The 58,308-nt window shown below is 41.1% G+C and overlaps 2 protein-coding genes across 2 annotated transcripts; one reads left to right on the forward strand and one right to left on the reverse strand.

Annotated features, from left to right (window-relative positions):
* The first annotated feature begins 23,209 nt into the window (after positions 1–23,209).
* hapln2 (hyaluronan and proteoglycan link protein 2) lies at positions 23,210–30,660 on the forward strand. The gene is made up of 5 exons (XM_062991711.1): positions 23,210–23,288; positions 24,146–24,505; positions 24,896–25,012; positions 25,373–25,555; positions 30,376–30,660. Exons 1-5 carry the CDS (start codon positions 23,210–23,212, stop codon positions 30,651–30,653), a joined length of 1,017 nt encoding a protein of 338 aa, XP_062847781.1. The 3' UTR covers positions 30,654–30,660.
* A 1,497-nt stretch (positions 30,661–32,157) lies between these two features.
* On the reverse strand, positions 32,158–57,938 carry bcan (brevican). Its single transcript, XM_062991567.1, has 14 exons — positions 57,878–57,938; positions 51,426–51,508; positions 50,515–50,907; positions 49,751–49,925; positions 48,305–48,432; positions 46,992–47,285; positions 46,013–46,900; positions 42,484–43,464; positions 40,940–41,047; positions 40,073–40,231; positions 38,981–39,063; positions 34,004–34,148; positions 33,720–33,902; positions 32,158–32,601 (listed from the first exon to the last, which is right to left on the reverse strand). The coding sequence occupies exons 1-14, from the start codon at positions 57,886–57,888 to the stop codon at positions 32,489–32,491; spliced, it is 3,744 nt and encodes a 1,247-aa protein (XP_062847637.1). The 5' UTR covers positions 57,889–57,938; the 3' UTR covers positions 32,158–32,488.
* Between the last annotated feature and the right edge of the window lie 370 nt (positions 57,939–58,308).

The following is a 58,308-nucleotide window of genomic DNA, read 5'->3' on the forward strand; positions in this document are numbered from 1 at the left end:
TAGTGCATAGCCAAGTCGTGTTCAATACTAAATTGAGTTATATTATAAAAAATTATATTGTTATAATTACAATATTTTATTTAACGTTATTACATCCAAGGTGCTCAGGTGGTGCAGCAGCATATTATGCTAGCCCATAACTGCTGGGATCCAGGGTTTGTATTCCCAGTGTTGCTATCAGCATGTCAGGTGGCTACATACACACATGACAGGCTTGTCTGAGGAAGAGGGGATGGCAGAGGAACTGCAGTGGGTGTGTTGATTGGGCTTGCCTGATATTTTGGGATTGCAACAAAAGAGGATGTTTCCAAATTGTCACAATAAATATTAATATACTCTGGAGTCTTATAATGTTAAAGATATAGATGTTATTCTATATAGAAAATTTTCCTATGAATTAAAACACAATCAGTTTTTATTTTACATGGATTTTTCATAGCTTAGATTTCCAGTTCAGATTCACTTATCACTGAAACTCACGTGCACCCTCAAATGTAATCTGTTTTGTGATTTGTTCCTAAAATACCAGTCAGAGGAGTTCACTTCATGATATATGATCCTACCTTTCCTCTGCCAAAAAAGGGGGTGTCTTTGTCATATATATGTTGACTGATGACAGCCTATGCTAACCGCCCCGGGGATCAGAGATATCAATTTATGTCATCAGAGCACATAGAATCAGAGGTTCACAGGTTTCGGTGAACCTGATTATCTTGCTCTTCTGTGAGCAGCTACTTTCTCACCAATGTGAGCAAAATGTGCATCATTTATTTAGACCTTGTAAACTTCTCTTGAAATATAATCATAACATGAGACGTCACATAACATGATGGCCTGGCTAATATTATCACACTATGAAATTGTGCATGTTCACACTGTGCATTAACATACATGTCTTTGTTAGCTAGGAATTACAGATGCAGACAAATTTCTAATAGAAATGAAATATGGGGTCATTGCAAGAGGACAGTTTTATGACCACCCACTTCAGCTTAGAAATGACTGGCTCAGCACGGAGGTGGATCACTTTTTACCTGAAGAGATGGCCATAGAGATAAGAGATGGTCAAGAGATACCATTGTTATCCAGACACTCAGATTTCATCTTATATCTTGGCATGTCTGGCAGATGTTTCCTAATACATGTCACCTTAACAAGCCTGACCTCAGCAACATTGATCTGATGTACTGTACAGTATATTCCTAAAGCTCTGTCCTCGTGCTGAGATCCTGTTATCTGCAAAATCACTCTCAGTTGTTCTCAGATCTGACCCGATCACTCACGTTTCTTCTTTAAACACAAGGACGATTCTGTTACTTCTTTCTTTACTGAAGGTACTCAGATTATTACCCAATATGAAGACCTTGAAGTCTTAGGACTAGACTGTTACAACTCTCTGCTGGCACGTTTTCCATACTGATTAAAAATGCAATCACATGTCTGGGTTTCAATCTACACAAGCATTGCCACATCAGGCCACAGCTGTACTCCCTCCACTGGCTTCCAGTAGCTACCTGCATTATATGAGGGTACTTCAAAAGGTTTCCACACTTTTTTATTAACTTTTTAATGCCATAAATAATAATAAATAATAAAAGCAAATAATGTTTTTGGTTGAGCATGTAGCCACTGATGCGCCGCTGCTTTCACATCATCGTTTCATGAAAATCTTCTTCCCCTTAAAGCTTCTCATTGGAAATCAGATGGCGCTAAATCCGAACTATAAGCATCTCTCAGTCTCTCAGACACGACCAATTACTCCTCCTCCCACTACACCCTCACCACTTCCAACCAAAATATAAAAGTGCAGAAACTTTTTGAAGATCCTTCGTATTTACAGTAATCATGCCTGCACACAAAGCATATTTGTTTGTTTATTTTAACCTTTAATGTTTTTACACTTTTGGTTACATTCATGACAGTAAAGATAGTTACTCATTACACAAGATTCATCAGGTCACAAGGTTATATCGAACACAGTCATGGACAATTGAGTGTCTCCACTTCACCTCACTTGCCAGCTTTGGACTGTGGGAGGAAACCAACGCAGACACGGGGAGAACATGCAAACTCCACACAGAAAGGACCCAGACCGGCCCACCTGGGGATCGAACCCAGGACCTTCCTGCTGTTAGGCGACAGTGCTACCCACTTAGCCACCGTGTCGCCCCACACAAAGCATATATTTACCTGTTTAATAGTTTAAAAAGTTTACTACAAAGCACTTCTGTAAGTTGTTGTGGATATAATTATCGGCTAATGTAATTTTAAACCATGTTTGACACAATATTTTCTAGAAAGATCCCTCTTTCAACAATGTGCCAGATTTGTCAAATTAATCTTTTGAAGAAAAGATGGATTAGGGTTAGTATCCCTTGAGCTGGTGTCTCCTACAACATGTTCATTAATTCTTTATCCTTTAGACAGGCATTTACTCCACTGATGCCGGTAAGGACGGGTACATACTTGAACTTTCTTTGCTTAAGCATCTGATTCAGATTTTCATCATATGCTGGAGGCAAGTAGAGTTTCTAACATGACTGAAAGCACTACTACTACTACTACTACTATTTATAATAATAATACAGTGATTCTAGTTGTTTGTGAGAGAGAGAGAAGACTTAGAGATTTTGTTTTATAAGTCATAATTTTTTTAAATTTTCATCAACCACTTCATCTTAGTCAGGGTCCTGGTGGGCCTGGTTTCACCTGGAAACACTGGGTGTAGGGTATTTATGAAAGAAAAAAAAACATGGGCAAACACTAAACACAGTGATGTGTGACACCTACAGTACCTGCTCCATAACCATGCTAACCAGCTAGTATTCTTGAAAATCAGCCATAACACTAGAACCACCTTCTTGTTTCTACACTCACTGTCAATTTTATCAGCTCCACTTACCATATAGAAGCACTTTGTAGTTCTACAATTACTGACTGTAGTCCATCTATTTCTATATATACCTTTTCAGCCTGCTTTCACCCTGTTCTTCAATGGTCAGGACCCCCACAGGACCACCACAGAGCAGGTATTATTTAGGTGGTGGATCATTACACAGGTGGTGGATCAGACACAGCAGCGCTGCTGGAGTTGTCCACTCTATTAGACACTCCTACCTAGTTGCTCATCTATTGCTGCTGTTTGAGTCGGTCATCTTCTAGAACTTCATCAGTGGTCACAGGACGCTGCCCATGGGGCGCTGTTGGCTGGATATATTTTTGGTTGGTGGATTATTCTCAGTCCAGCAGTGACAGTGAGGTGTTTAAAAACTCCAGCAGCGCTGCTGTGTCTGATCCACTCATACCAGCACAACACACACTAACACACCACCACCATGTCAGTGTCACTGCAGTGCTGAGAATGATCCACCACCTAAATAATACCTGTTCTGTGGGGTCCTGGGAGAGTCCTGACCATTGAAGAACAGGGTGAAAGGGGGTAACAAAGCATGCAGAGAAACAGATGGACTACAGTCAGTAATTGTAGAACTACAAGTGCTTCTATATGGTAAGTGGAGCTGATAAAATGGACAGGTGTGTAGAAACAAGGAGGTGGTTTTAATGTTATGGCTGATCAGTGTACAAGGATGTGTTGTAACAGGTAAGTCATGGTAAGGTTTGTTTAGTTTCAGTTGCATTATTTGATACCCAACAGCGGAAAACACGTTTCTTTGGGTGAACAAGGAGGACTTAGGACTCAGGTAGGACATTTCAGTTCTTGCAATAATGTTACTTGTATTATTAAATAAAATAACCCACAGTGGACTTTAGCTGTTTAGAAAGTTCCAAAAAGAAAATCAAAACCAAGTTTTTTTAGATCAGCTCTTAAGCCTGGTACACACTTCTGCACACAAAACACACACAACAGAAAACACACTAGAGTTTACATAGACAGCTCAGGGTAATTACCTCCCACAGGTGAAACCACTTATCAACCCTCAAGTTCAACCCCAATCTCCTGCCTCCTGTTGCAGCCTGGAGCTAAACCACACCTCACCTGTCACAGAGACATCAACTTCTACTCCAGAAACATTAAATAAGTCATTTAAAGAGCTTAAACTTTATTAACAGCCTGTCATATGTGAACACATTTTGTAAATCACACCTGATTATGAAAACACACCTGATAAGTCCCACATCAGCTCACTGTAGATGTGAGTCGATGATTAAATGGCAGTGAGATTTTAGGGTTAATGACGCACTGTAGAATGACACGTCATAATGCTCAGGAGCTTAAAACCAACACAGATTAAAATCTTGTTAACTTATTGTAACTTAAGTCAAAGACAACATGCGTGTGAAGAACATGGATGACATGGTAGTCTTGGGATTTCAACAAAAAAATTTCTGCAATTTTTTTTATGTGACAAAATGATTTAAACATATTTCCTTTGTCATAAAAGGGTTTACGAATGTGACTTTCTAAAAAAGTGTATTACTGGTTTTACGACAATAAACTTGGTTAAAAATGTGTGGTGTGGCCTTCGAATTTTTTCTATATTGTTTATGGATCCCCTTTTACTCCCAATTTCAGCATAGCTGCTGCTGGGGACCCTGATCACGTCCAAGGAGGTTTTATTTGCCTGACACATGCTCCCTCCGACACGTGCAGGGTCCACCGACCCCTTCTTATTCTCCCGTACTTTAGTGGATTGGCACGTGAGGCCAGTCTTGCGCACGGAGAGTCACACATTGATCTCCATGTTCCTCCACTTCTGTACAGGCACCTCAGACTACTAACCATGGTCCTTACACAGCGTCGAATACACCATACACCGTCCCTTTAGTAGTCCAGTCTATTCCCACCCAAGCAGACCCAGTGGCCAATATTGTCTGCTGCATGCACTGCCAATTGTTCGAATCCCAGTTCAGAATCCCAGTGCTGGTGTGCTAGCGGAATATCCTGCTGCACCACCTTGGCACCCTTTGGTCTTCTAATTTATTGCCAGCAATTATGATTAACTATAGCTGGTAAACTAGTTTGACTGCACTCATTAAAAAGTACATGAATTAGTCTGTTTGACCAGGAAAAATTAATTTGTCATATATATGGATACATTAGTACAAGTACAAGAAAATTGTTTTTTCACATGTTCCAGCTTGTTTGAAAGAAGGGGATAGAGCCAGGGTTACTGCACAGCGACCCTGGAGGCCCGTTAGTGTTGGCAGCATGAAAAAGTCAGACAACTCACAACCCTACAACTGATAGCCCAATGCACTACCCACTAAGCTTTCAGTTCAATTTAATTTTGTGTTTGTATGATTTGTGTAAATCCTATTTATTTAAAGTATCCTCCAATCTGCTTCCTCTCAAGGTTTCTTCCTGTAATCGCCCTCGGCTTGCTCAACAGGGGTTTTTGGTCTGTTGGTCCTGGAGTCTGCTATACAAATACATTTCACTTGACTTGACTAGGCTACCACTGTCCCTAACTTTTATGCTGACATGAAATTTGTCTGTGAAATCCAAAAGGCACAAAAACAGGTCTGTCATGAAACAAAAACTGCTGGAATATGGGAAACACTTTTTAAAGTCGAGACACGGGCTTATATTTAATGCTCAGTTGAATTTAACTGCACGCAAATACCTCAGCACAAATTCACTCGTAAAGTGTGCTGCTGTGCCGTTATCACTACAGCATCTCCTGGCCTTCTCAGATAACACAATCAAACCATCAGCCAGTTTGTAGAGACATGCAAGAGTTGTCTCTGTAAAGGGTGTCAGGTCATGGACATGCTGGGAAACGAAGCAGCTACCAGAGACGCCAAGTAAGATCGTAAGATAAGCACAAGACTGGACCTGTCTAAAATACAATACGCCTGTATTGACCACATAAGTTTATGTAACGTTTACCATGATTAAGAAAAAACAGAATGCTTATTATATAAAGCTTTTTTCCCACTAAAATTTTAAGTGGTATTTGTGCATGTAACTCCGTATTGCAGTGCTTGACAAAGGTTTGCCAAAGTAATCCCTCACCCATGTGGTTATACCAGCTATTGTTGAGTGGTGGTTCTTGATGCAGTGCCGTCTGAGGTATCGAAGATCACGGGTGTTCAGGTTAAGCTGGCGTCCTTGGCCTTAACACACTGAAATTCCTCCTGATTCCTTGAATGGTTTAATGATATTATGCACTGTAGAGGGAGAAATATGTAAATCCCTTCCCATCTTTCTTTGAGGTTCATCGTTTTTAAACATTTCACGTTTGGATATATGGGGCCAAAAAGCCACTGATTGTGCAGGTTCTCCTACTTAGAAAGATGAGAGAGGTCTGTAATTGTCATCATAGGTACACTTCAACTATGAGAGACAAAATGAGAAAAAAAAATCCAGGAAATCACATTGTAGGATTTTTAAAGAATTTATTTGTAAATTATGGTGGAAAATACAGTGTATCACAAAAGTGAGTACACCCCTCACATTTCTGCAAATATTTCATTATATCTTTTCATGGGACAACACTATAGACATGAAACTTGGATATAACTTAGAGTAGTCAGTGTACAGCTTGTATAGCAGTGTAGATTTACTGTCTTCTGAAAATAACTCAACACACAGCCATTAATGTCTAAATAGCTGGCAACATAAGTGAGTACACCCCACAGTGAACATGTCCAAATTGTGCCCAAATGTGTCGTTGTCCCTCCCTGGTGTCATGTGTCAAGGTCCCAGGTGTAAATGGGGAGCAGGGCTGTTTAATTTGGTATTTTGGGTACAATTCTCTCATACTGGCCACTGGATATTCAACATGGCACCTCATGGCAAAGAACTCTCTGAGGATGTGAGAAATAGAATTGTTGCTCTCCACAAAGATGGCCTGGGCTATAAGAAGATTGCTAACACCCTGAAACTGAGCTACAGCATGGTGGCCAAGGTCATACAGCAGTTTTCCAGGACAGGTTCCACTCGGAACAGGCTTCGCCAGGGTCGACCAAAGAAGTCGAGTCCACGTGTTCGGCGTCATATCCAGAGGTTGGCTTTAAAAAATAGACACATGAGTGCTGCCAGCATTGCTGCAGAGGTTGAAGACGTGGGAGGTCAGCCTGTCAGTGCTCAGACCATACGCCGCACACTGCATCAACTCGGTCTGCATGGTCGTCATCCCAGAAGGAAGCTGACGCACAAGAAAGCCCGCAAACAGTTTGCTGAAGACAAGCAGTCCAAGAACATGGATTACTGGAATGCCCTGTGGTCTGACGAGACCAAGATAAACTTGTTTGGCTCAGATGGTGTCCAGCATGTGTGGCGGCGCCCTGGTGAGAAGTACCAAGACAACTGTATCTTGCCTACAGTCAAGCATGGTGGTGGTAGCATCATGGTCTTGGGCTGCATGAGTGTTGCTGGCACTGGGGAGCTGCGGTTCATTGAGGGAAACATGAATTCCAACATGTACTGTGACATTCTGAAACAGAGCATGATCCCCTCCCTTCGAAAACTGGGCCTCATGGCAGTTTTCCAACAGGATAACGACCCCAAACACAACCTCCAAGATGACAACTGCCTTGCTGAGGAAGCTGAAGGCAAAGGTGATGGACTAAACCCAATTGAGCACCTGTGGCGCATCCTCAAGTGGAAGGTGGAGGAGTTCAAGGTGTCTAACATCCACCAGCTCCGTGATGTCATCATGGAGGAGTGGAAGAGGATTCCAGTAGCAACCTGTGCAGCTCTGGTGAATTCCATGCCCAGGAGGGTTAAGGCAGTGCTGGATAATAATGGTGGTCACACAAAATATTGACACTTTGGGCACAATTTGGACATGTTCACTGTGGGGTGTACTCACTTATGTTGCCAGCCATTTAGACATTAATGGCTGTGTGTTGAGTTATTTTCAGAAGACAGTAAATCTACACTGCTATACAAGTTGTACACTGACTACTCTAAGTTATATCCAAGTTTTATTTCTATAGTGTTGTCCCATGAAAAGATATAATGAAATATTTGCAGAAATGTGAGGGGTGTACTCACTTTTGTGATACACTGTAAGTATTTGGTCAATAACAAAAGTTCAACTCAATACTTTGTAACATAACCTTTGTTGGCAATGACAGAGGTCAAACATTTCCTGTAAGTCTTCAACAGGTTTGCACACACTGTAGCTGGTATTTTGGCCCATTCCTCCATGCAGATCTCCTCTAGAGCAGTGATGTTCTGGGGCTGTCGCTGGGCAACACGGACTCCACAAATTTTCTATGGGGTTGAGGTCTGGAGACTGGCTAGGCCACTCCAGGACCTTGAAATGCTTTTTACGGAGCCGCTCCTTCGTTGCCCGAGCGGTGTGTTTGGGATCATTGTCATGCTGGAAGACCCAGCCACGTTCCATCTTCAATGCTCTCACTGATGGAAGGAGGTTTTGGCTTAAAATCTCACGATACATGGCCCCGTTCATTCTTTCCTTAACACGGATCAGTGGTCCTGTCCCCTTTGCAGAAAAACAGCCCCAAAGCATGATGTTTCCACCCCCATGCTTCACAGTAGGTATGGTGTTCTTGGGTTTTTCTTCTTCCTCCAAACACGACGAGTTGAGTTTTTACCAAAAAGTTCCATTTTGGTTTCATCTGACCACATGATATTCTCCCAATCCTCTTCTGGATCATCCATATGCTCTCTGGCAAACATCAGATGGGCCTGGTCATGTACTGGCTTAAGCAGGGGGACACGCCTGGCACTGCAGGATTTGAGTCCCTCTCGGCGTAGTGTGTTACTGATGGTAGCCTTTGTTACTTTGGTCCCAGCTCTTTGGTCTTGGCCATGGTCTTGAGTTTGGAGTCTGACTGTTTGAGGCTGTGGACAGGTGTCTTTTATACAGATAACGAGGTCAAACAGGTGCCATTAATACAGGTAACGAGTGGAGGACAGAAGAGCTTCTTAAAGAAGAAGTTACAGGTCTGTGAGAGCCAGAAATCTTGCTTGTTTGTTATTGACCAAATACTTATTTTCCACCATAATTTACGAATAAATTCTTTAAAAATCCTACAATGTGATTTCCTGGATTTCTTTTTCTCATTTTGTCTCTCATAGTTGAAGTGTACCTATGATGAAAATTACTGACCTCTCTCATCTTTCTAAGTAGGAGAACCTGCACAATCAGTGGCTGACTAAATACTTTTTGGCCCCACTGTAGTCTTTTCACCAATGCAGGAATGAATGTGTATTAACAAATAAAATGAAGCTGAGCAGACAATACATGAAATATATTGGGTTCAAACTGTCTTCAATCAAATAATAGTCAAAGTAAATTTAAGGAACACTGCATTTTTTTTTTATTTGCATTTTACATACTGTCCCAACTTTTCTGATTTGGGGTTGTATTTTATTTTTCTTTAGTTGTAGCTTTTGTGTCTAAATGGTTTCTATACTATAACTTTAAACATTAGTGTTGACACACTGACCTGGAGTACTGCACCCTAATAATACCATCATTTAGCTTGCATGGAAACAATAATGCACATTTTATATCAGAGAATGTGCATTTACATTACATACATGAATGAGCACTACTACATTCTGCTGAAACATTTTCAGTGTATTTTATTTGCACAGATGATACGATCTTCAGTCAGGGGTGTAGTCTTTACTTCTTTGCACTTCTTCCTGTTTGGCTATGTCTTATGTGTTCAAGATTAAAACACAACCAAGACAAAACAGTACAATATCAAGATCAAGTCTGCTTACATTTTTTAACTTTTATTATTCTTATTTGGTTTGGTTTTTGTGTTTTATTTACCCAAGTTTGGGTACGTCCAATTTCTCTTGCAGTACACCCACACTGGCTGAGAAGGGCTGCAGGCGTTAAAATGCTTCATCCAGCACATTACAGTATAAAGAGCCTTCAGTGGAAAGGACAGTCACTGGTCACTGCCTGTGAATAGTTTAAATTCTCCTCCCCTCTCTGAGTCCTCTGGTTTACTCTCACCATGAACCCTGTCCGTAGGAGGTTTGTCTTTTATGTATGAGTGAGCAGGTAAGATAAAAATTAATCGATTGTGATCTGCCCTGCGACCTGTTGTTCTGTCTATACTCTGAACCCACTGCAATCAGATGAAGCTGTGATTGAATCACCATATGAATGGACTTACCTCTTCTTTGATGTTAGTTTTAGGTTAATGAAGGTACACCGATCAGCCATAACATTACAACCACCTGCTTGTTTCTACACTCACTGTCCTTTTTATCAGCTCCACTTACCATATAGAAGCACTTTGTAGTTCTACAATTACTGACTGTAGTCCATCTGTTTCTCTACATACCTTTTAAGCCTGCTTTCACCCTGGTCAGGACCCCCACAGAGCAGGTATTATTTAGGTGGTGGATCATTCTCAGCACTGCAGTGACACTGACATGGTGGTGGTGTGTTAGTGTGTGTTGTGCTGGTATGAGTGGATCAGACACAGCAGCGCTGATGGAGTTTTTAAATACCGTGTCCACTCACTGTCCACTCTATTAGACACTCCTACCTAGTTGGTCCACCTTGTAGATGTAAAGTCAGAGACGATCGATCATCCATTGCTGTTGTTTGAGTCGGTCATCTTCTAGACCTTCATCAGTGGTCACAGGACGCTGCCTACAGAGCGCTGTTGGCTGGATATTTTTTTGGTTGGTGGACTATTCTCAGTCCAGCAGTGACAGTGAAGTGTTTAAAAACTACCAGCACAACACACACTAACACACCACCACCATGTCAGTGTCACTGCAGTGCTGAGAATGATCCACCACCCAAATAATACCTGCTTTGTTGTGGTTCTGTGGGGACAGTGAGTGTAGAAACAAGGAGGTGCTTTTATTGTTATGCCTTCTTATGTGAATGCGCCTTAACAGTACACATGCTTGCAGACAAGAGGATTAAATAAGTGAGGTAACATTCTTGCACGTGAGATTGTAATCTTTGTGGAGGTGTGTCGGAGGTGTGTGGTGCGTGAGAGGACGAGGCTAGATCTTAATCTGCGGTGCAACAGTGAATTTAATAGTACAGACTAACCTGTACAATTAAAACTGTACAATTACATATATACACTGATCAGCCATAACATTAAAACCACATTGTCCATTTTATCAGCTTCACCATATAGAAGCACTTTGTAGTTGACTGTATAGCTGACTGTAGTCCACCTGTTTCTCTGCATGCTTTGTTAGCCCCCTTTCATGCTGTTCTTTATTGGTCAGGACCCCCACAGGACCACCACAGAGCAGTTATTATTTAGGTGGTATATCATTCTCAGCACTGCAGTGACACTGACATGGTGGTGGTGTGTTAGTGTGTGTTGTGCTGGTATGAGCGGATCAGACACAGCAGTGCTGCTGGAGTTTTAAACACCTCACTGCCACTGCTGGACTGAGAATAGTCCACCAACCTAAAAAAAACATCCAGCCAGCAGCACCCTATAGGCAGCATCCTGTGACCACTGATGAAGGTCTAGAAGATGACCAACTGACTTTACATCTACAAGATGGACCAACTAGGTAGAAGTGTCTAATAGAGTGGACAGTGAGTGGACACGGTATTTAAAAACTCCAGCAGCGCTGCTGTGTCTGATCCACTCATACCAGCACAACACACACTAACACACCACCACCATGTCAGTGTCACTGCAGTGCTGAGAATGATCCACCACCTAAATAATACCTGCTCTGTGGTGGTCCTGTGGGGGTCCTGACCATTGAAGAACAGCATGAAAGGAGGTTAAAAAGTATGTAGAATAACAAATGGACTACAGTCAGTAATTGTAGAACTACAAAGTGCTTCTATATGGTAAGAGGAGCTGATAAAATGGACAGTGAGTGTAGAAACAAGGAGGTGGTTTTAATGTTATGGCTGATCAGTACGTCTGCAGGTTGTGCAGATATCTTCAGCGGATATGTGATACAACCCCTATACACAGTCTACGTCCTCCCCACAAGTGCTGGTTGTATTTTGTCAGTCACCCCTCCATGAGAGAGTTTTCTATAATGGAAAAGGAATCCAAAACAAACATGAAAGCAGAAGCTCAGAAGAAGAGCTATGCTCCGGTGTTGATGGGGGTGGAATGATCCCTTGAGACAGGACTTTCAGGGGTCGTTTTGTAGAGTTTTTTTAAATAGCTGACAGACAAAACTTATACATGTGCCAATCCCTCACTGTGTGGTGTTAATGTACACAAAGCACAAAGCTTCTTGGAAAACAGGTAGAAATGTATTTTATTGACACATAGTATAGACACTGGATTAAAGATATACAGTGGCAAGAAAATGTTTTTGGAACGTTTGTGATCCCTTTAAAATGATTTAGATTTTAAAACACATTACATTCTGCCTGCAGTATTAACACACACACACACACACACACACACACAGGAAGATGGATTACATAAAGCGGAGGATGTTTAGTGTAGTTACTGCTGTTCCTTGGAGTGAACATCCTGCAAAGATCACACCATACACTGTTGCTTATGTAGGTATGGTGTTAATTATTTTCCTCATGTTACATTTACTCAGTACTGTGTACTAGTTGAACACCACACTTGTCAAGTCATCACCCGTCACATCTGGCAGGAGCAGCATTGTTGGCACGGCAGTCTCGACTTCATTCCTTAACCTCGGGTGGGTAAACAGGTTTCCATCAGAACCACCTTGGGGTAAAACAACAGAAAATGTCGTTAAATATGTAAAATGCGAATTAAGTAAAATATCAGTTTTACAGAGAGTAGTTTTCGACTCCGGCACCCCTAATTATTACAGCATAACTAAAAGGGAGAGCGAGCAGGTAACAAGGTCATGAAGGCTTTCACGAACCCCCAAGCTCTGCACCTTTGTCTATATCCGGGGTGGACAGCTCGGCACCAGAGTCCAGAACACACACTTGTCTTTCGCTCCCATCCCCTTACTTTTTAGGTCCATAAATGCACCTTGTATTTATTGTAGTTCTTTCCTAGACAGGCTGGGAGTGACTTAATAAGGTCCTGGTAGGTTGTCACAGGTTTCTGGATCCCACAGCTGCTGGAGGGTGCCTGGGGAAGGATCCATAGGGCCAACACCACCATCGGGGTGGTCCCATAGATCAATTGGGTTCTAGTCTAGAGAATTAGGGGCCAGGGTGGTACTTGGAAGTCTTAGTTGTGGTCTTTCAACCAATGTGGGACATTTCTAGCTGTGTGTCTAGCTGGACAAGGACGGATTAAGGATAGTCAACTGCTTGAAATTGCTTGTCTTAAATTTAAATAATTGCAAAATTGCTAAATTAATTTGTGTCTCTGCGCTTAAGAGAAATTGAACATAATAATTTTGAAACAATACAAATTCAGAAACATTAAGTAAGGGCCTGAATTGCATATTTGCAACAAAACGTCTGTTATGAAATATGGTAGCTTGCCTGGCAATTTGTAGGTCCCTAGAAAGTCAAGGAGCCATGGTAAACGACTTCTATGGAAGTCAAGGGCCCCATAGCAGGGGCCCTCGTGATCAAGGGCCCTCTAATGGTATGCCCTGCTCTTCTCTAGGGCCCCCTGGTAGGGGCTCTCATAACCAGGGCCCTCTAAAAATATGCCCCCCTCTTTCCTAGGACCCCTAATAGCCAGAAGTCGAAGTCAGAGCAGTGCCACAACGCCTCATCCATTTTCATAAGGGGCCCAAAAGCATGGCTAGGGCCCAAAAGCATGGCTAGGGCCCCCAAAAGCATGGCTAGGGGCCCCAAAAGCATGGCTAGGGCCCCCAAGAGGCCCTGGGGTCAAAGGCCCTAATAGTCAGAGGAACCTTAAAATGGAGGGCCCTCGGAAATAAAAATATATTGTATCATAAATGTTGATAGGCATCGCAAAATGTTTTGGGCCAGGGCCCCCCGGGGCCCCCTGACCTCAAGGGTCCCTGGGCGCTGGCCCCACTGGCCCGGTCAGTAATCCAGCCATGTTGCTGGAACATCCTATTTGGTCCAGGGCAGACAATCAGCATGTATGGGTGTACGTGATCTGCAAGGATGGATTCATACCCAAATGAATTGAGAGTGCCTTCCACACCTTATATACCCACCAATCCAGCTCACTAAACGTGACTTCCTTCATGAGCTATGCTCTGCGGTCGTCGAAAGTATGATGTTTGTTTGTTTATTAGGATTTTAATATCATGTTTTACATCATCTTTGGTCACATCCATGACAGGAACAGTAGTTACTCATTACACAAGATTCATCAGTTCACAAGGTTTTATTAAACACAGTGTCACAATTTAGTGTCTCCAGTTCACCTAACTTGCATGTTTTTGGACTGTGGGAGGAAACCGGAGCTCCCATGCAAACGCCACACAGAAAGGACCTGGACTGCCCCACCTGGGGATCGAACCCAAGTCACATCTTGCTGTAAGGCAACAGGGCTACCCACTTAGCCAGCGTGCCGCCATGAAAGTATGAAGCGGTCACAATAATGTGACTGGACAGTGTATAATGCTGTTCTTTATCTACTTTGTGTATATTGGATTGTATTGTTTTTGCCAAGTAGAATAGCCAAACTCCACTTGACCACTCCACTTGGCCCTGTAATGGACTGGAGACCAGTCAGGGGTGTTTCCAACCTTTCGTCTAGTGACTAGGCAAGCCGTAGCCTAGTGGTTAGGGTACTGGACTAGTAATCAAAAGGTCGCTGGTTCAAGCCTCACGACTGCCAGGTTGCTGCTGTTGGGCCCTTAAGCAAGGCCCCTAACCCTCAATTGCTCAGACAGTATACTGTTACTGTACTGTAAGTCGCTTTGGATAAAGGTGTCTGCTAAATGCTGAAAATGTAAATGTAAATAAATTGGACCTACCACAAATCTGAATTGAGTAAAGCATTGGTAAAACAGACAGTGAATGAATGAATAAATGTCTGCACTTGTGTTTCTGCTGCACCCTGGTCCTGGAGGAACATTGTTTAATTCCAATATGTACTTGTATAAAGCTGAAATGTACAATAAATCCTCTTGAACAGTTGCAGTAATCAGTGACATCCCAAGACCTTCACATTCTGTGCATACAGTCCATTACAACATTACGTGTATGGAAATGTTCATCTGTAAGTGCACTATATCAGATAAATGACAACAAACACTGTGGTATTCATTGATCCAGACGTTATTTTTGTTAGGAAACTTCCGTGGAAAGCATATGTCTCTTTTATGCTGGTAATTTTATGAAGAAGGACCGCCAACACTTTTAGAATTTAAAACATCACACGTGAGCGGTTCCGCGGAGCGCGATATCATCGTCTCCTTTAAAAGACCTGTCTCCAGTGACTAGTAAAGACCTGTCATGTGTTATATGTGCAGAGATACGTTCGAAAGCGTCTCCGTCCTGAACTCTGTAACGTCAACACAGCCACACCTGAGTGCTTTTCGCTACTGATAGCTTTATCTGCTGACAACTAGTCAAGTTAGTATTGTGCAGTCAGCGGCGCAGCGTAGCATTTGGAACGATAGTTGCAAATCTGAGGTCAGTGAAGGACACGATGAGATTCTGATCATTTTCTGATAATGATGGGACTCATTCACTGTGTCACATGAACGGAACGATTTGAGTTATGCAACATTCTGCCACCAAACAGCAAGACAAACTTTAAATACTCAGTAGGAAGTGAGTAGGCATGCAGTTGTAAGAACAATGATTGATTACAAATTAAACAATTTATGAACACTGTGGAATTAATTAATCATGTACAAATTATAAATTGTCTTTTTGGCACCCAAGTAGTGATGAAAGACATTATGCTTAAACACAGACAGTGGTGGCATAGGTGGTATGCTTGGCACCAGCACCCCCCTGGCACATCAAAGGAGGTGTGCCGCCAATGAGTGTGACAGAAGGTGAATAATGGTAAACAAAAGATTAGCTAATAACATAGCAGCCGCCAGCCAAAATGTCAAAAAGTCTGAAGAAGAGGATAAAAGATGGTAAATGTCAGAGGTAAAGTAATGTGATAAATGAATACTTTACCTGGTGCATAGTAATAGTTACTGCCAGATGCTCAGAGCAAAAGTACTAGCAAGCTAGATATTATTTGCTGATTTAATAAATAGCCACCCAGAGAGGAGTGCCAATGAATGTTGGGGATGCAAAAATGCTATTTATGTGGCCACTATGACTTTGACACAGAAACAACAGAGTAAAGAAAATAGTATTTATATAGTATTGTGTGGGCGCCCAGGTGGCACAACGGGATATTCCGCTAGCACACCAGCGCAGAGATTATTAAACCGGTCGGCTGGGCGCCATCTAGCGGGCATAATTGGCAGTGGGCCTATGTGGGTGGGGTCTTTAAATGCTGTGTGTTAATAGTATCAATTCACGAGTCTTTAGGCTAGAGTCCGAGTCAAGTCACGAGTCAGTATAATATCCACAAAACATACAACAGCGGCCAAAATCCAAAACACAGCAAAAAAAAATCCATAACCACTGCTTACCTTAGTTTATGTTCTTCCACATGCTATTGAATTTATAAGCATGTGTCCCATTAGGAATATAATCCGTTAGTTTGTAAATGAGCTTATAATTAAAAACCTCCAAACTTTTCCCGGTTGTGAAGTAAAACACGAACTCAAGTGTTTCACTGACACGTCATCTGTGTGACGCTGCAAAATAACAGCATTTCTTACTAAAAATTAAAATCAGAAGGTCTGATCGGTTCAGAAAGCGGTTCTTCCAACCGTTAGCGCCAATTCTGTGGGAGCGGTTCATTCACACCAGCTGTTCCAGTGAAGCGCACTACGTAGGGTATTCCACCACTTTAAAAGAGAATCTAATCCAATAGAGGGAGTAGGGAGCGACTCATCATCACTACACCGGAAGCTGGCTGGAACATTTACCCATCGCGTGCGTTGCGGGTTAAAGCGGCTGGAGCGTTATCAGAGAGCAGAAAATGACACGATCAGAATGATGTCGGATCATATCTGTCTATCTATATATATATATATAATTGTCACACGTAACTTATGTTAACACATGCTGCTGACTTTCGTTGTCTGCAAGTAATTTTTTGCGAGTCACGAGTCGAGTCTGAAGTGTGCGACTCGTGTCCCCATCTCTGATAGGACATAATTATTATTAATCCAAAATTAAACAAAACCACCTTTATTAATGATTTTAATAACTGCTTTACGTTTTTTAATTATTTAAATACTTATTTGCTATTATTGTTACTCAGCTTGATGATGTAAGTAGATAAAAGGGAGCAGCAGGAATCATCTTGTTAGTTATGCATGGAAGTTAGCCTTTAGGGCAGCTGTCAACTTTCTAGAAATATTTCACAAGAGTAAAACAGATCGTTTGGAGTTTGTAGAAAGAGTCGACGGCAGTCTTAGATAAGATCTGATTCTACTGCTTTCAAGTGCCAAAGCTCATTAATCTTAAACGATCAGTAGCAGCAGTTAAGGCAACTGTAACTAAAAGTACAGTAGTTACACTTGAATATATACACCGATCAGCCATAACATTATGACCACCTTCCTAATATTGTGTTGGTCCCCCTTTTGCTGCCAAAACAGCCCTGACCTGCTGAGGCATGGAGTCTGAAACCTTTCTATCAGAACCAGCATGAACCTCTTCAGCAATTTGAGCTACAGTAGCTCGTCTGTTGGATCAGACCACACGGGCCAGCCTTCGCTCCCCATGTGCATCAATAAACAGGTTTACCACTGTTCCTTCCTTGGACCACTTTTGATAGATACCGACCACTGCAGACCGGGACACACCCCACAAGAGCTGCAGTTTTGGAGATGCTCTGATCCAGTCATCTAGCCATCACAATTCGGCCCTCGTCAAACTCGCTCAGATCCTCACGCTCGCCCATTTTTCCTGCTTCTAACATCAACTTTGAGGATAAAATGTTCACTTGCTGCCTAATATATCCCACCCAGTAACAGGTGCCGTGATGATATTCACTTCACCTGTCAGTGGTCATAATGTTATGCCTGGTCGGTGTATATATGTGTGTGTTTTTAGTATTTTTTCTGTTTCAGACACTAAATACTCTACATTAGTATCACCTCTGATCACACCAATACATCCACTACTTTACATCAACTACTACATCCTAATGTCTTAACCTCCTAATAAAGCAAAAAAAAAGTTCCACTTAGAGAGTTTGGAACAAGTTTATATTGGTTTTAGCTGGCCAACAACAAACATTTTTGTGTTGTGAACACTAAATCAGCTCTGTCCAGCTAAAACGAGCAATAAATCAATATTTGGCAGTGAAACTAGCCCAGATCAGCAACAAGCTCCTGCTTGTACCAAGATTTAAAATGATAACTTTGCATTTTTCTCCAGGGTCATCTGGAGTACAATACAGGAGTGCTTCAAATATCACCAGTTAACTTTTAATTTTATACTTCCTACATGTGACAAAATTAATCTTTGAAGGAGGCTAAAGAATGCTTTTAATTCAGGAAGACTGTTGTATGTGTGGCCATAAACAACTTACTTTAAACCATTTAGAACTTGTGTGGGAGCATTAAAAGAGGATTTTAAAAGCTGTTCTGGATCCAAATGGTTTAACACCCTATTTTTCCTATTGTTGTTAATTTGTCATATTTAAATGTCTTGTCTCTTTCAACTAATTTTAATATAAGATAAAGACAGCGCAAATAACTAAATTAAGCTTTTAATTCATTCCATTTATTGAAGATAAAAATGTGTTCAAAACCTTTATCACCTGTGTGAAGAAGATATTGCCCCCATAACAACATATGACCAATGTGCAAAAATAGATGAAACTGGCAACTTTTTCACAGGAATCTATATAGCCAAAATAACCTCTTAATAAAAAAGAAGGGAGTTTTATGATCCAGCTGATGCCCTGACTTTAATTCCATTAAAAGGGAATTAATCATTTTGAGTTTATTGAAGGATGGGTGGCACGGTGGCTCAGTGGGTAGCACTGTCGCTTCACAGCTAGAAGGTCCTGGGTTCGATCCCCAGGTGGAGCGGTTCGGGTATTTTCTGTGTGGAGTTTGCATATTCTCCCCGTGTCTGTGTGGGTTTTCTCTGGGAGCTCCGGTTTCCTCCCACAGTCAAGTTAATTGGAGACACTGAATTGCCCTATAGGTGAAGGTGTGTGTGTGTGTATGTCTGCCCTGCAATGGACTGGCACTATGTTACTATGTGCCTTGTGCCCATTGAAAAGCTGGGATAGGCGCCAGACCCCCCGATCCTAATTGGATAAGCGGATAAGACAGTGAGTGAGTGAGTGAGTCCATTGAAGGGACCCATGAAAACAGGAAGAATTAAAGACATAGTGGCAAAGAAATTGCTCAAAATAAAACCACAATGCTGCACAGGGCTTATTAGTTCTTGTCATAGACATCTTAAAGCTTTAACTGCCAATTACAGCTTTGCAAAAAACATCATTTTTGTCTATTAAACATTTAATTGATTATGTGAACATGTTTTCCTTATTCATAGTGTATTTATAAGTACAAATTGTGTGGATATATTTAATTGAAGCATATTAAATAGCATAAATCACTTATTTTCTTCCTTCACTGTGTATCAGCTAACATCAGCACCCACATTTGCGACCTTCAAAGAAAAATACAAATTGCTTTTTCCCAGAATCTTAGTTTAGCAAGACAGGTTTCACAAACAAGTTCAACCCTGTTATACTAAACAGCTCACGGCAAACAGAGTTTGCTGTTGATACAGGAGTGGATTTTTTTTTCAAGAGAACCCCCAGAAGTCACTCTGCGTAAATGGCGTTTTTAATAAAACAATTCACTTGGCTGACAGGTTCAGGCCCTAGGCAGTTAATTCAGGCAGAAAATGTTTCAGATCATACAAAACTGGACTGTTAGAATGAGAAATATTAATTACATATTTAAAATTGGACAGAAACGTAAATCAGGTAGAATCCATATCTTAGCGGTGCTGTTGGCCGGTCAGGTGTCTACACAGACACCTGAGGGGGAAATAACCAAACAGCCAAGCCTTCAGGAAATGCACTTGTCAGTGCACTCTCAGTGTCGGTCCCAAGCCCAGATAAAAAGAAGGGCCGGGTCAGAAAGGGCATCCAGCATAAAAAACTGTCAGATCAGGTATATTTATGTATTAATTAGGATTTTAATGTCATGTTTTACACACTTTGGTTACATTCATGACAGAAACAGAAGCAAAATTCATTTATTCACAAGTTTTTAATATCAAACACAGTCATGGACAATTTTGTATCTCCAATTCACTTGACTTGTACGCCTTTGGACTGTGGAAGGAAACCGGAGCTCCCGGAGGAAACCTACGCAGAAACAGGGAGAACATGCTAATTCCACACAGAAAGGACTCGGACCGCCCCACCTGGGGATCGAACCCAGGACCTTCTCGCTGTGAGGCGAGATCAGGTATAAAGACCAGAATGATCTGCTGTGGTGACCACGAATACAGGAACAGCAGCTAAAGGAGTAATTAATCAAATAATCAATTATGATGATGATTATGTTCATTATTACTAATCTATTACTGTTATTATATGTATTAACAACAACAACAACAACAACAATAATACTACTACTACTAATAATAAATACTGAATAAGTACTTGAATAAAGGACAAAAAACTCCCCTCCTCATTATTACATTTAGGCCTGTCAACCACACACATTACTAGCAAGTGTGTCAAATCAATGCTATCAAATACATATTTTAGACTTTGTGGCTACTTTTTGGGAAGGCCGTTTTATATTACTATATTAATGTGTCCCTGTGCAAAGCAAGATCCAGAAAGACATTGATTGACATATTTGGAACTCCAGTGGCCTGCACAGAACCCACTGAACATCTTTGGTATGAATCGGAACATCAGTTGCATGCCAGGAATTCACATCCAACATCAGTGCCTAATCTAACAAATGCTCTTTTGACTGAATGGGCACAAAGGGGAAAGACGTTCAAGGGGGCAACACTTTAATAATCATGTTTTACTATAAGTAGCAGAAATCCAGAGAGAGGCAGGATTAGCACGAGCACAGTAAAAGTGCACTTGGACATGGTAATAACTGAAGCCTGTGAAAGACTGCCATTGATGAATCAGCACAATAAACAAGGGCAGGAGGAAGACGTGGAATTTAATTTATTTATTTTTCACTTTTTCCTACATTGTATCTCCTCTGCATTGTGTCTCTTCCACTGGAGGTGGTAGCCTGATGGTGTCAAAGTGATTTTTGTGCCCGGAGTGTCTGAGAGAGAGAAAGAAGGCCCACACTGCTGAACCAAATGGCTGTCCCAATAACAATGATACCTACTGTATGTACACATTTTAATAAAAAGAAGAGCAATATGTATGTACAGTATAACAATTATATAAACTCACATGCCGATTGTACATATAAATGTGTATAAATAAATATTACTATATCATAAGTATAATATATTTTGCAGAAGTTTGTTTAACATTGTATTCTTTGGATTGGTTTTGCATATTAAACTGTAAAAATAAATATTACAGTCTGGTGCAAAAGTTTGTACACCCCTGGTCAAATTCTATATGTTGTTGATTTCTAGAAATGTTGGCTCTGTAAAGGGCTCACCTGCCAGGAAGATCTGTGATGGGGCGTGGTTACAGAATCATGCTGTCTGACTTGCCATTTATGGTGTGCTGAGGGGGCATGGAGATGTGACATGACAGTTCCTCTTAACTGACTGCTACCTGCACTATCTTTCTTTGCATGGCAGCCTATAAGACCATGTCAATGTAGCTCACTTGATCTTGGACAATGTTAACCAACTTCCATGTTCTTTTAATCAATGCTGTCAAACTTTAAATATCAGCACCCATAAATATCAGCACACCATAATAATGATACTAAATGACATGACACCACCTATTACTGTAGGCATATTTTACCCTAGGGGCATGGTGGCTCGGTTGGTAGCATTGTGGCCTCACAGCAAGAAGGTCCTGGGTTCGATTCCCAGGTGGAGAATTCCAGGTACTTTCTGTGTGGAGTTTGCATGTTCTTCCCATATCTGTGTGGGTTTCCTCCAGGAGCTCCGGTTTCCTCCCACAGTACAAAGACATGCAGTCAGCTTAATTGGAGATACTAAAGGGTCTCCTGTGTGTGTGTGTTTGCCTTGTAAAGGACTGGTGACCTGTCCGAGGTGTTTCCTGCCTTTCGCCCAATGATAAAGCGGTGGTAAAATAGACAATGAACGACGACAGACAACAAACTTAAAAAAAAGAACTTAATTTCAAATGTAGAACTTAAATTGTTTATAACAAAACAGTGTAGTATGTGTTCCAGACTAATTTAATCTTGGCATGTAGTGACAGTTTGTGTTTTCATTCCAGGCTAGGCAGGAGACCACTGTTCCATGTACATTAAATAGGTGCAGTCAAACCTGCAGTCCTGGCTCCTTCCTTAATTAATTAATTTCCTTAATATTTTCATCTATGGGTATAACATGTGCAATATCCTTAAATCTTAACAAGCAGTAACAAAATGTGCAATAACAAAATGTGCAATAATTATCATTATGTATAACCACTGTGAATTTTTCTGCATGTGCAATACTTTAACTACAATGTGCAATTTTCGTAATGTCAGTATTATTATTAGTAGTATTAATTAACTTTACTATTCTATTACTATTCTATATATATTTCTTATTTTTTAAACCTGTGGTGTTTTTAACGTGAACCAATGCACGTAATCTCGTTTTTTCTGTACACTTCGGTGTACAGTAAAATGACAATAAAGTAAATCTTGAATCTTGAATCTTGAATCTTAATTACAAGCTGAGAAGTGATGAGTGAAACAATGAGTGTCTGTCTAAATGTCATGAACCTCTGGAACAGTGGAGTGGGACAAATATTTTCGACTACCAGCCCACTGAGAATGAAAGAGACAGAGACAGTCACAGGGACAGAAAGCACATCATCCTAAATAACAGGTATGTTGGGGAGAAAACAGTGAACGTTTGAAGCTGAACTGGACTGATGGAAGACTCAAGTGTTCTAGAATAGCGTCTTCATTGCTGAATTTCCTTGATTAAGCACTTTGGAGGAATAATAACTGAAGCGAGAGAGTAAAACAGGTTTGACACAAAGTTTTTATGAGTTGCTGTGTATTATTTTTATAATGGTTTGCTTTTTTGTCAACATCCTTCCAGTTTAGCACTACTTGCTACATTACTCGACTACTTGCTGATTTTCAGACAATTTTAGAAACTAAATGATTTTAGGTGTTTGAGGTGTGATCTTTTTTTGACATTATTTTTTCAGGCAAGAAAAAAAAATGAACGGTGCAGCATTTATAGTGATGATTACCAGTTTAATCTGGTGGACTGATGCAGTTTATCTCTACCAGAATAAAGGTAATAATAAAGCTCACTTAAATCATACACTGATCAGCCATAACATTTAAACCACCTCCTTGTTTCTACACTCACTGTCCTTTTTATCAGCTCCACTTACCATATAGAAGCACTTTGTTGTTCTACAATTACTGACTGTAGTCCATCTATTTCTCTACATACTTTTTTAGCCTGCTTTCACCCTGTTCTTCAATGGTCAGGACCTCCACAGAGCAGGTATTATTTAGGTGGTGGATCATTCTCAGCACTGCAGTGACAATGACATGGTGGTGGTGTGTTAGTGTGTGTTGTGCTGGTATGAGTGGATTTTTAAATACCGTGTCCACTCACTGTCCACTCTAATAGACACTCCTACCTGGTCGGTCCACCTTGTAGATGTAAAGTCAGAGACGATCGCTCATCTATTGCTGCTGTTTGAGTTGGTCATCTTCTAGACCTTCATCAGTGGTCACAGGACGCTGCCCACGGTGCGCTGTTGGCTGGATATTTTTTAGGTTGGTGGACTATTCTCAGTCCAGCAGTGACAGTGAGGTGTTTAAAAACTCCAGCAGCGCTGCTGTGTCTAATCCACTCATACCAGCACAACACACACACAGTGCTGAGAATGATCCACCACCTCTTGTGGGGGTCCTGACCATTGAAAAACAGGGTGAAAGCAGGTTAAAAAGGCATGTAGGGAAACAGATGGACTACAGTCAGTAGTTGTAGAACTACAAAGTGCTTCTATATGGTAAGTGGAGCTGATAAAAGGAGTGTCCAAGTGTGACTGCTTAAATGTAACAATACTTATGTTAAGTCTTATTATTTATTTAAACATACCAATGCTTTTTGCTTCTAATTAAAAATTTCTTTTCCAGACAAAAACAAAGAGCTGCAGTATCTTCTGGAACCTCCAGTGTACGCTGAGATAACAGCACACAGAAGAGAAAATGTAACACTGCCATGCATTCTTCAGACCATACCTTCTCACTACTGGGTTAAATGGACTAAAGTTAAACCTCATCATAAAGGAGTGGAAAATATTCTTCTCATCACTAATGGGCATGAGGATATGCTCTATGGTTCCTTGGGACATAGGGCAACTCTTCGACGGGCTCATTCCTTTGATATTTCTCTTCGCCTGAACAATTTGGAGCTCCAGGATTTTGGCCAGTACCGGTGTGAACTGATTAATGGAATTGAAGATGAGAGTGTCACCATCAATCTGAGCATTGAAGGTACAGAGTTGTTCACTTTGTAACTTTGTAAAAGTCATCCTGCAAATCTGAGTGCTGGCTTTTCTCTTACCTTACCCAACATTAATTTGAGATAATCCAACTCATTGCATGAAATGTTTAGGACTAATCTTAACATTTTTCATTATAAAATAATGTACAATGTGCATTACAATAATGAATCGAGGATAAATATTAATTGAGCCAGTTGTCATTTTAAAACTGGTAGCTTTAGCTAAATATAGCCAGCTATAATCGACTGTTATTACTTTTAAATACGCCTTAATACCCCCTAGTGCCCCTTAGGATGCATGTTAACTGTTTGAGAAACACTGTACAATAATTGCACACTATAAAATATATAAATAATATTATAAAAAAAATTTTTTTTAGGGGTTGTGTTTCCCTATCAAAGCAGCCGTGGTCGATACAAATTAAGTTACACCGAAGCCAAAGAGGCCTGCAGAGAGCAGGATGCGACACTGGCAACATACACACAGCTCTATAGAGGTGAGTACTGACGTTTAGTTGGGATTTCAATCATTTCTGAACGTTTTTATACTTTTTCTTTGAGCGCAGGGTTAGAACATATTCCATCATCCAAATAAACTAAACTACAACTAAAATAAACTAAAATATCCCCCAAGTTTCCTAAGTTTAATATGTTTATTCAACATAAGATCACAATGCCCTCTGTGAAACACGGAATCGACTCAGCATTGTTTATTGTTGCTTTTCTGGCTACAGAGCCTGATAAAATCAACTGTTAGGACATTTTATAGGATACATGGTCAAAAAGCAGATTAGAAAACACTGGACAGTGATAAAGTGGTCTGCTGTGATTCATGATCTTGGTGCTCTTGTGTGCAGCATGGACAGAAGGTCTAGACTGGTGCAATGCAGGATGGTTAAACGATGGGACGGTTCATTATCCGATCCTGTCCCCACGTCCAGCCTGTGGGAAACAACGTCTTCCTGGGATTCGCAGCTACAGGCCTCAGGACAGGATTCAAAAGCTTTATGATGCCTTCTGCTTTACTTCTACAACAGAGGGTCAGTAAATCAAATCACAGGTCATTTTACATGAATAACACAGGAAAACAAAGATTTTGCTACTTGGAATAAAACATGCTATTTACATGAAATCGAGTGCGCTGATTCCGAATCTGAAGTCAAAATCCGCGCAGGACGTCGAGATTTTAAGTTACAGGCCAAATGCAGTTTGGTGACAGCTTGGTAGATTTGTCCATGTTCTGCAGCTTGGCAACATTGTAATTGCTGCACCATAGCTAGTTGACAATATTGTTTTCTTATATTGCTAGTATGTCTGCTTAAGCCTAAAGATGAGTAGGAGGAGCTGTGTTAACCATCCAGACAATTTTTGCTACATTTGTGGTAAATACACCCTATGCGATCAGCGCAAAAACCTGACGAAGAGAGTGATGATCGCTTACAAGTAATATTTCGGGTGTAAATTTGGAGATCAAGACAAAAGCTGGGCACCTCACATCTGCTGCACTGTGTGCTACGCTGGTCTCACACAGTGGCTCAATGGCAAGAGAAAGGCAATGCCGTTTGCTGTGCCTATGATTTGGCGGGAACCGAAAGATCATCACTCGGACTGCTATTTTTGCATGACTAATGTTGCTGGATTTTCAAAGAAGAACAAGTCAAAAATTGTTTATCCTGATTGTGAGTCTGCTCTGAAGCCAGTGCCACATGACGCTGGGAATACAGTGCCAATTCCACCTGCATCTTGTGCTTCTGAAAATGACAGTTCTGATGGTGATCATGAGGATGATGTTGCTCCTGACGCATGTTATGATCCAGAATCTGAACATGGTAAGCCTCACTTGCATCTGGCAAAGCTAGCCTGAAAGCTGTATTGCTGCACAATGGCAATGAAAAGCCTTCTGTTCCTATTGCTTATGCTGCGGGAATGAAAGAGACATACGACTCAATGGAGCACATTTTGAAGCTGATCAACTATTCAAATCATAGCTGGAACATTTGCGGTGATCTGAAGGTTGTGGCACTCCTGTTGGGTCTACAGTTGGGGTACACAAAACACATGTGCTTTCTGTGCCTATGGAACAGTCGTGATGACAGCAATCATTACAAAGTGAAACAGTGGCCATCCAGAGTTGATCACACTGTAGGCCGATACAATGTGCAACATGCATCACTGGTTGATCCACTGAAAGTGTACCTTCCACCACTTCACATTAAGCTCGGCCTAATGAAAAACTTTGTCGTGGCTATGGATCATAATGGAAATGTTTTTCAGTATCTGAAGGATAAGTTTGGAAAAACCAAAACGGATGCCAAACTAAAAGCAGGAATTTTTGTTGGTCCTGAAATCCGCGAAATAATGACACATTCAGATCTAAACTGAACACGCTTGAACTCGCTGCTTGGGATGCATTTGTGCTAGTTGTGCAAAACCTTCTTGGCAACCATCGGGCTGACAACCATGCTGAACTTGTGAGCAACATGTTAGCAGCGTATCAGCAACTCGGCTGCCGAATGTCACTCAAAATTCATTTCTTACATTCTCATATGGATTTTTTCCCTTCAAATTTGGGTGATGTGAGTGATGAACACGGGGAACGATTCCACCAGGATATTGCCACCATGGAAAAAAGATATCAAGGTCACTTCAACCCCAACATGATGGGTGACTACTGCTGGTTTTTGCAGCGGTCAACAACAGACACTCACAAGCGCAAAAGCAAGTGCCTGAAGCACTTTTGAACACTGTATGTGCAATTGTGCATTGCATAAAGACTCACGTGAACTTTTCAGTTACACGTTTGTTAATGTGAAGCAGTTTTTGTAATCTCTAGCAGTTTTGAACCACAATTTAGTTATGCACAGTGGCTGTATAACAGATACAAAAACAGTTTCTCGCGTCTGTTTGAATAACCAATGATACAGAGTATAACTTCAGAACCCGACGTCATAGGCAAAATTTGTCTACAGATTTAAACTCTGCACAATCGATTTAGTATAGGACACATGAAACACTCCAAGTAGCAGACAAAATTTTTTTTTCTGTGATCCAGTGAATCAAGGACGGTCGGTAGGGACTTTTATTTTTGTGTTATAGGAACAAATTACAAGGCTATGAGGTTACAAGTGATTTAGAAAATTACAGAGCTATATTATGGCACGGTGGTGCAGGGGGTCCTGGAGACCTGATTTCAAACCTCACTTTCACTCTCTGCCTGTGAGGAGTTTGGCATGTTCTTTCTGTATCCACATAAGTTCCCATTTTGATTAATCAGATTTCCTCTCACCTCTCAAAATCTGGTGTTTTGGCTATAAAAAGTTGCCACAAGGTCTAAAATCATTCATTCATTCATTCATTCATTTTCTTATCCGCTTATCCAATTAGGGTCGCACTTGGGGGGTTGTGCTGGAGCCTATCCCAGCCTTTCAATGGGCGCAAGGCACACAGTAACACCCTGGACGGGACGCCAGTCCATCGCAGGGCAGACAAACATATATATACACACACACACACACACACACACACACACACATTCACCTATAGGTCAATTCAGTGTCTCCAGTTAACCTGACTGCATGTCTTTGGACTGTGGGAGGAAACCGGAGCTCCTGGATGAAACCCACATGGGGAGAATATGCAAACTCCGCACAGAAAGGACCTGGACCGCCCCGTCTGGGAATCAAACCCAGGACCTTCTTGCTGTGAGGCAACAGTGCTGCCCACTAAGCCACCGTGTCACCCGGTCTAAAATCATCCTATAATAATTGTAAACAACACTTGCTGCCGCCAGTGTAGCTGGCAAACACTGATTGATGCAGGATTCATTTCAAAACACTTAAATGACCCAGGTTAACAACTGTAACTAATAGATTTTACTTAATATTTTTATTAAGTATTATTTTATAACTAGCTTATGACATTAACCACATACATAACTTTTTGTGACTTTTACCAATGTAATACTTACGTATTATTTGTATATTAAATGCACTGCAATTATTGTAGTTCATAATTATTAAGACCCCCTCAGTGATTTCAGTCACTAATGTGGGTGTTGTAATGACCTGTTGGACCTGTTGGCTAGTGCTGAAAGGCTTTGTAATAATCACAAAATGAGAGAGACAATATGCTGTTGTTGAAGTGCACTGGAGAGAGTCTGTTGGAGAGAAATTATTTCCTTGGTGACATTTGAGCTCCTGCCATGTCTGTGTAATATTGGCAGCCTTAAATGTCATCTGAGTAATATGCTGTGGGCAATCAAGTAACAAGTACCACAAGTTTTTTTTTTATCAGAAAACACACAAGTAGTGTATTAGTTACATAGCAAATGTTTTTACTGTATATTTTTAAAACATTTATGTCTTACATATTTTAGTTATTATGATTAATTTGTTAAGTTTTTTTTTTTTACTTTCTTTATGCATTTTCTCCCTTATTCTCCCTTTTAGTGCGTCCAATTGCCCGTTTACGTCATGCTTCGTCTCCACCAATGCTGATCCCCACTCTGATTGAGAACAAAGCTAACCCACGCCCCCTACGACACGTGGGCAGCATGCCGTATGCATCTTATCACCTACACTTTGATGAGTGCAGTGCAGCTCAGCACTGTGTACGGAGAGACACACCCGTTTCACCCTGAGAGCACTCTTTTCTCATCTCTGTGCAGGCTCCATCAATCAGCCAGCAGAGGTCGTAATTGCACCAGTCATGGGAGAGAGACCCCATCTGACTTAGTCCCGCCCATATCTGAACAACAGGCCAATCGTTGTTCATGTGGCCTCTCAGCCTTAGGCGGCAGGCAGAGCTGAGATTTGATATGATGTATTCGAGATCCAGCTCTGGTTCCAGCGTGGGTTTTTACTGCTGCGCCACCTGAGCGGCCATTTGTTATTTAAGTTATTTAATTCTGCAATGGACTGGCGCCCTAAAAACAAAATAGCACATTAATTAAACAGTTTAAATTATTCAGTATGGGCTATACTGCTTCAGGAGATCAGAAGATACAAAATCCACACCATTAAGGTTATTAAACAACACTGCATGATTTTGAAGTCAACGAATAATTTTCTTCTAGATTGGACATCACAACAGCCCAATCGAAGTTACAGAAGCAATGTACTAGATTCTTAGCATTATGTGGGGAGAGCATGTTGTTAATTTTTTCCTATCTTATGGTCAGCTCAGCTGGGCGGCATTGTGGCTAAGTGGGTAGCACTGTTGCCTCACAGCAATAGGCAGGACACACTTTACATTATTGATCGGTAGTTTGCATGTTCTCCCCGTGTCTGCGTGGGTTTTCTCCGGGTGCTTCGGTTCCCTCCCACAGTCCAAAAACATGCAGTCAGGTTAATTGGAGACACTGAATTGCCCTATATGTACCTGGCCGCTAGGATGCATAAACCAGTGCACTGTAGTGCCGGTCCCAAGCCCGGATAAAAAGGGAGGGTCATGTCAGGAAGGTCATCCGGTGTAAAAACTGTACCAAATCAATAATGCGGATCACGATCCGCCGGCGACCCCTAACGGGAGCAGCCGAGGAAATAGATAGATAGAAAGATGGTCAGCTCAGCTGCCCCGTGGGGGAACCCCCTACATATTTATTCATAGGCCACTGCTGCTGGCTCATACCGATCAATAATGTAAAGTGTGTCCTGCCTATAGCTGTTTGAATGTAATTTATTGAAATTTCTGTGGGCGGGAGTAAAATTTTTACTAGATGGATAAAGGTTAACATTTATGGACATGCATTATGTGGAAACCTATCAACAAGTGTTGTACAAAGGTCCTTAGTTGTAGTTTTTAACATCACAAAATAAAGAAGCTACTTATAAACAGTCTTCCTCTTCTTTTACACATGCAGGTTCAGTGTTCTTCATCTCAGGCCCGCTGAGTTTTTTAGAAGCTGTTAATGCCTGTAGGGAGAAACAAGCAAGTTTGGCCCGTGTAGGACAACTCTACTCCTCCTGGAGGTTTCTGGGACTGGATCGCTGTGATGGAGGCTGGCTACAGGACGGTAGTGTCCGCTTTCCCATCCATAACCCTCGGGAGCACTGTGGAGGAATCCCACATCCAGGGGTCCACAGTTTAGGATTTCCCAATAAGCACATGAGACAGTATGGAGCATACTGTTACAGGTGAAGTATCAACATACAGATACAGGACATCTACATTCAAACTGTAGATGTAAAACACTGCACTCATTACTGATACGTTCCTGGCCATCCTGGGAAAGCTAGAATCTTTCACAGCAATATGAGATGATATTTTGAAACGCTTTGCCGACTTACAAGAGCAAATATGTACAAGGGAATAAGTGACACTAAATGTTTTCAGTTGAAACCCAGATATGATCGGCTGTTATGTGATGGTCACAACAAAGAGCCCAGCATACGTGCCAGCAGGAGAAGGTTTGGAGATCATATTTATTTAAAGGGGATTTAAAACAAGCTTTTTTCTTATCATAATAAGTACAACTTACTAAGTACAATTATTTTATTGGTGACAAAAAACTACAGTGAACATAGTCATATAATTAACAGTATTTAAAAAAAGTACAGCATAACTAATTCAATCCCATAGTCACAAAAATGTACTGTGTTGTATCTGCTGGCCAGTTATTTCTACCCAACAACGTTTTCTAAAAAATCTCAGACTTTTATCTAAATCTCATCAGCACACACTCAATTTTTAAATACATTTAAAACAACTAATATTATTTAATGTACCTGCACCACACCCAATCACACCCAAGCACAGCTCTTGATAATAATCTCGGTTGAAACAGTTACATTGTTCCTTACTGCATTGTCCTGAAGGTGCTCGGGTGGTACAGTGGTCCATCATGCTATCCCACTACCACTGAGATCAGGGTTCGAACCTCACTGGTATCAGTGCTATCAGTCAGCCAGGCATCCACACAGACATGATTGGTTGTGTCCAAGAGGGAGAATGGATGGAGCTTTGCGATGGATTTTCTCAGACCATGCCAGTTGTGTCTATTGAGCACCTGAATGCTGCTGAAACTTTAACCTGGTTTTCCGTGGTGATGGGCTAGGGCAGTGGTCCCCAACCACTGGGCCGCAGACTGGTACCGGTCTGTGGGTCATTTATTACCGGGCCGCACAGAAAGAATAAATAATTAGAGATCGCTAGAAAAGCAGTTTTCACTGCTTCTATTTTGGGTGTTATTGTCTCATATCACCCCTAGATGGGAGCAGCGTCTTGTTGCAGCGAAAAAAGCTCATTTTTCATAACTTGTGAGCAATATTATTAAATCCTCCCTCCCCCGCCGGTCCATAAAATTATATCTTATATGAAACCGGTCCGTGGTGCAAAAAAGGTTGAGGACCACTGGGCTAGGGTACTAGACCGCTGTGACGCTTGTGCAGCAATTACGCCTTTTTTGACTGTCATGATTGATTACTATAAATGTGTTCTGCATGGATGAAGAGAACAAGTTCTACATGTAAATAACAGCTGCCAAAAGTATTAATCCCTATTTCCTCTGTATAAAAAAAAATGGTTTGATTCTAAATGAAATTTGCATCTTTTACTTCAAGTATAAGGCTGTACGGACGGACAAGCTGAGCCCTGGTATACATCATCATGGTTTCAGTGGAATAAAATAAAGCCATTATGAAACAGTGGTATCAGGTTTATTTAGACCGAGTGTAACAGAATTTGTGTCATTATTTTGCTATTTCAGTTGTACTTTAATAAAATATAAACTATCTAAATCTGCGTTTACCTACTAACAAACAAGAGTTGCATTTTTGTGTGTCTTAGAATTACAGAACCGGTAATTCAGTGTCGCATTCTAAGAAAAACAGAACATGTCTGAAGTGAACTGATGACAGGGTTGCAAATGTAAAGTGCAAAGTTGTTTTTGTCTAAAACACTGGAAGTTTATTGAGAAAGGAAAATATCTTAAATGAAAGGTAATAAAACAGAATAAAAAAGAAGCACTGGCTGGTTTAAACGCTCCACCACTTTGACGTGGTATTTTTAGTGGGTGCGTCTTTTACTAACACGTCCTGGATCTTCTCAGTGGGCAGAGTGATTTGTTGTTCATCTACCTCATCTGGATCTGTTAAGGAAAATAAAAACGATATGAAATAACACACATACAGGGGTCCAATAGCCCAAACAAGCAATAAGTGCTTGCCACCAGTGTTCCCATTAAAACTATTAACATTCTTCTAGCTGCTGTCAAAGCTGCTGAACATCTGAACCCTCACTGCACGGCAGCAGTAATCTCGTGTCCTGCTATGCAAAATGTTTTTGGTCATATTATAATGCTTTTAAGTCACCATCTGAACCTCTGTAAACACTGCAGCAGAGTGTGGATAATGGCCACAACACACTGTCAGAAATCTGGCAACCTATGCATTTTTAAAGCATGATTCCAAGGCAGAAGCCATGAACTGAACATTGATGGGGATCAATAACAATCTCCTGGGATGGGGTGGGTTTTTTGCTATTCTAAAACATTCCTGCTATATCAACAACTAATGGGAACACTGACAAATCCTAGAATTATGTAAAGCTAGTGAGCTGAATATATTTCTATACATTTTTACATCAGTATATGGTGGCATTTTGAGCATTTCTTTTTTTTTCTGTTTTATTTATGCATTTTCTCCCAATTCAGCATAGTCAATTTGTCTTCCGCTGCTGGTGGATCCCTGATTGCAGTCGAGGTGGGTATATTGCTGCTCACGCCTCCTCCGACCCGTGCACAGCCCTTAGCGGAACCCTTTTTCACCCATGCATTCTGCACAAGCGCCTCTCTATCTGCTAATCAGGGTCCTCACACAGCATTTGAAGACCCCACCCACATAGTCTGGTCATCCCGCCCTAGCAGAAACGCGTCTGCTGCAGGCACTGCCAATTATGCCCGCTAGATGGCGCCCAGCCGACTGGTGGTAATGCCGAGTTTCGAACCGAGGAGTTGAGAATCTTGCCACTGGTTTGCTAGAGGAATATCCCGCTGTGCCACCTGGGCATATTTTGAGCATTGCTAAATATTAGGGACATGTGTGAACCAGTGTGAGGACTTCTATAAGGTAGGATAATTTTCTAAAGGCTCTGTATATAATACATGCAATCTTGCACTATAATTATACATTCTAACAAATATTGCTGATTTGATAATTACTGAAGTCAATACAAAAACCTAATTAACGTGGTGAAAGACTTTCTTACAAGGTGTACAGGTGATCCGTGGCCTCATCCACTGTCCATTGCTTTGGCATGTAATGATGGGGTTGTGTCTCTGGATGAAACCCTTCTGACAGTAGTAACGGACTTGAGAATTGGTTGCAAATCGCTGCCGCTGCTGACCAAACTGCTTAGCGTTGAGGACCAGAGGGGGCGGGCCACAAAATGCTGAATTTGGTAAACCACATAAGAGTTAACATGTATTACTAGTAACGATTATTTAAAATATTAAAAATGGTATGTGCGACTCCACCAGGCATTATACTCACTGATGCCCTTTTTACAGGTGTAGGATAGATGGTAGTTACAGGGCACATCACTCCAGTGCCCCTCATCATGCCATACCATTACCACACAGTTCTCTCCTGACAGGAAATAGCTATCAGGCTGGCCATGATACCAGTTGTCATACAGCTGAAGGATATAAGAGAGAAATAATTAATACTTAATGTGTTGGGGCTTTGCTGATTTATTGTCTGGATAACTTGCAGTCATTAAAGTATGACGACGTATTAGGGCCACTGTAAAAAATACTTTTAAGTTTTGATTTCGAGAATAAAGTCGTACAAGTTTTGATTTCGAGATAAAAGTCGAAATATTATGAGAATAAAGTCGAAATATTATGGCCAAAGAGTGTGCAGCCGTCGTAGGTTTGTCAGAGAAGCACGGGTCTCAGTACCTGGATCGGCATGCAAGAGCAGTCTATAATGCGTGTTACTGTGGTTATCCAATAACCCATGATTACTTTTGGGTGGCTGTTTGTATTGTACACTTCCATCCACATGACATGATGACTAAATCTGTCAATGCAACCATTTATAGCGATGCCGTACGGCTTTAGTTTATCGTACGAGTCCATAAGGGTCGGTTGAAGTACTGGTGACGATGCAGACGCCGAGCGCACCGGTGGTGCACGTTCTTCTAAATAAATACAGTTCATTACAAAGCTGTTCCATCATCCTTACACTTATAAAAAACTGGTGCTGATGTGCAGGAGATCGAGGAGTTATTTATTTGTGGAACCGATAAAAAAGTATAACTTTACCAAATCATGAACAAAGAGGTTGCTATGGCCATAATATTTCGACTTTAATCTCGTTATCATTTCAACTTTAATCTCGAAATTGAAACTTAAAAAAATATTTTTCTTTAAAGTGGCCCTAATACGCCGTCGTATTAAAGAAACAAAATTCACACATTAAAAAAAATTACAGTAAAAAACAGGGTGGTGGACTAGAACCTGAAGCTTAATAGAAGTTAAATAAAAAAGAAAAAGACCTCAAAACACACATGTAATTACAACTTGTTTTATAAATCAAAGCATAACAAACAACTTGTGAATGGCCAAGTAATTATTTTACATCTTCAGTATACACACATAAAGTACAGCTGTTTTTTTTATCTCTTTGGGGTGAGAAAGCTGTCGAGGTGGCTCGGTGGTGTAGTAGAAAAACCGTTAATGAAATACCTTAGAGACTACTGTATATTGTGAGTAGAAAAGAGTTTTACTCTTGTCTGCAGAGAAGGATCACATCGACAGAGTCTCAGACAGAGTGTGAGAGTGTGAATGCGATAACACTAAAATAATAAACACCCTTATATACTTTCTTTGGTTACCTTGTTGGACAGTGGAAGATTCCACCGTTAACACCGTTAGCCAGAACACAGGAACTGGTCTAAACCAGCTAGAACTGGGTTTTGAAGGTCATACAATGTAATTGACACACTTCTTATTACATACACCACTTTCCAGTAACATTCTATTTTATACAACAGTTAGTTCCGACCTTACAATCTGATTGGTTGAGAAGCGTTCTAACCGTGCTGATATTGGTGATAACAGCACGGCCTTTTCACACCACAACTGTATTACTCTGCTGACGCGTTGCCATTAACGACAAGCTTCATGCACACAAACGCGCACGCAGGCGACACAGACTTTATTCCCGATCGCGTTTTAAATCCGTTATTTGATATACAATCTAGTGCACCGTGTAGGGAACATAAATCAATTGTCTAATTCACTATCTAGTGCACTATGTAGGGAACATTAATGTGTTTGTAATGTGAACAGTTAGCTTAATAGCCCAGTTAGCAGCTCCTAGAAGTTCTGTTATCACCCATAATCCTTTGGTGTGTGCGAGAGGTTTTTTATTTCTTTTTTTCACTTCGGAGGTTCTTGCCTTTTTCTTCTTGTTCTTCTTACCTCCCTGAAATGAGTTTTTGCAACTTGGGATGTCTGCTTTGTAGTGTTCAACTTTATATTAGTTGTGGAACTACTTTTTGGCGGAAGGTATTGTCAATATTAAAGCATATTTATTATGACATTCAGGGCTTCTTTGATTTATTTTCTTTCTTTACTTTGTAAAAACTGTTGTATAAACTGTTGTATATCACCTTCGGCTCGTGCCTGCGACCAAATCACAGCCGTGATGTTATTCGCGATAACACACTCCCTCTCGTGTAGCAATATTCTTGGAATATTGGAATATGACTACTGGCAATCATGCCCTAAGCATATCTACACGTTGTAAGTAGTGATTGACTATGTATTAATACTTCTTGTGTAAATTAACATTTTTCTCTCACAGTGGGTAGCACTGTCACCTCACAACAAGTTCTTGGGTTTGATCCCCAGGTGAACTGGGCGGGGTTCTTTTTGTGTGGAGTTTGCATGTTCTCCCCGTGTCTGTGTGGGTTTCCTCCGGGAGCTCCGCTTTTCTTTCCACAGTCCAGAGACGTGTAAGTGAGGTGAACTGAAGACTCAAAATTGCCCGTGACTGAATCATGGGTAACCTGTAACTACCTGTCCTGTCATAAATGGAACCAAAGTGCAAAACATGACCTTAAAATCCTAATAAACAAGCAATCAAACACCATTCTGTGTGACCTTCAGGACCTTCAGGCTAAGACAATGACACTCTACTATGCTTTTAGATGTCATCACTCCATGACATAAACACATGCTAATAAAGTGCATGGCTGAAAAATTACCTGAAAAATACACCACAAATTACACTTGCAGCATTTAGCCAAAGCGACTTACAATTATCACTGAGATACATTTTGCAATTGAGGATTAAAGGTCTTGCTTATGGGCCTACAGCTACCCAGAGAAGGTTGCAGCAGTGTAGTAAACACTGGGTAAAAAATAAACTGTGTTACTTGCACACAGACTGACCAACCCTGCAAGAACTGTTGCCACAACAAAGTGTGTACTATAGTAAAGGACATTTTCCTGTCGAGTCTCTCCCTTCTACAAGCAAACAAAATTTACAGGAGTTTATTAATACAATTTATTCAAAAAAGCACATTTTAACTCGCCAAAAACACCTAAATAGTATTAATATCAATACAAATATTAGCCAAAGCTTTAGTTTCCTGATTTATTTAGATATTAAACACAGTGTATTGTTAATATCTGTAATTATCTGTGTACTGTAAATATAGCTGTTGTATAGTGTAGTTTTCTGTGTTTTGGAAACAGTCCACCTAACCATCTTCATACTAGTTTACCTTGTGTATACACATATAAAACTCCTTCTATTGAATAAGGACAGTAGGGTATGAAAATGTAAACAGAATTATGTTTAGCTATCTTGTATGACAGTGGCTGACTACTTAGCAAACAGTTAATGTTGTACCTGCTGTCAGTTTATAAAGCTTTATTGAATAAAAAGCAGCTTTATCCACCCTGATATTTTGTTAACACAACATGAACATGTGACATTTAGTTGGTGGGGCGGTCCGGGTGCTTTCTGTGTGGTTTGCATGTTCTCCCAATGTCTGTGTGGGTTTCCTCCGGGTGCTCCGGTTTCCTCCCACAGCCCAAAGATGTGCAAGTAAGGTGAATTAGAGACACTAAATTGTCCATGACTGTGTTCGATGTAACGTTGTGAACTGATGAATCTTGTGTAATGAGTAACTACCGTTCCTGTCATGAATGTAACCAAAGTGTAAAACAAACGTCAGAATTCTGTGTTCTCCTTTAGCGGTGGTTTTTAAACTCACATTACATACGGTACACTGATTGTTGTAGACTGTGTTTACATGAACAAACATGGATGTGCACTGCTGTATAAATTAGTAGCTCACATCTCAATTCAAACACTACAGACTCAATACAGTCTTTAATGACACTAATAGTGCCACTAATTTGTTGTGTATTTAGTTCAATATGATTGGGACACATCCAGAAATGCTTGTCAAGTACCCTTTTTATTTTTGCATTCTTGATTGAAATATCTTTAAAAAACAAACAAACAAACATATAAAAACATGTTGGTTAAATCAGTTTGTTTGTTTTTTTATTAGGATTTTAACGTCATATTCAGTTACATCCACGACAGAAACGGTAGTTACTCATTACACAAGATTGGACATGGACAATTTTGTATCTCCAATTCACCTCACTTGCATGTCTTTGGACTGTGGGAGGAAACTGGAGCTCCCGGAGGAAACCCAAACAGACACGGGGAGAACATGCAAACTCCACACAAAAAGGACCTGGACTGCTCCACCTGGGAATTGAACCCAGGACCTTCTTGCTGTGAGGCAACAGTGCTACCAACTTAATACAGTAATTCACTTACTCACTCACTTTCTTAACTGCTTATGGCAGGGCAGACACACACACACCCACACACACACATTCACCTATAGGGCAATTCAGTGTCTCCAATTAACCTGACTGCATGTTTTTGGACTGTGGGAGGAAACCGGAGCTCCCGGAGTAAACCCACACAGACATGGGGAGAACATGCAAACTCCACACAGAAAGGACCCGTACTGTTCCATCTGGGAATCAAATCCAGGACCTTCTTGCTGTGAGGCAACAGTGCTACCCACTGAGCCACAGTGCCGCCCACTTAATACAGTAATTAATGACACTAATTTATTTAATGTATTTAGTTCAATACAATTGGGACACATCCAGAAATGCTCGTAAAGTAAACAAATATATACAAACAAATCCTGGTTAAACCAGTAAAGGATGTATAAACACAGTAAAAAATAAATATCTAACCTCTAACCTGATGTAGTCAGGTTAGAGGTGTGATGAATAATAGACAGATTGATCATTTTGCTTGACTGTGATTTGTTTCTGTTTAATATTCGTTACCATTGTGAATAACGGAAGCTTCATCTCTGATTGGTTGACGCATTATTGGGTTTTATATTGAAAAGCATTTTAAAAAGAGGTCTGTAAGCTGGATCCACAACAGTTATGTTTTTAAACAGCTTACCAGTGGGTTTCCGTCAGACCAGCGGAAGTCACCCTCAATGGTCCTGTCGTTGAGACCAGTCCACTGGTACTCCCTGTACTTATCTGTGAAGAGAAACCTGAATGTAAGACATTGTAAACTAATATATTCAGGCTTGAAACAGTCTGTTATGGCTCATCAAACAAATTTGGCTAGTTTCAGGTTAGCCAAAACAAACGGAGTGCGCTTTTGACAAATAACATAATGAAAACATCTAAAAGAAATACACCAATAAAGCATAACATTATGACCACCTTCCTAATATGTGTTGGTCCCCCTTTTGCAGCCCCATAAACAATAAACTGTGATGCTCTGTGTATTCTGACACCTTTCTATCAGAACCAGCATGAACTTCTTCAGCAGCATGAGCTACAGTAGCTCGTCTGCTGGATCGGACCACACGGGCCAGCCTACGCTCCCCACATGCATCAATGAGCCTTGGCCGCCCATGATCCTGTCGCCGGTTTACCACTGTTCCTTCCTTGGACCACTTTTGATATATACTGACCACTGCACACCAGGAACACCCCACAAGAGCTGCAGTTTAGGAGATGCTCTGACCCAGTTGTCTAGCCGTCACAATTTGGCCCTTGTCAAACTCGCTCAGATCCTCACGCTCGCCCATTTTTCCTGCTTTGAGGATAAAATGTTCACTTGCTGCCTAATATATCCCACCCACAAACAGGTGCCGTGATGAAGAGATAATCAATGTTATTCACTTTAGCTGTCAGTGCTCATAATGTTATGCCTGGTCGGTGTATTTACAGCATTAATTCGAGAAGTATCTTGTGCCCTGAGGTGTCAGAACAGGGACCACACTCACAGTGACTCTGACCAGGATAAAATGTTTAAATTTTAATTAAAAAATGATAATGAATATATGATTTCCAGTTATAAGGCTAGAACATGTTTAATGTAGCATTAACTAGTATAACACATGGTAATAGTAAGACAGAATTTCATTAAATGTCACTAATGACCTGCCACTGGTCAGAGTTGCAGTGTGTCAAACACGAGTAAATAAATGTTTTTTAGATCAGGTGGACAAAGCAGAACTTGCTAACACTAGTTTACCATTGATGAAGTGTTGCTCCTCAGGGGACATGACAGAGATCAGATGCCCCCCATACATTCGACAGTGCTGCTCTGCAACCTCCCAGCTCTGGCGCTTCGGAAAATGCTTATAACAGTTGCCCTGGAACTTTTCCCAGCCTGGTTCACACTGCTCTAGATCTACAGAGAGCAATAAAAGGCACACAAAAGTAAACATCACAGCCCAAGCTGGACAGTTTGATGATTCATTCTTGTAGATCATAAATTAATTTTAAACCATGCGTATCAGGATTATCCATTCTGTCTATCTGAAACAGATGTTCTCAAGCTTTTTGTCAGCTGGGCCATAATGTGATGCAGCAATGGATTGCACTCATGTATTTATGAATGGTAGTAATGGTTCTAAGTTCAATAGCACTCTTCCATGTCTCACCGGCCTCAATGGGCCATTTAAAGATAAACTTTATAAATCTTCATACAGTATGTAGACCATAAGGACATCCCATTTCAAAACCGGATGCATTACGTGGAGTTGGAGTTGTTCTCCATTTGTGAGGAGTTGTCCTCCAGATGCGTTTGTGTTCCACCAGATTTTGTGGGAATTTGTGCCCATTCATCAAAAGAACATTAGAGAGGTCATGCACTAAAGTTGGGACAGAAGCCGTGTCTTGCAATCCACATTCCAATTCATCCCAGAGGTGTTCAGTGAAGTTACAGTCAGAAATCTGTCAAGGCTTCTGGAATTCCTCCACACCAAACTCAACAAACCCAGATGCAGTCATGCTGAAACAGGACGTGCCTTTCCCAAACTTAAACATATACGTGGCTGAAATCTCGATTTAGTAATACTTTGGCCAAATAATATACATTTGGTCATATAGAACTGACCTGTTTGGCAGAATTTTCCCCCATAGGTTGGCAAACACAAGCAACGGATGCCAGAGCTGTTGTCCACACAAGTGCCTCCGTTGGCACATGGGTTCTCCACACAGCCATCTAAAACACACACACACACACACACACACACACACACACACACACACACACACACACAATTTGTTTCAGCTGTGTTAGCGAATTAAAAGTTGCGTTTGAGCAAGCTGTACAATATAAGTTTGTCCACTAGGTGGCACCATCATGTAGCAGGTTAAACTACCAGCGTCACTAAATGAAGTGTAAATACCTCAAAAACAAAACTGGTGCTCTAATTTTCAGAGTTTTAATAGAGTTTCAATTACTTCCTCCCCACTTATATTAATACACCATATAATAATAACAACATAAAATGACTCAAATAAATAAGATATAAAGTGTACCACTGTTCACACAGCACTCCATCGTATACACCGATGAGGCATAGCATTAAGACCACCTCCTTGTTTCTACACTCACTGTCCATTTTATCAGCTCCACTTACCATATAGAAGCACTTTGTAGTTCTACAATTACTGACTGTAGTCCATCTGTTTCTCTACATACCTTTTTAGCCTGATTTCACCCTGTTCTTCAATGGTCAGGACGCCACAGGACCACTACAGAGCAGGTATTATTTGGGTGGTGGATCATTCTCAGCACTGCAGTGACACTGACATGGTGGTGTGTTAGTGTGTGTTGTGCTGGTATGAGTGGATTAGACACAGCAGCGCTGATGGACTTTTTAAACACCTCACTGTCACTGCTGGACTGAGAAAAGTCCACCAACCAAAAATATCCAGCCAACAGCGCCCCATGGGCAGCGTCCTGTGACCACTGATGAAGGTCTAGAAGATGACCGACTCAAACAGCAGCAATAGATGATCGATCGGCTCTGACTTTACATCTACAAGGTGGACCAACTAGGTAGGAGTGTCTAATAGAGTGGACAGTGAGTGGACACGGTATTTAAAAACTCCAGCAGCGCTGCTGTGTATGATCCACTCACACCAGCACAACACACACTAACACACCACCACCATGTCATTGTCACTGCAGTGCTGAGAATGATCCACCACCTAAATAATACCTGCTCTGTGGTGGTCCTGTGGGGGTCCTGACCATTGAAGAACAGGGTGAAAGCAGGTTAAAAAAGTATGTAGAGAAACAGATGGACTACAGTCAGTAATTGTAGAACTACAAAGTGCTTCTAAATGGTAAGTGGAGCTGATAAAATGGACAGTGAGCTCGTGCTTAAAGAGCTCGTGCTTCAGGATGAGAACATAGCACAGATAACATAGCTAGCTGGCTAATTTGAGCTAAAAGGGTTCTTTCTGCATGTATCCCCCAGTTTGGTGCACTTTTTGTCACTGCACTTTCTCAGCAGTGATGTGTTGTATAGCTAAACCCTAATGATTAAACACTGATGGATTGAAACAACTACCTGCCTAACTCTGTTCAGAACCACTGAAGTCATGAATATATCACATTACAAAGTAACGGTGTTTTAATTCTCATACCTAAGATGCTTGTACCGATCAGCAGGCTCTCATCCTCCTCCTGTCTGTTACTAGAGATTTCAATGGTCGTCAGGTCATTATAGTCATGTTCCACATCATCTGTTACCATAAAGGGGGTTGGAGTTTTATCCTCTTCAGGATTTTCAGTGGTGGGAACTGCTGTGGAGTGTGACGCGGAGTGTGTTGTGGGGACAGGGCTGTCTGTGATAAGTGAGTCGTCACCACTGAACTCCACATCTGCCCTGAATTCCTGTGGTGGGGTTGCAGGGTTTGGAGTGTTCCAGCTGTGTGTTACGGTCATACCTTGAATCATTGTGACCCCCACGGCAAAATGATCAGTGTTAAGTTCACTCTCATTAAACTCATTAACATCTGTAGTGTTCGGCTGCAATCTGTCCGTAGATGTAAAGGTTAGAGAAGGGTTGACACTGGAATAGGGGAGGTCTGGGTGATCTGTGACTGAAGATACTCCTCCAAAAGACTCTTCTTTTCCAGATAAGTCATCTTCAGAGCTGCTGTCCTCTTGCCTTGCTGGTGTGGTAGTTTTAGCTGGTGGAGTTTCTGTGATATAAATAACAGGCTCTTCTCCTACCTCTTTATGCACAACCTGCATCACTTCCTCCTGTACAACGCTGAAACCAGATGGAGTGCTACTCTCTGGAACAGAGGTCTTCGATTCCTGAGAGACGCTAGCCTCTATTTCCATCTTCTTTGGAGGAAAAGATGAGTCCAACATGTGTGGCCCCGGTGCAGTCGGCAAGGTCAGTAGCAGGATGTCGTAACCATCCCCAGAAGCATCAGTGAATTCTGCTTCTTTTTCCTCCTCATGTGTAGGGGTTACAGTTACTTCTAAATTAAGATCACTTTTATTATGAGTAGAAGTGAGAGTAACTGTTAATGATTCAGCTGAAGTAGTGTCTGTTTCCTGCTCCATGTGAGCTACAGTCTTAAAAGTGTCTGTTGCATGACTTGGCTCAAAACCTGTAAAGAAATAACATTTATAAATCAGTTTGATCAGACCACCATTGTAACCCTAAAGGTTATTGATTTTTTTGCACCATGGAACGGTTTCATATAAAATATAATTTCACGGACCGGCGGGGGAGGGAGGATTTAAAATAGAATAACTATACTGCTCACAAATGAGCTTCCCCCTGGGGGTGATATGAGACGATAAACACTGGTGTGTTGGAAATGGAAGCAGTGTTTTCATCGCTGATTAGAGATCTCTAATTATTTATTCTTTCTGTGCATCCCGTTAGTACATGACCCACGAACCGGTACTGGTCCGTGGCCCGGTGGTTGGGGACCACTGGCCTAAATAATTAAAATATTTTATATTAAGTGACATTTTAGATATTTCTTTAAAAGCCGCTTCTAAAAAAGTTCCATGCTGAAAGACTGTTACCCCTTTTCCACCGACGCAGTTCCGGTTCCGTTCCGGTTCCCAAACTTGATTTTGAACCGGTTCCGCTTGTTTCCACCAAAAAAAAGCGAACTAGCGTTCTAATCTGGCACCACAGAATACTTGGTTTTTCAGAGCGAACCGTGACATCATCTGTGGGTGTGTCACAGTGTAGAGGTTTGAGAAACTGCAAAACTGCGTTTCATCTTTTAAAGTTCACCTGATTACATTTTCAGCCAGTTTGCCGCTGATATTCACTGATATGAGATGAACTGTTTGATATGACGTGGTAAAAGTGACCCGGACAGTACGAACAACGCTTAACGTGAAAAATAAAGCATAATGTGGCTTGTTGTACTAAAAAACAACCGATTAATTTGGGCAGTACAGAGCACTTATAACCAGTACAGAGCGCTTATAACCAGTACAGAGCGCTTATAACCAGTAATAACGGAGAGAAATTTAGTGTTTCTGTGTCGTACTTTTAGTACATTCAGCCACGTTACTCTTTATTTAGTTGAAGCTTTTTGCGGATTAAGAACCCCGAGCTGCATAAACACACACGTGAAGTAAATCCAGTTAAACACAGATACATGTGGAGCTTTTAGACTGGGTTTCATGGTTATTTCACACAGATGGATGTTCATGTCGTGGAACTTTAATGATGTTTTATCGCTCAAGTCAAGCGCTGAGCAAATCGGCTATTTATGCCGAGAGTTGCGGTGAGAGCGAAGCGCAAAATGCTTCTCACGTCAGTGAACTAAAGAAAACAACAACCACGACAAACGTGTCTACGTCTTCTTATCACCAATAGTTGAGCGATGCTTTTTGTATAAAAACGAACATCTGTAACAGCAGCACAAATGCTCACAGGTAATCTACATGCTCCACCATCATGTTACAACTCTTTACTTTCTTTATGTAACGCCCACCGTTGATGACGCAGGCTTGGCTCCCAAAAACTGGTGGAAACGCGGGTCGGGTCTCTACAAAACACCACAGAACCGGTTCAAGAACCAGAGTTATTTTGGTGGAAAAGTGCTATGAGAGGATTCTGATGCCGTGTTGTAAAATGTTTTATGGTCAGATGAGATCAATATTAAACTTTTTGGACAGAACTCTTAGAGATGTGTTTTGAGAAAACCAAACACAGCACACCACCAAAAATACACCACACATGGTGGTGGAAAAATTATGTTATATGGATGTTATAGGGATGTTTCTCTTCAGCATGAGCTGGGCAGTGGGACAGGATTAAAGGGAAAATGGATGCTGCCAAGTACATCCAAGTTCTTGGGAAAACTTGCAGCCCTCTGCTAGACAGCTGAGGATGTCCAGGAGGTTTACTTTCCAGCACCACAATAATCCTAAACACACCACCAAAAAAGGATTGGAAGGAGAATGTCCTTCAGTGGCCAAGTCTGATCCCTGACCTGATCCAGCAGAAAGTCTGTGGATGGATTTGAAGAGAGCAGTGCATTGGAAATCGGCAAATAGGAAGAATGAGAATTATGCCCCAATCTAGGTGTGCAAAGCTAGTAGAAACATATCCAAACAGACTTATGGCTGTAATTAAAGCAAAAGGTGGCTCTGCAAAGTACTAAATCAAGGGACTGATCACTTTTCCAACCAGAAAGCAGAAGACAAGAGGATCCTCAGAATGTCTATGACGAGAAAATAGTGCTTATCCAACCGACAAAATCACCAACCCACCTTCCAATAGAAGCCACTATACTGACCGCAGACTTCCAGCTGTGTGTTAAGATTACACTCGACTAAAATGACTTTTAAAATTGAAAATATGTTGTAGTTTGAATTTATTAGCTAATAAACTGACTACCAGTCAGGGCCTGAAAGTCGATTTACATCTTGTTCCCCATGTCTATGTGAATTTCATCTGGTACTGTAGTTTCCTTCTACCTCCCAAAAATCTGCAGAAGGTAAAACATTTGCTCCAAATTACTTGTAAGAAAGTAAATATGTGTCTGCTGGCCCTGTCATTTGCTGTGCCCAGCATGTATCTTGCCCTGCCATGCCTTGCTACAAGTGTTTCAAAGTAGCGCTGACCAGAACCATGACCACTCACTTGTAAACTTTAGAGAAATTGAATGATTGAATACTTACTTGCTGTGGACTGACTCAGATTTGTCAACAGAGCACTTTCTGTGGTAGTTTCAACTGATGAAGGTTCATCTAAATCTTCCTGATACTGGGTGACAAGGTGTCCCATCTTCTCTGTAGATACTGTAGACATGTCCCCGTCTAAGCCCTCTGTGGTACCTGAAGAGATGGGCTGGGTTGTGTGTGTGTGGTCCAGATCTGATCCCACTGAAACAGAGGTGTTTGCTGCAAGACCTTCTACATCAGTAACATGTTCATCCTCATGGCTTTCAGTCTGATCATCGAGGTCAGTGACAGGCACAGGCTGGAAGTGTTTAGGTCCTCCAGTCTCTTGCATTACATACAGTTTCTCCAGGTCTTCAGCTGTAGTGTTTGATTTGCTTTCAGTGTAAGTTGTGTATTCTGCTTTCTCTTCTGGTTCCAGGGTGGTGTCTGGCATTGGCAGATAGTGTTTATGATTCTCATAATCCACCTTGTATTCCTCTGTGCTATTCTCCGTCTCTTGATGTTCTTCTGGTAATGGCTGATTACGACTGGGCTCTAGATGTAACTCTGGTATTGCTTCAAAGACAGTCAGATTGGTCTGTACTTCTTGCTCGGAGCTTTGAGTTGAGTTAGTTGACTCTCCATACATCTCTGTAGTGGTGAGAACATCACTGCTGGAAGCGTTATCAGATGGAGACGGTGTAAATTTTGTTTTCACTTGAGGGTGTTTACTGGTAACTGAAAAGGTCTCAACGGCTCCTTGTGCCTCATTCTCGGTGTGCTGCGTCACATGACTCAGACTGAATTCCTCCTGGGGGTCAGTTAGGGTCACAATGTCCTGGCCGATGTCCTCTGGCTCTGTGGACAAATACTCCAAGGAGGAGACTGTTTGGGAATCAACGTTATCTAAAGACAATGAAAAAGAACAACATACAGATTTGTAAATCTAACCAACACAAGCATTTACAGTGTGTTAGCAATATGCTATGCTCGTTACCTTTGAAACAGTAGACATCGTAGCGGGTTTGAGGGTCAGGAAAACCCGTCTGATTGCTGTAGCGATAGACCGTCTTGACCCCAGGTTCAGGCCCTCCGCAACGCTCTCGTGGAGTTACGATAGGATAGCGTACACTGCCATCAGCTAGCCAGCCTGGGCTGCAGTGGTTCAGACCATCATTCCAAGCAGCATACAGCTGGCCAGTAGTGGCTAGTTCTGCACCCTGCTGCTCACAGTACGCTTTAGCTTCAGCTAGAGTGAAACGCTCCGAGCTGGTCCCATGGAACACCTCACCTGATTTAAAAAAATGTAAATTATAATAGGATATTATACTATATGTGGCATATACTTATATACACTGATCAGCCATAACATTAAAACCACCTCCTTGTTGTCCATTTTATCAGCTCCACTTACCATATAGAAGCACTTTGTAGTTCTACAATTACTGACTGTAGTCCATCTGTTTCTATACATACATTTTTTAACCTGCTTTCACCCTGTTCTTCTATGGTAAGGACCCCCACAGGACCACCACAGAGCAGGTATTATTTGGGTGGTGGATCATTCTCAGCACTGCAGTGACACTGACATGGTGGTGGTGTGTTAGTGTGTGTTGTGCTGGTATGAGTAGATCAGACACAGCAGCGCTGCTGGAGTTTTTAAATACCGTGTCCACTCACTGTCCACTCTATTAGACACTCCTACCTAATTGGTTCACCTTGTAGATGTAAAGTCAGAGACGATCGCTCATCTATTGCTGCTGTTTGTCATCTTCTAGACCTTCATCAGTGGTCACAGGATGCTGCTCACAGGGCGCTGTTGGCTGGATATTTTTGGTTGGTGGACTATTCTCAGTCCAGCAGTGACAGTGAGGTGTTTAAAAACAAAACTCATACCAGCACAACACACACTAACACACCACCACCATGTCAGTGTCACTGCAGTGCTGAGAATGTTCCACCACCTAAATAATACCTGCTCTGTAGTGGTCCTGTGGGGGTCCTGATCATTAAAGAACAGCATGAAAGGGGCTAACAAAGCATGCAGAGAAACAGATGGACTACAGTCAGTAATTGTAGAACTACAAAGTGCTTCTATATGGTAAGTGGAGCTGATAAAATGGACAGTGAGTGTAGAAACAAGGAGGTGGTTTTAATGTTATGGCTGATCGGTATATATATATTGTTCACTGATCTGAAATGTTAAGCAGGACAAACATACGTTAACAGAAGAAACTGTGTAATAACGTCCCCAAACCACTGTATAAAAAACATAGCCAGAAAATACAATTTAAAAGTATCACTTCTTACCGTGGATGTTCTCTATGTAGCAATAAACATCATAAAGCTCATCAGGTTCCAGATTCCCGTAATTACGAACCCCTGGCATGTTATCCATGTCTCCAAAACAGCCCTCACGAGGCAATTGGATGGGATATCTGAAAAAAATATACTTATTTTATATTAAACTTAATAAAACCAATCATTAAACAATTCAAGATAAGATTTGTTTAAAATTGCTAACTACATTTTCTGCTAGAAAAAAAGCAATTATTTGAGTCATGAATCAAAAAGCTAGTTAGCTGCATTACAAATCAAATAATTATCTTGGTACAAAATCAAAACGCTTAAGCTTACGACTTTTATAGGCATTTTAAACCATAAGTTATTTTGTGTCAATATTTAATATGCCATATTTATACAAATAACTTATGTATAAATAAAACATAAATATAATTATGCAATTAAAATTATAATTTTGTATAGAACCACATATCAAGCTTTGCAAATTTTGTGTGGTGCTAGATCGCTATCTGGTACAACTATCAATACTTTTACTGTTATACACCGACAAGGCATAACATTATGACCACTGACAGGTGAAGTGAACAGCACTGATTATCTCTTCATCACGGCACCTGTTAGTGGGGGGGGTATATTAGCCAGCAAGTGAACATTTTATCCTCAAAGTTGATGTTAGAAGCAGGAAAAATGGGCGAGCGTGAGGATCTGAGCGAGTTTGACGAGGGCTGAATTGTGATGGCTAGACGACTGGGTCAGAGCATCTCCAAAACTGCAGCTCTTGTGGGGTGTGTCCCGGTCTGCAGTGGTCAGTATCTGTCAAAAGTGGTCCAAGGCAGGAACAGTGGTAAACCGGCGACAGGATCATGGGCGGCCAAGGCTCATTGATGCATGTTGGGAGCGAAGGCTGGTCCGTGTGGTCTGATCCAACAGACGAGCTACTGTAGCTCAAACTGCTGAAGAAATTCATGCTGGTTCTGATAGAAAGGTGTCAGAATACACAGGGCATCACAGTTTGTTGCGTATGGGGCAGCAAAAGGGGGACCAACACAATATCAGAAAGGTGGTCATAATGTAATGCCTCGTCAGTGTATACTGCTTAACAAATGTGCTATAATTGAAAAAATATATAAATAACACAATATCATCATAGCTTACAGTGTATCTTGGAATTTTAAGTCATTACAAACAGTAGGAAAGTTTGATACTTAGTACTGAGTATCTGGATGAACTTTGGATGATGCTTTATGTACATTTTATGGACAGGAAGTGGGCTCCAAAACAGTAAATAATAATAAACAGAAGCTGATCTACAGTACATTGTGAATAAATTCTCCCATAAGCGGTTTTACTCTTTACTTTATTAAATTGTGCTTCACTCTTCAAACTACTAACAGCAGTCTGAGACACGGGTTGGACAAGGTAGGAAATGTTTTTATGTGGAAATCCACTGACCTGACAGTACCATCTGCTAACCAGCCAGCGTCACACTGCTCATAGCCGCTGTGGTACGCAGCCAAGAGCTGATCTGGAGTGGCAATCTGAGCCCCGATGTCTTCACACGCATCCTGAGCGTCCTCGAATGAGAACGCATAGCGACTGGAGGCATGCCGATAATGAAACACCACACCTAAAATGGTTTAATATAATAAATGCTTTCTGTTTTTAAAGACTTATGTAAAATTAGGCGAGGACAGTCATGAAAACTAGTTCCACCAATTGTGATACCAACTGTGCCATGTACAGGTTAGCTCATAAGTTTAGAAATACCTAAGATAAGCAGGTTTGATTATGCACATAAATGAGTAGGTACTACTAGGTACTAGGTAGTAAATATATTAAAAATTACTCTATGTAGACACTGTATACAAGTATAAAGATTCCAGGTAAGCAACAATAGCACATAGCCAATGTTTTGGCTTGCAGATCCCATGAGCAACCGCACTGACGTAACTATATCTATATGTTCACTCTTGATGCAAGTTCCCAGCTTTGGTTTTGGATCAGCTTAGTCATCACAGTGCAGAAGCAACATTTTTCATTTAAAACATTTGACTTCTAATCCTTGCATTTCCACTTCCTCCCAAAAAAGTCAGAAGTCTCTCTTTAAATGGAGGAAATGTTACTTCTGTCCAAGTGGATTTAATGTCTAAAAAAGGTTTAAAAAAAAAAAAGAACTTAATAGAACTTGTGGCTGAGAGTGATGGTGTGATAATTACCTTTCACTTTGATCTGAGCCAGGTCATGAGCATCTTCCAGTCCATGCTGGACTTCGCAGCGGTAGAACCCAGTATCGTTGCGCTTTAGGTCATCTAGCTGGAGAGTTAGATCAGCCGGGGAGGAAACGTAGTTTGGCAGGGAGGCCCGACCTTTGTAAGCCTCACTGATCTTCACCCTGTCCCCTCTGGCCACCAGGATCTCAGTCTCTCGGCCAGAGTACAGCATGCTCCACTTTATTCGTGGTATACTGTGCACTGCAAGCCGACCCAGCGAGGACAGAGTTGGGGAAGGCATTGACATGGTAAAGAAGCATGGCAGAGTTAGGGAGCCTCCCAAAATGGCAGATGCAGGCGGACTGTCAGGAATCGTAACTTTCAAGAGTCTTGTTTCATCTGTCAAAAAGATACAGCATGACTTGGGATGTGCTTTATACACTGAGCAGCCATAACATTAAAACCACCTCCTTGTTTCTACACTCACTGTCCATTTTAGGTAGGAGTGTCTAATAGAGTGGACAGTGAGTGGACACGGTATTTATTCATACCAGAGAAATAGATGGACTACAGTCAGTAATTGTAGAACTACAAAGTGCTTCTACATGGTAAGTGGAGCTGATAAAATGGACAGTGAGTGTAGAAACAAGGAGGTGGTTTTAATGTTATGCCTGATTGGTGTAAACCCTAAGCTTATTTCACTATCATGCCAAGCTTCTGTAAAAGCAGCAATACAGTAAATAACCAGCTGATAAATAAACCTCCCCAGCTAAGCATTTTACTTACCTTTACCTTAACTCTACTGTGATGAGTTCTAAACATATAGAAGAGTCTATGCAGAGTAACATCACTAATTATGTGCAATATGTGTTGATAATTATTCTTAGCCTTAGTGTCAGTAAGTGGACGTGACATACCTGGTCCGGATCCCTGGACAGCAGAGGACAGCAGGACAAAGGGACAGATGGCACGCAGCAGAAGAGACCAAAACATCACTGATCTGAGAAGGAAACAGAGTAAAGAACAACATGACAGCAAAGGTGAACTCAGCCGTTCTGACAGATACAGTAAAGTCAGTGACTAATTTTATAAGATCAAGGTCTGTTGAATACCTTTCTAGACTTCTTAGATATACTTTATATTTTATATTTGTATATTATATACATATACAGATGTACAGTACAATTAAATTCTTTCTTCGCATATCCCAGCTTGTTTGGAAACTGGGGTCAGAGCACAGGGTCAGCCATCGTTCCTGATTTTGGATTTTAAGGGGAAGAATTTAACTAATTTTAACTTTTTTATTGTAGCTTTAAAAACTATTTTGTTGGGTAATTGTCTTTGTGGTTTTAGATACACATCTTATTTTGACTTAACTGGTGAGGATTTATGAATAGAAGATCTGGCAACCCTGGGTCCTTTTTAATGTGCATGAGCCAAGACTCAGTGGGCTTTTAGAGCTCTGGGATGTGCTCAGAATCCCAATAAAGAGACAAACTAGTTTTCTGTTCCTTACATACAATATTAACAAAAACCCTTTTTTGGTTTTGCCCAACTGTTATAATACAGCTGCTTGTCTTAATGTTTAAGTCCACAGCTGTGGAAAAGATATTCAGTTTTTAATCCCAGTTAGTTACTTATGACACAGGAAACAAGAAATAAAGAAAGGACCTCCTGTTATACCAGTTACACTGGGATCAGCTTAGATAAATAATCTGAATGGTATTTTTTGCATATTAAAATATATTTGGGATTATATTCACAAACCTCTTCTTGGAATTGTGTGACAACAAAAATGGCACACAATTAAGCTTTGCAAAATAGTATAATCAACCTAGATTTGGGCTGAAGATGCCATCTAGCTAAAAAGTATATATTAAAGCATACTGGTATTTATTGTAATTACAGAAGTTCATTTCTACTCTTGGCTGTTTTTAGATCCTGGTCCTTTAGACCAGCCAGATGTTAAAACATAACATAAAAAGCTTCCACATAATTCAAAAGGTTAATATAAAGATTCTTTAGGAACTATTTTTCCGAACAAAGACCGATTTAGGAACCTTTGATTTTAACTGTCAGCATCAGACTTAACATTTACATTTTCGGCATTTAGCAGATGCTTTTTTATTCAAAGCGACTTACAGTATTGTGACAGTATATCGTTTAAGTAATTGAGGGTCCAACAGTGGCAACCTAGCAGTAGTGGGGCTTGAACCAGCGAGCTTTCGATTAGTAGTCCAGTACCTTAACCACTATGCTACAACTGCCCTTAATGACTGAGTCGGTTGAACAAATTGTTGTTGCAGGGCTGCTCACACTACCTGAGCACTTGTGACTGGCATGTGCCAAGTCCTGCTTAAAACCGACATTGTTGGAGAATGTCCACACATGTTTGGATAGGCTTAGCATCAAAAAATCAGATTAAAGGTTAGCACACATGTTCATACAACAAACACTAAAACATTTACAACCAAACGTCTCCGAAAAAGCCAAACAAGCTTCTTCAGTGCCACCCTGCTTCTGTTAAAAGAGGAAATATTTCAATACCACACTGGCATTTCTCATTTTAATTACAGGAGAGGATGCTGCTACGGGACCCTTTCAATTAGCTAAAGACATCTGGAAGAAGTGGTTTACTGTGAGCTGAATACAAGACCTACAAAATTCAGTTATCCTTTCTGTGTACAAGACTCAGGAAGCAGAGGGTATTTTTTGGCCATAAGACCCATAAAGTCAGATCCAGACATCTGGGAGAAGTGGTTTACAGTGGGAATTAAACAGGAACTACAAAGCCCAGAGTAATCCTTCCTGTGTACATGAAAGACTTAAGCACGGAAGAGCAGAAGGTATTGACATCTCTATTACCTTTACAAAGCCATGGGAGTGGGGAGTGAAGAATAGCGAGGGCGTGAGTGTCTGAGAGCAGTGGAAACTGAAGTTAACAACGTGAAAAGAGAGAAAGTGCCGTCCTGAGCAGAAAATCACCGGGTGCCTCATGGGCGCCCCTAACAGAGTGAACCTCGGATTTAATGCCCAGTTTGTGCTTGGGGAAAATTAGAGAGGCAAATGTAATTGTTAGTGGCTCCCAAAATGCCTTAAAAATTAAGGAAACCTAAATGGTTAAAGAGACTTAACTACATTTACCATCAAGCTGCAGGCTATGTTGCAATTTATCTTATTTTCTTTAACTAGAATTTTACTGCTTTTTCTAACCCTCAGTTTTCTCAGTCTAGCCTAGATAGTCTGGCTCTGATTGTTAATGGGAGCACTGGGGCTGTCAGCTTTAATGTACATTTGTGTTCCTGGAAAGCCATTCTTCCCCCAATGCTCACAGCGCATGATGGCCTTCAGCCATGACCACATTTCCATGATCCAAAGCAAAGTAAGCTAGACTGCTTGTTCAGTGGGTAGGCAGGAAAAAAAGGAGCCCGGCAACCTCAGGAGCGCTTATACAGAATACAAAATGATTTCAGGGAGAAAGGCAAGGCTTTACACAGCGATACCATAGGTCATGTCAGGATGTAGAGAATGAGCGAGGGGAGAGAAAAAAGGGAACTAAATAACAGCTAAAACAACATGCTTTTAATCCCCCAGCAGGCCATGTGGCAGTTTAAACTAGCCTTATTTATTTGGGTTTTTTATGTACAGTGTTATGGCTACTTTTTTATTTTCCAGGTTCAAAACGGTCATAAAATGCAGCAAATGGGTTTTCACATGCCATTTATACTGTGGAATGAAGCTTTGTCTACTGCTGTTCCACCATTTAAAAAAACAGCTCTACCATGGCAATTCCTTACTGCCCACAGAAGCTGGTCACCTGTTTCACCTCAGAAGACTTAAACTGAACGCTTGGCAACCAAAACATACAGACTGATGGAAAATGAAAAAGCTGAAATGCTTTAGCACTACATTAGTCTCACTTACTTTGCCAAAAACCACTGAAATACTGTAATAGTGACTTTAGGGGGAAAAAACAAAAGGACAAAAAACAGCCACACATTTTCTAAAAGACATTCTCTCAGTTAATGATTTGATGTAGTTAGTAGTGAATTGCTGTCTAACAAATCATTATCAACACTCCCATAGTTGTATGCTTGGTTGAGATCTGGTTACTGATTACTTTGTTCCCCTACTTGTCAAATTATTCATTTATTTATGCATTTTCTCCCAATTTAGTGTAGTCAATCTGTCTTCCGCTGCTGGGGGATCCCTGATTGCAGTCTAGGTGGGTATATTGCAGCTCACGCCTCCTCCGACCCGCCCTATGCACTCTTTGCACAGGCGTCTCTCTATCTGCCAATCAGGGTCCTTACACAGTGTTTGAAGACCCCACCAACATAGTCCGGTCATCCCGCCCTAGCAGAGATGTGTCTGCTGCAGGCACTGTCAATTGTGCTTGCTAGATGGTGCCCAGCCGACCGGTGGCAATGCCGAATTTTGATCCACTCATACCAGCACAACACACAATAAGACACCACCACCATGTCAGTGTCACTGCAGTGCAGAGAATGATCCTTCACCTAAATAATACCTGCTCTGTGGTGGTGCTGTGGGGGTCCTGACCATTGAAGAACAGCATGAAAGGGGGCTAATTACACCTCAAATGTAATGTACTCCATCGCTTCCTAACTAACCTGGCAGAAGAATTGCTCTATCACATGCAAATTTAACTGAGATTTAATTACATTTTCATGTTCACGGCTTTATACTGGTAAGGGTGGGTCTGGTTTTCCTGGAATCACTGGGTGCAATGCAGTAACATACCTCAGACAGGCCGGCAAACCGTCTACCACCCTCAGACATAGCCAATCATGTTTGTATGTCGACCCCTGACTGACTGATAGCACTGCTTGTGAGTCAAACCCTGGATCCCAGCAGTAGTGGGTTACTTTCATTTACTGCTGCACTACTCAAGTGCCTATGACAGTGTTTTTAAATATATTTTATCCAACCCCTTAATGTGCATGTCAATGCCTAAGATCCGTGACTTATTAAATGTTGTGATGATGATAGTTACTCATAGTACATGTGTTGATATGAACAGGCATAAAGAACTGAGTGACTTTGATAGAGGCCAAATTATTATGGCCAGGTGACTGGGTTGAATCTCCGAAATAGCAAGGGGTGCTTACAGGCAGCCGTGGTGAGTACCTACAGAGAGTGATCTGAAGATAAACAAGCCACGAACCTCCAACAGGTCATTGATGCCAGAGCACATAAAGGCTATGGCGCCTGGTATGGACCAGCAGAAAAGCTACGAAGCTACTGTGGCTCAAATTGCGGATCATATAAATATTGGCAATGAGGTGAATGTGTCACACACACTCGCACAGTGCTTTAAACCCTTCTGTATATGGGGATACAAAGTCACAGGCCAATCAAAGTGCCCATTTAAATCCTGTCCACCTTCTAAAACAACTACATTAAGCATGCAGGCATTAGAACTGAACATCAGAACATTGGAAGAAGGTTGACTAGTCTGACAAATCCTCTTTTCTCCAAGATGATGTGGAAGGTCGGGCACGTGTGCATTATTTATTAGAAAAAGACATAGCACCAGGATGCACAGTAGGACGATCCATCTCAAAACGTACAAAAGTTGAAGGACCCGCTGGTACCAGATGCCACAAGACTCCTTCAGATGTCTTGTGAAGTCCGAGTCTCAAGAGGTCAGAGCTGTTTTGACAGCGTAGGCAGGTGGTCCTAATTATTTGCCTGATCAGTGTATAAACACCAGAGCTGGCCATAATTTCTGAATAATAATAATGCTATTAAGTGTATTATTTTAAAAAGCTAACATAATTAAATATATGTTCAGCATTTGAAAACTGTTCAGGTAAACTATCTACACTGATCAGCTATAACATTAAAACCACCTCCTTGTTTCTACACTCACTGTCCATTTTATCAGCTCCACTAACCGTATAGAAGCACAGGACACCACAGAGCAGGTATTATTTAGGTGGTGGATCATTCTCAGCACTGCAGTGACACTGACAAAAATTTAAATTATAATAGGATATTATACTATATGTGGCATATACTTATATACACTGATCAGCCATAACATTAAAACCACCTCCTTGTTGTCCATTTTATCAGCTCCACTTACCATATAGAAGCACTTTGTAGTTCTACAATTACTGACTGTAGTCCATCTGTTTCTATACATACATTTTTTAACCTGCTTTCACCCTGTTCTTCAATGGTCAGGACCCCCACAGGACCACCACAGAGCAGGTATTATTTGGGTGGTGGATCATTCTCAGCACTGCAGTGACACTGACATGGTGGTGGTGTGTTAGTGTGTGTTGTGCTGGTATGAGTAGATCAGACACAGCAGCGCTGCTGGAGTTTTTAAATACCGTGTCCACTCACTGTCCACTCTATTAGACACTACTACCTAGTTGGTCCACCTTGTAGATGTAAAGTCAGAGACGATCGCTCATCTATTGCTGCTGTTTGAGTCGATCCTCTTCTAGACCTTCATCAGTAGTCACAGGACGCTGCCCACGGGGCGCTGTTGGCTGGATATATTTTTGGTTGGTGGACTATTCTCAGCCCAGCAGTCACAGTGAGGTGTTTAAAAAGTCCATCAGTGCCACTGTGCCTTATGCACTCATACCAGCACAACACACACTAACACACCACCACCATGTCAGTGTCACTGCAGTGCTGAGAATGATCCACCACCTAAATAATACCTGCACTGTGGTGGTCCTGTGCTTCTATATGGTAAGTGGAGCTGATAAAATGGACAGTGAGTGTAGAAACAAGGAGGTGGTTTTAATGTTATGGCTCAGATATAACTGAAGACCGTTTTGAGCTTTGGAGAGTTGAGCACTCTGTGTAAGACAGTTAGAATCTCCAATGTCAGGAGCAGATGACATCCTTGTAACTGCCAGGCTCTGATCCTGACCCATTAAAAAAAAAATAGCAAAAGACAACCAAAAATACATCAAAACGTCAGCATAGAGTCAAACATGAAGAGTTTCAGAGGGAAAAAAGTCATTTAGGCAGTTAATGGATGCTTTCGTTTTAAATTCGAAAGTAGTCATTAGTTTAGAGTAATTACAGTGATATAAAATCAGATTAAACTTAAAATTACACAGTCCATAAGACTCCACCATTAGTTTTTAACATCCAGGCCACAATCACCACCAAGAACGACACTAAAAATGTTACTCCTGAATTGATGTGCAGTGTCTACTTTCAGTCTATGTAAACTATAACAACATTAAATAAAAGTATTTTTAGATTATCCATTATGTGTGGCTTTTTTGTCAAACCAGACTACATAGCACAAAACTTAAAATAAGAATACAAGCAAATACTCAATTACATTTAGCATAATAGTTATGTTACCTACCTCATTTCCATACAGACTGCATGCACAGTATTGCTTAGCTGATGTTGCTCTGGTGCAGGAATGATGTTATATTGTGGGTTTTCTCTAGATGAATTTTGCTTTTTGAGAAAGCTAAAGAACCTGAGCCCTGAGTGTCCAGAGAGAGAGAATGAGTGGTGCACAGAGAAAGTAAGCAAGGAGTGTATAATGTGAGCTTCTCTCTCTCTCTCTTTCTCCCTCTCTCTCACTTTCTTTTTTAGTGACAGTAAGCCCTTTTTCATTCAGCCTGAAGGATGATGAGAGAAAAGTAGGACGACAATGGGGCGCTCAAGTGTAAATGCTCTAAAGGAGGGGAAATCCAGAGTGTAAGGATGGCTGAAGGATGGCAAATGAGCTCATGTAAGTCATCAAAATTAGCCAGGAAAAACTGAATGAAAGGAAGTGTTAAAAGT

The sequence above is a fragment of the Trichomycterus rosablanca genome, chromosome 3, assembly GCF_030014385.1.
Source record: "Trichomycterus rosablanca isolate fTriRos1 chromosome 3, fTriRos1.hap1, whole genome shotgun sequence".
Classification (NCBI taxonomy): Eukaryota; Metazoa; Chordata; class Actinopteri; order Siluriformes; family Trichomycteridae; genus Trichomycterus; species Trichomycterus rosablanca.

Excerpts from the sequence above, each read along its gene's own strand:
- hapln2 (XM_062991711.1), top strand. The coding sequence starts at position 23,210 with ATGAACGGTGCAGCATTTATAGTGATGATTACCAGTTTAATCTGGTGG. Across the intron at positions 25,013-25,372 it reads ATACACACAGCTCTATAGAG|CATGGACAGAAGGTCTAGAC; the intron begins GTGAGTACTGAC and ends TCTTGTGTGCAG. Across the intron at positions 25,556-30,375 it reads CTTTACTTCTACAACAGAGG|GTTCAGTGTTCTTCATCTCA; the intron begins GTCAGTAAATCA and ends TTACACATGCAG.
- bcan (XM_062991567.1), bottom strand. Across the intron at positions 41,048-42,483 it reads GATCGGTACAAGCATCTTAG|ATGGCTGTGTGGAGAACCCA; the intron begins GTATGAGAATTA and ends TGTGTGTTTTAG. Across the intron at positions 33,903-34,003 it reads CACCTGTAAAAAGGGCATCA|CATTTTGTGGCCCGCCCCCT; the intron begins GTGAGTATAATG and ends TACCAAATTCAG.